At 40.6% G+C, this 72,089-nt stretch overlaps 1 protein-coding gene across 1 annotated transcript; it reads right to left on the bottom strand.

The window, feature by feature from the left end:
* Positions 1-5,546: 5,546 nt before the first annotated feature.
* Positions 5,547-50,555, bottom strand: LOC111665068 (chemokine-like protein TAFA-5). The gene is made up of 4 exons (XM_023419940.2): positions 49,856-50,555; positions 32,963-33,112; positions 22,993-23,120; positions 5,547-7,331 (listed from the first exon to the last, which is right to left on the bottom strand). Exons 1-4 carry the CDS (start codon positions 49,944-49,946, stop codon positions 7,323-7,325), a joined length of 378 nt encoding a protein of 125 aa, XP_023275708.1. The 5' UTR covers positions 49,947-50,555; the 3' UTR covers positions 5,547-7,322.
* Between the last annotated feature and the right edge of the window lie 21,534 nt (positions 50,556-72,089).

Below are 72,089 nucleotides of genomic sequence, written 5' to 3' on the forward strand. Positions count from 1 at the left end.
GTAAACAGTATGAAAATATACATGCAACACATCCTGTAACCATGAAGGTTTTTGTTCAATTATTCATATTTATTTAAACTGGAAATCTTCCTATACACACACACACACACACACACACACACACACACACACACACACAATATATATATGTACCGTGTGTTGTATGTAGTGTGAAACGTAACTCAGGTTAATGGAAGATGGCATTACTCTGCTCTCTGAAAAGCCTGTTGTGTTTGAACTGTGTGTGTGTGTGTGTGTGTGTGTGTGTGTGTGTGTGTGTACCTCATCATGCTAATGTTACATGTAGGATGAGAGTTTTAGGGGGAACTGCTGCATCTTTCATGCCTCCTGCCTCCACTACAGCTCTCCGCTCTGAGGATGATTCGCTGGTTGTTGATGATCGGCGGCGAGGACTGAACGTGACCAGAGGAAGCAGCTGTGACTGAGCGACAAGATGAGGACAACAACAGTTAAATAAATTATATTTTCTATACATACAATTTTCTATAAATTACATTTTCTATAAATTACATTTTTTATAAATGTTTTCTATAAATTATATTTTCTATAAATTTAATTTTCTACAAATTACATTTTTATTTATAAATTACATTGTAAATGATTGTTAATTCACATATTTGTCAGATATGTTGATAGCAAATCAATAAAATGTTCATAGAAGTTTGTTTTCCACCAAAATATCTGACACAGTTTGAAAGTGATGTGTGCAATAAGGCAGAAAAACAGACGACTCTTATATTTAGAAGAAAAAAAAAAAGCAACATAAAGATGTTAATAAGTGTCCTTTCACAGGCGTTCACAAATACTTCTATAGTGACAGTTTTGGGTCATGTCAGTTACACCGTGTGTTACCACGACAACAAACTCTCACCCTCTCACTCTAAAAACATTTTTGAATCACATTCACAAAACTTCAGTTTCAACTTTTGTCCTGAAACAACTCTCATGATTTCTGTCGTGTCGTGACGTTTTCAAGGAGAAACTGTAAACAACATGTGTTTGTTTGTGTTCCCGCATGAAGATGAATATTTATATGACCACACATCTCCATTTGAAAAGATCTTTACCTGCCGAATCTTTCAAGGTAAAATTCATCACAAAGAGTTAAATTCCAAAAACAAACAAACAAACAAACAGAATAGCTTTTCCTGAACAATCTGCTGAACCTCAGAGAAAAGTCACTGTGACCTTCAGGTGTTCTGACGTCGTCATGCAGGAGTTAGCGTAACTGTAAATGACATTCATGCTAAAATCCAACTCATAAGTTTGACTTTGTAACTGCAAAACATTTATATTGGAGGTTTCTGAAAAATAGACATTTAAAGTCTTAATAAATAAGTAATAATATAAAAATAATAATTCAAGCTTTATCACCAACGTAAACAGTTGCACAGAAACACTGTGAGAGGAGTGAAGTTTCTCTTTTTGTATTTTTTTTCCTGTGGGGGTGATGAGGTCAGAGTGAGTGGGCGGAGCCGAGCAGCCAGACGTCCCCCTCTCTGAGTCTTAATGAGAGCTGACGGGATGGAAACGGGCTTTTAAAGGAGCTGGCAGAGGCGGTGATTGTTCTCATTAAGGCGTCAGATGAGCGTTCAGAGATCTGCAGCCGGTCACTTTCACAGCAACGCTGAGGGGGGACGTGACATCACAGTGATGTCATACTGCACCAGGGCGGAGCTTAACAGTGAGACCCTTATAGTCGGGAAAGTTTATTTCCATCACTGTGGAAATGAAAATAACTTTCCATTTAAAGACGCTGCCAAACGATGGTGATATGAATTTCATGATAATATATATTCAACCTGTTGAGATGTTTCCCTCTGGACCGATGAGCGATGCAGCTAGCATGGCTAAAACCTGTTAAAAGTTTAACATGCACATGAATTCAAAACATCCAGTAGCTGGGCTTTCAGAATAAGAGTCCCTGTTTTTGTTTTTCTCAGTTTGAGCCGAGCGGCTCTGAAAGATGCTGCTCCAGATTCCCACACTGGTCTTTACTGCTGAGAAACACTGGTGGAATATCAAATGTGAGGAGCAGCAGGGGAGAATGAACACACACACACACACACACACACACACACACACACACACACACACACACACACACACACACACACACACGCTCCTCACAACATGGGTCACATTTTAATGGCATCATGTCAGTGAGACTGGCAGGGTTTAATAGAGCTCTGCTGAGCTTTGCCAAGTCTGGTTTAAAATTCACAGACTGGTTCATAGTCTCTCTCTCTCTCTCTCTCACTCTCACACACACTCACACACACACACACACACACACACACACACACATTCCAGATGAAAACAACTCTAATGTGTCTGTTGTGAGGAAAAAGCTGCTGTGCCAGAAAGTACAATCCGACACCAAAGAAAAATCTTTATTTATTAGAGTGAACACCTTAAATTTCTGGTTTCCACTGGTTTTATCCTTGGGTTTTATTATTATTCTCATTGTTTTCTAGTTGTGTCCATAAGACTGTCCTGACTTTATTAAATGTTGGGTCACATCAGCATTTTAAAAGGTAAAAATTTTCTTTGGCAAAGTCAAGCAGCGTTTAACTGTTAAAAACGTTTTTTAAGAGTCAGACATTGTTATAACGAGAGTAACAAAACAACGACAATAATAATATAAAATAGGATGGATTATGATAACAAATGGACAAAGGGAAGAGGAGAAGGGGCCAACATTAAATTTGGAGGTCATATTTTTTATACATTTTGTGTAATTATCTCAACAAGATGTAGCTGCACTCATGACCTGGTTACACTGACCTTTAAAGGGACATTGAGCCGCAGAGTCTAAAATGGATGAATTGTTGTTGTAGCTTATTAGCTGTGTTGCACCTTCCACTTCTGTTTAACCTGCCAGAGAACAAATTGATCCATAAGTGTCCATAAACTGTGTGAACTTATTGTCCCATTAGCGACTGAGCTAATGAGTTTGCTAACTAGCTCGGAGAACGTTTATTTTCTTTATTGACTAATGACGTACGACTCTGGGAACAAAATGCCACTGTGGAGTAAACGGTGAAAATAAACAACTTTCTGTTGTGAATCAACAGCTGATTAAAAATGCAGGAACATGAAGAAGAAAAAATTTGACAGATTAAGAAACATGATCAGTGACAGGAGTTGACAGATATATGAGATATGCATATAATTAATTAATCAGTAGTTCATCTTTTTAATTAAGTAAATTAATAATATATTTTCTGTTGATTGGTGAACTGATTAATCAAATAATCTTCTCTCGCTGATGTCTGAAAGAAAAGTATTATCCAAATGTCCACCTGCGCTGGACTCTCATTGACTTCATACATACGTACAGTCATGTGACATCCGTCGGCCCAATGGTGGAACTATGATCACTCAGTCATTCAGCGACGGACATTTGCGATTATAGGGCTGCGCTTTATGTTTCATACAAAACATATTTACTGTTGCAGTTTAATTGTATAGAAACACAATTTATAGGAGACAGTGTTGGATCATTATTATTATTCCTCTGTTTTATTATGTCACATCAGATCAGAAATGATGGGTAATCATCCAAATGAAGTCTAATGAGGTCTGAAGCACAAATGGACCCTCTGGATGTCCAAAGTGGTCTTGAGGCCCCTTGTGGACAAGAAGCAGGGAATTCGTGTTACATAAAAGATCAGATTGACTGATAAGTGTTGACGGTTTCATTCAGCTGCTGCTCCAAATGGAAACCACCAGCGCTGACTTCCTGTCACAGATCCTGATGTTAACAAACAGGTAATGTGGAGGGGGAGCTGATTTCTGGTAATTTCCTCTTCTGTGAGTAAGAAGTGGGCTAATAGTGCTGAGCAGAAGAAGTAGGCCAGGATATAAAGTTAATAAATAAAGGAGGATAATGTAAGAACAGTGAAGCCTCAGAGAGCTCAGCCTACATTCTGCTCAGTATTTTTAGTTCATCTGAAGCCTGAAAACTGACACGTTCACTCTGTGAATTCAGCGGGAAACAGTCTGAGTCTGTAACAGCCGTCAGTCTGAGGAACCAGCTGTGGATATAAATCACCTTTTATACAAACGTGTACACCCACAGTAAACCACCTCTACTCTGCTGAAAACCATGACAACCAATTAGTTTTTGTGCTTATCTGTGTTTTCTGAATATCAGGCCCTGATTAAATTGTTTAGTTATCAAATCATTATCTTGTGATTAATTAGCTCATTATCTGGAGACATCAAACCACCGCCGAGATCGCAGCTTTATAATGTCATTATCTCCAAATATCATCTCAAGATTAAATCTTAATTAATGCTTTGTAACCACATTTCTTCAGCTTGTGTTACCTTTATAGTTTTTCCAGTCATCACTGTTGATGTTTTGGGCTTTTTAAGACCTTTAGGAGTTTATGATGGGAGTGTAAAAGGACTTTTTACCTTTAAATAAATAAACATACATCCACATACAATTCAAACACCACAATGTTGAAAAAACATCTCTCACTAAATTCAACTTTTTAAGCTAAAAAAACGTAGTTGTGCTTTCTCCTTTCAGGATGTACGTCAGGTCCTTTTAGTGTTCGCGCTGAAGCTGATATTTCAAATTACTTGTAGAACTTACACATAATGTGATTCTCAGAAAGTTCTTCAGAAGCTTTTTCACTTTTTGTTGTTTTGTAGATTTCGCTTAAACTGTTCAACAATTTCCAATTTAGCTCATCAATGTACGAAAAGGACATCGTTGAAAGCTGTTGGTGAAAAACTGTGAACAACTAAAGCCTGACGCGAACGTCGCTAAATGTCACTGATGTAATACAGTAATTTGCATATTGATGACGTCATCGCGCTCTCTTCTCTCCTCCTCTCTGCGCTCCCACACACAGTACTTTGATACAGACCAACTCCCAGTAAAGCTGTTCTCATTTACATGTTTTGCTGTTTCTGTTGTCCGACAACGGAACATGAAATAGTGACTGAAATGTGACCTGTTAAGACTTATACATGTTAACTGTCACGCTGCTGCTAAAATCCTGATTTTATAACCACGGGTCACCAAACACGTACGTTTAAAGACTTTTTGCTGTGATTTCAGCTGTATGTACTTGTAAAATGATCACTACTGGTGTGTAGTTTAGCGCTTCTTTGGAAGAAAAACAAAGTCGCTAAAGGGGTCTGAAAATAAAAAAACGCCCCCTGATGATGTAATAGAAAATGTTTGTGTCCAATCAAAGCCAATGGGAAACGTTTTGTCCAACCAATGGTGTAACTTCATCACTCACTCAACTCTGTCACTCAGTCAGTCACTTGGGGATGTGATAAAAATCTTTGAACTTGTTCTCGTTGTTGAACTCCGAGCTAACAAATATTCCAATTAAAACTGTTGTGTTTACCAGATTTGTGTCATTGCTGTGAACGTGGTAACCCCCCCCCCCCCCAAAAAAAAAACCTTTGCTTGAGAAAACAGTTTTAAACTTGTTACCTGCCGTCGTCGTCCTCCATTAAAACTCTGTCGTCAGAAGAAAACCTTTGAGATGAAAGACGGTTGAACTTGTGTTTTCTGTTTAATGAAAAACATGGTTCACAACAGCAGAGCATCAAAACAGAGAAGGTGAATTCATCTCCTCCGGCTGATTGAGACTAAGATGAATAAGGCAATGACGTACAGAGACACTGCATTCTGGGATTTGGTGTACATAACCTACAATAACTGAAGGAAAACTCGATGCCACTTTCTGACAAAAAGGGGTTATAAGTCGTAACTAAAGATAGTCAATTATTTACTCATGCTTCACAGTTTGACTGATGTCTATCCTCCCCGAACATGACACTTGATTTGCGCTGAAGCTCTTTGATTCAGGTGCTTAGTAAAACATTAGTTACAGCTTATAAATGCTTTATAAAGGGTGACTTATCAGAAAGTGGAATCATAAAATCTTCCTCCATCCCTGCTGAAAAACTGTCAGAAACCATTATCGAGCTTTGACCAGCAGCAACGTTCAATGTGCTGCAGCTGGCTGTGAATCCAGTGGATGATGAGCAACATAAATGTTAAATAAGGTTTTCTACAAAGATACAACATATAAAATTGTTAAATATAGAACTTTAGGCATTTGAAAATACATTTAATGCTTCTCTCCCCCCAAAACGGACACGACAGCTCGGCTTCTACGGAGAAATGGTTTGCTTGTTGTTTCGTTGAAACCTGCCATGCTGAGTGCGTGTTTGTCCAAATGTGGCACTGGAGAATGTAAAATCGGATGTAATGCATAATGTCTCAGTCCGGTGGTTAAGAGTCAGAAATCATCATCATCCTGCAGATAAGAAGCGGAAACTTTGCACACTGATAAACATCCTGGAGAATATTTTTAAGTCAGACACAGTGTAAATAGAAATATCCTCTGTCCACTGGGGGGCGCTGTCAAAGCACAGCTGCGCTTTGAGCTACATGCTAACATCAGCATGCTAGCAATAACAATGCTAGCATGATGATGCTATGCAGGTAAATTGTTGGACGTGTAGCATGTTAGCATGCTAACATTTGCTAATTAGCTCACGGTTTGATTTGATTCCAGTTCTTGGAAGTTCTTCTGTCCCGATTCGATCTAGAATCAAACCTGTACGTGTTACAGTTCATTCGCCTGGTTTCCACGTCAGACATTATTCCTGTGACGTGATTTACTGACAGATTTCTGCCTCTAAACGTTAAAATATGTCTTCAGTCGTCCGCTAAAAGTGCCCAAAGTTTTATGTTCTTATCATTAAAATGCCCGATGTGATTTTTCACCTTCTCCACCGGCCTGATGTTCAGCACATGAACAGCTGGACGGTGCCAACAGAAACATCAACAGCTTCTCCTCATACAGATACATGTTTTTATCAACTCGTATACAATATTACTTTGCTCAGTTAAGTCACTTATATATCACAACGTGTTCATTTCTTTACATGAATATGGTGTCGTGGGGGGAGTCCTGAAAGTCTCCACCCCCTTAAAACGTCTCCATCACTGGCTCTGTTCATCTTTGGTCTGTAAAAACGAAACAGAGTTTGGTGCCAAACAAAAGATATCGATCCAGCAGCTCATCGTACTCCACGTTATTCAAATCTCCTGGAACATAAACTGAGTCACTTTCTTTCCAGGAGGAACTTGTTCACCCCGTGAACGAAGCGACGAGCGCCGACGCCCCAGTAGTGGCTGATGATTGGTTGTCAGCAGCTGTGGCGGCAGCAGCAGATGCTGGGCGCAGCGATGATGGGTGATGTACAGTGGGAACCAATCCTTCTCTGGGGAGTGTCTGACCTCGCCGCCGCTGTCAGGAGACCTGGAGGACGGAAATAAGCAGCGTTAGAAATGAATCTGTCGAGACCAGACTGAGCGTCCGATCTGAGACCACCATCGAGAAAACTGTCAGCTACAGGAGCCTGATGAGGTCGCGTTGCTGTATGGAAGAAGTTCATGAACTAAAATCAACATTTAAAATAAAAAAATGTATAAAAATTTGTTATTGAAACCACGTCCTCCTCATTAGAGTTGAATCAGCACCTCTCAAAAAACCGAACATGATAACCTTCATGAAGGAGGACTGTTGAATTATACTGCTTTACCTTTAGCTATAGGTGTACCCAATAAAACTGCAGATGTATATATACGCATATATACTGTATAACCAATTAAATAGCATGAAGTAGGTTGGTTGGAGAGCAGAGCGCTGTGTGTCATGGTTGGATTAGGTTGATTGGATTATGTTTTAGCATCTCCTGACTGTCCGTGCTGTTTTCCTTCAGTTACTATTTTTACTCACAGTGTCACTTTGCTCTGACAGCTCTGGTCAGCCACCTCTACTCTACCTCTGCCTCCCACAGCCCAGGACGCTTCCCAGTGGAAACCTTGAGGTGGGAAAATTAACCTTAGTGTGGACAATAAATCATGGAAGGTGAGATTAAAGGTCCCATATTATATAAAGGTCTGTGTCCATGTGTAGTGTGATTATAGATCAGCTCTAGCTTCTATATTAATACTGTGAAAGTATCAAAGCCTCAGTCCACAGAGAAATGCACACAGCCTGTATTCAGAAACTGAGCCTTAAAACCAGCCGTCAGGACTTCTGGAACTTTGTGATGTCACAACAAAGCAGTCACCAAGCCCCGCCCACCTGGACCCACCATCCAAACCTTGTAGGATTTGGTTTCTCTGAGTGCTTTTACCTGAAATCTGCTATATTTTTATTGGATCACTCAGAAAACAGTCAGCCAATCAGAAGACAGGCTCAGAGCCTCCTCTCTTCTGATTGGCTCACCGACCTGTTGTTACTAGAGCTGCAGAGAGAAGCCTGAGAGAGGAGATGTTAAACTACACTGAGATGGTTTTTGGTTCTTAAAACCACAAATATATCTTGGTACAGATCAACACTTCAAAATAAAACACGGTATTTTCACGGTAAGTATTTTCAGGTAGTTTGTTTCAGAGCAGACAGTGATGTTACTGTGTCGTTCTACATGGTTTAACATATCAGCTGATCACAGAGCAATAATGTAATGCACCTACATGACAGGTAGATACACATAAATAATAAAACATGATGATAAATATATAAACGATAGTAAATTATTAATACAAAGAATGTAATTTATAGAATATGTTCGTTTTATAAATATTTAGAACGAGTTAGATCGATTTCAAGTGAACCAGTTGATGTTGACTGTTTTCATAAATTATTATCACCTCTGAATAAAACATTACTGGTAATACTCATTGCTATTCTCACCACACGCAACTTTCAGTGCGCACGAGAACGAACCAGTGCAACAATGAACAAAAAGAGAAAGTCTCTGCACACTTTGCATGTTAAAATATAAACATCAGACACACAAATAAAATAAAATACTACTATAATTCTATTTGTGCTCATTAGATGAAGTGCAGTCTTACATTTAATATTGTGCAGCAGTCGTATAAAATCAAAGTAGCTACCACAAATGAAATATATAAAAACAATTCATATAAAAAGCATTGATTAGGTTGCGACTGTTGCATTAAAAGTGCTCCTCAGCTTCATGTTTTCCCTGCAGCTGAGCGACTCTGCTGGGCTTCATTAGAGGAAACGAGCCTCACACAGACCACAGAATTAAAAAACCCACACGGTCCTTTCGTCCAATTAAGCAGCCGAGCTGGAACTCGGAGCGAATGCACGACGCGAATCCACTGACGGGATGGGAATTTACACAACACGTCTGCATGTCGGAGGCACAGAGGGAGGAGGAGGAGGAGGAGGAGGAAGTAAGAATAAATGAAGCGCTGAAATATCGACTTCAGAGAAACATCATGAAAGTACAGACGAGTGTGAATCTTAAAAAGAGCTCCACAGCTTCACGTTTTACAACAACCATACCTGGATTAAAACCAGCCAACAAAGTGTTTGTCCATCAGTCTCTCAGCACTTTCTGACTTCCCTAACTCTCTGGCACTCATCCCCATTGGCTCCTACTGAATATGTAAATGTCACAAACACGTAAGAGTGCTGCAGGGATGAGGTGTTTTTGTAGGCCAACCCCAGATGTTAGCATCACCCGGATGTCAACGGGGCCAATTTGGATTACTGTAGAAAATAAGATCACTACTAAACAGAAGTTCATGATACTCACATGTTCTGTTCAGCAGGATAATCTTCAACCAATGAACAATGAACACCACTTTATGATGTGGAGGTGACATGCAGCAAAGGGCCAGAGGTCACATTTGAACCTGGGCCACCGAGGCGCCCCAGCATCGTTTTTGAGAGACATAAAAGCTTAAAAATCACAGTTGGGGTATTTACTGACGTATTTCACATCATAGAATAAAGACCACAGGCCTTATTTCAGCCATCTGAACAAAAGCTGATTCAACAATCCCCTAGGCTTCTGGACGACAGAACTGGAAGTGCTAAAATGCTAACTCAAAAATGCTAACTAATTTTCGTGTTTTATGACTCATTCCTGCGCTACGATATTATATCATTAAAAACAGGCTTGGTAATTTCCTACAGCAGCTGGTCACCGTGATCTTTCGCAAATGTTAAACAAAAGGAAATAGTGAATTCGTTGGGGACTATTTTCACCAGCGGATTAATCCATGTTTGAGTATTTCTGGCAGCAGGACGGTGTGTGCGGGATTGTGCGGGTGTGTTCATGGCGATGAAGGAACATGTGAGCCAGCGCAACAATGTGACTCACTCATGTGTTTTAATAGTTTAAGACAATTATTAACAATTAATGGAGCTGTAGCTGATTAAACAACCGAGTTACACCAGCAGATACACAAAGAAGCTTTGTGTGCGCTCCTGAATGAACCGTAGGTTTGGCGCTTTTGATGCTGATTGACACACACGTTCGTCTGACAGCAGCAGTGGAATCCGCCTCGCAGAGCGTGGACATGTCCGGCTGAAGGCTCTGAGATGCTGATTAAAAACGATGAGACTCTGGGGATGAGAAAGGACACTTCATTTCTGTCCCCTCTGTGGAGGCAGAGCTCTCTGTAATTGCTTCCAGGTGAAGACTCGCATGAAGAAGAAGAAGAAGAAGAAGAAGAAACAGTGGCGGCACCTCTGAGCCGCTCACCTTTGAATTATTCATGTCCACCCTGTTCGACTGCAGCTGGAATCCTAAAAGAGCCGGAGGAGTCAGACAAGGACGAGCTGGATTACACTAAGAACCATATATCACTCTGGAACAGCATCAAAATGCAGACCGTCCCTAAACGCGCCGCTCACAGCTGATTAAACATGGAGGTGAAGGCGTGTTTGGAACATTTCAGATCTGTTGCTTAAATTCCTGTGATCAGAGCACACATGAAACGTCTTTGTAGGAACAGGAGGAAACGCTCAGTGCTCTCACTGCTGCGGCCCTCAGCTGGTTTGTCACATCTTCCTGTTGAGTTCAAGTGATCGAGGCTGCAGAATGTTTTCTCAAAATGTCCAAAAAAAACCAAACATCACACACATACTGATGGAATGAGCAACAGATCTCTGATGTTTTATTGTTGGACAACAGAAAATAGTTTACCGTCTAAATGATTTGCAGGTGATTTCATCTGCAGCTGGTGATGCAACAAGTCCTCGGTTACAATTATAAAAACAAGAACTGTACCGAAAAGCAGCGTACCGGACCTTCGGCGCCATGGTTACACTAATAAACAGTCATGGCTTGGTTAGGTTAAGGAAAAGATTGTGGATTTTGGGGTTGAAATAAGTACTTCCTCAACATTAGACGATCCGTGTTGTCATGGTTACAATAATAACAACGTGGCTAACTTTGGTCACGGATAACAGAAACAACATACAACTACATGGTTTCACGTGGGAATCGAACAACGCTCTCCTGCGTCATATTCATCCATCCACCACAACCTCCTCCTGGCGTGGACTCACTCTCTCTTTAAATGTCATAATTACTACGACCACTAGATGTCGCCTAGCAACAAAACCTAACTATGGGTCATAATAACTCGTTTTTTTTCCAGGACAGACTCTTAAAGTGGAAAACAGAAACCGTAGTGTGACCGCTCCTTCACCTCGTCCCTTCAAACTAATTCTGTCTGTTTACTGGTCAGGTTTCAATCAAACTGACTCCTGAGAGTTTCTACCTGAGCAGGAAACAAGGTGAACACAAGCAGCAGCTGTAATCTTGCTTGTACTGAAAAAAACCCCAAAAAAACAAAGGGATATTCAGTCGGGGAATTTGCATCGAGTCGTTTTCACATTCAAAGTAAAATGTTGTCCTTCTCTCCAAGGAGAGCTGGATTCCTGCTTGATTGAGCGATTTGCTCCTCTGTGTAATAAGTGTACCTCTGCAGGTTTCAATATACAGACAGGTAAAGTCATACTTTTTTTTTTTCCAAGGACAGTTATGTTGTAAAAAACAAAAACCAAAAAAAAAAACAAAAAAAAAACAAAAAAAAACTCCAGGTGGAGCCGACGCAGCGAGCCACAAATGAGTTCTGCTTCCTGCTCGCGACGCCTGATTACACCTTTGAGATGGCAAATAACACCCTGGCTCCGCAGACTGTAATGATCATGTACGATTGTTGGAAATGAAATGCTGAACACTTTCAGCTGCTCTGAACCGATTTTAAAGAGATGAAGAGTTGTCAGTGGTTTTAACCTCTTCAGCTGCACCTGAAAACACCTCCTTCATTTCAGACTCATCTTCAAGATACTAAATCTGAATCTGGACTTTAAAGATACTGAATTGGGGAAATTAAGGTGTTTTTTAAAATTATTTTTAATTAATTTTGTTTTTAGCTATTACAGTCCTTCACACTCTGGTTGGTAATTTAATGACAAGATCAATATTTTATTTGGTTTGTGTGATGGTATCAGTGCAGCTGTTTCACAATGTTTCCTGTCTTTATGCTAAGCTAATCTAACGGGTTGATGACTAACTTTGGTTTTAAGGGCCTTATTTTAAATGGTGCAACCAGTGACCAACTCAAACAGCTGTTGCATGACTCTCTGCACTTACCGTTCTGGTTTGTTCATGCTGCTGTAATGTGTTGTGTAACTTCACACTTCACAAGAGCTGAACTCACACAGATTAAAATGAACTACTTCACATTCAGATTTCAAACACTTGCTTGTAGTAGCAGCCAAAGGTTAACCGGCACAGGTAAAGGATCCGGGTGGGCCGGGTGCGCTCCAAAACAAACGTTACGCCCATGGTCCCCAAACCCTAAAGCCTGAAGCGCAATCTCGCACATACAACCAAAAACAAATCCAACAGACAATCCAAACACAATATACAATCAATATCCAAAAAAACACCAAACTGCACGGCCAGGCAGCCTACCAAATACAAACAGGTACAAAAGTCCACAGTCACAAACCCTACCTAGAAGTCCCAGCACAAACGGGAGCAAAGACGAGACAAGCCCCCAATTTGTCATAACCCGACTCTGACGGCTCCGGCTGATCTGTTTAGAGCTTTCCACATTTTATGACACATTATTTAAGTGGTAAAACATATACTGGCTTCATTGTTCTTCTTCTGATATTTTCTGGCGGTTGGCAAACAGCTTTTTTGATGCAATAGCTCCACCTTCTGCGGTGGTGTTAGCCCTCAAGAGAGTTAACAAAGCTCATGTTCATTAGTGTCAAACAGATGTGCATTTACTTCAGACCAGTATTCAGACGCCTTCACTTTTTGCACACTTGTGTCGTAGATTTTCGTTCCGTCACTCTGCACTAAATAATCCATACTGACGAAGTGAAAACATGTCTTTAGAAATCAGAAGTTTATTGAAAATGAAGAACTAAATCTCTCATTTACAGAAGTTTTCAGACGCTTTATTCAGGGCTTTGTTGAAGTCCCTTTGGCAGCAATTACAGCTTCCAGTCTTCTTGGTAAGTCCCTACAAGCTTTGCACACCTGCATTTTTATTTTAGTTTTGCCTTACCTCAGTGTTGAATATGAGTTCACAGATCAGATGTCAGAATCGACCGCACGTCATCAGGTGATCTGAGCTTCAGCAGGACTGAGCTTTAATCAGTGCCGCTGCGGCGAGTCCGGTCATCTCCAAACACTTCCTTCCTCCTGTTGTCGTCTTCACACAAACTGCTGCGGTCGTGCAGTTCGTACCTGCTCTCTGATTGGCTCTTGCTAAAGCACTGGCGGCCCAATGGGATCAATTACAGGAAGAGGATGAGAATGAAGCACCTGTCATGCATCGCTTTCTCCTCTCCCCCCAAATGAGAGAGTTTTTAATTCACAGCCAGGTGTTTAGACAGACAGATAACAGAGCTGAAGACGAAGCACGAAACAACCAGAGAGACTCAGTGAAACCGCAGAATCAGAATAAGTGGAGCAGTTCAAGTGGAGGAAGTGGACGGCGCCGTACGTATCGTGTCCTTAAAGTTTTACTTCACACAGTAACTTCCGACTTTGTGGTTTTCCTTGTCTGTTGTGGAAGTCTGGGGCCGGTTGCACAAAACGTTTTCTCCTTAGCTGAGGGAGTTACTTAACGTGTTGCGCAGAATCTCGGACAAAAGGTTGAGGCTTTTGCAGCAGTGAAAGATTTTACAGCGGTAAAACTCTACTGTGTCGTTAAGGGTGTCTCCTGGTCGTGGAACACGATGGGATGAGGACGGGTTAATTTTCTTCATTTATTGCCATAAACTCGGACGTGTTGCAGTTAAGATCGAGTCCAACGTACCTGTAGGTGTTTTCCATACTTTGTTTAATCACCAAGGCCTTTTGTGCAGCGGTTTAACTGACTTTAAGTGATTCCTTAAGGATAAGACTGAGACAAGGAGAAAACTTTTTAATGCTTAAACTTAAGGGTGTATTGTGAAACTGTTTTTATTTGAAAATCTTAACTTAAGGCGGCCCCAGACCTTCAGCTCGTTCAGTTTGAAATAAGATAATAAAATAAGCAAAGTAATTAAATAAGATATTACATTAACAGACATCAGCTGACACCTTGTATCTTCACTGCAGCTTCCTTCAGCTCTTGCTTGTCGTGCGTTCTCTCTCCCTTTACTCTCGTCTTCAGGAAGTGGATTGCAGCTCAGTAGGACTGAGATCATGTGACTGACTCTTCCACCTCCTCATCCTGAAAAGCTCTTCGGTTGTTTGTTTAGTATCTTGATGAATGATGAAATGTCATCCAGTGATGCATTTGGCTGAATCTGAACCGAATGCTCCTGCAGACCTTCGGCATTCATACTTCCATCAGCAGTGAAATCATCAATAAAGGCCAGTGTGCCAGTTCAGCTGTCAGCCATAACAGAACATGTCTGACGGATGATTTTCTTCAAACTTTTTCTCGCTTTCCATCATTTTGACAGAGGCTGATTTTCGTTTCTTCAGTCCATCAAACCTTGTCCCAGAACTCGACCCGTTTCTTTTTGTATGTGTTCATGAACTGCAGTCTGGCTTTTCTATATCTGAGTTTTAACAGGTGTTCGCATCATGTGCTGAATCCTTCTGAGGTTCGGCTCGTGACGTATTCTCTCGATCGTTGACGAGGAAACATGTTGTCTCCGACATCTCGGAGAGCATTCTTCACTTCCTTCTACGGGAAAATGAGTTTCTGTTCATCCACAGACTTTGTGCCTCTCCGTCCACCAGCTCGTTTGACTGAGAGAGTTTTACTTGTTTATCTTCTTCACTTGTCTGGTCACCTCTTTACTCTAACACACAACTCCACCTCAAGATGAATGGGAACTCCCAGCTCTCAGTCAAACCATGAGTGAGCGCTTGCACTCAAGCAACACAACTACCCAAGAAGCATTTGGTAGCCAAGCGATAATTCAGTTTTTTATCAAAGTTATTAGTTGTCTTAAAATAAATCAAAACACATCAACAGCAGCCAGGGTTAAAGTTATAAATCTTTTTTTGATTATAAAGCAGGATTAGGTTCTATATCAACCCTTAAAGACTGGATGAGATGTACACGAGTATTTGATTTTGTGGTTTTTCAGACGTGACCGATGAAATGCATCGTGATTTACTCAAGAAGGAAAATTCCATTATAGGAAATGTTATTTCATTTGGTTTTTAAAGTCTGACGGCCCGAGCGAGGGGAGCGATGTTGAAGCAGATTACAGCAATTACCTGGATGAAAACAACAAAGACAACAACTGCTACGCTGCTAACCAGCTAGTCAAGGCTCAGGGCAAGCCGGTATCACCAATAGCTAGAGGTAAAGATTCACCTGATGCAAAGTGGTCATTAAAACCTTTATTTCTCAACCTCTGAAGCAGATAGAAATATGAAATAAAAACCATTTGAGACCTTAAACATTTGGCTTTGATACAAAAAAAAAAAAATTTGGGCCGCCCCTCAGCAATGCCCCAAGTCGGGCCCACCGTCCAATCTTGCAGGATTTGGCTTCCTACATTGTGATGGTTTTTGGTTCTTAAAACCACAAATATATCTTCTTATGGATCAAACACTGGAAGAGTGTAAAACATTGGGGCTTTAATTTTTAAAAAAACATCATCGTCTGCAGCTCATTAAAACAAACTCAGCCAATTTCCAAACTTTTAAATGTTCAAAACTGTAAACAAATGAACAACAGCAGTTGAGTGACCCAAGAACCAGATCTCATCAGAGACTCTGAGGAGAGGAAGAGTCAGAATCCCTTAAAGGAGAAGAAATAATAAAAAAGAAATTAAATCTGTGGCAGAAACAATCAGATGGCAGAAATGAGCTTCAGCGCGTTGTTAGTTACACATTAGTTTAAATCACATTACTGCTCTACAACAGCAAATACAGCCTCCGTTATCAGTGTGTGTGTGTGTGTGTGTGTGTGTGTTATCTGCTGTTTCTATGATAAACACTGCAGCTGGCAGTGAAGCAGGCGTCCTTGTTTTCGACATAATTGCTTTATGATGAATTGTGGCTGGTGATGAGAAACAATGAGCTCTGTTTCTATTTATTTCACTTCCGAAGCAAAAACAAGCCAGAAATTGTCTCATTAATATTGCAAAGCTGCAGCTTCTTAAAATATTAAAGAGAGCTGTAAAAAACCCATTTTTTGATATATTCTCATCCCTGTAGATGTTTAACATCCTCACGAGAAATTACAGTCCACCTCAGCAGCGACTTCGGCTGCTCTGAGCCATCTGTCTTCAGAACCAGGTACCGGGTACAGACACCTCTGGGTCTCTGGGCTGACAGAGGTGCTCTAACAGGTGTTTGTGACACCGTCCTGCATACCAGTGGATTTTGTTTTGCACTTTTTATTCTGGTTTAGTTACTGTCTTTCATCACCAGTGATGGACACATACCTGAAAACTGTCATCAGTAACTCAGTGCGGACAATTCTTTGAAAAAGTAAGTACATCACTTTAGTAATTACTCGACAGCCAAAGCTCCTTTACCTTCATTACATATTGCTACTCTCTGTGCTCATATATACAGTATTTTAATGCAGCCGAATTCACAGTAAAGCTGTTCTCATTTACATGTTTTTATGTTTCTGTTATCACACAACAGAACAAGGATGAAATAGTAACTGATAATGAAGTCTACACATAAACAGTCACTTCCAAGCTGCTGCTAAAATCCAGATTTTATAACGACAGCGGCATCTGACAAAATCACCAAACACATAAGTTAAAGACAAAAACTGTGCTGTGGTTTCAGCTCTGTTTACATATAAAATGATCGCTCAGTGAGAGTAAGAAGTTCCTTCATGTCAGCTGCCGTAGTGTCAGCATAGAGAGGTGTGTCTGCGGAGGGGAAGCCCGACCTCGCGCTCGCTGGGCAACACTGACGACCGTCTTTTATGAAAGGTAGCTGAGGTTTGTCCCAAAAAGCTGCTAGATTTGTCATTAGGTGCTTTTTTGAAATAGTCACTGAAGTGGTCTAAAAAATCAGTAAAAGGCGCTAAGTTGGGAACACTGCTTGTTTGCAATAAATCATTTGAAAGGGCAACGACCGATGGTGTAACTTTATCACTCAGTTAGTCAGCGACATTTGCGTTTTAAGTGCTGGACTTAAAACTAGAAGAGGAGAAAAAGTGAGAAATAAAGGGTCAGCAGGTCGCAGCATGAGGTCATGGAAAGTGAAACAATCTTATAATGAGACAAAGAGTCTAAATGCTAAATGCTAATGTCAGCATGCTAACATGCTCACGATGGCAACGTTAACATGCTGATGTTGAGCAGGTATAATGTTCACCACCATCTAGGTTTACCATGTTAGCATGCTAACATATGTGCATGTCAAATTTGGCACAAATTTGAACTAGGATGAACAAGGTTCAAGGATGAACTGATTAGATTTTGGCGGACAAAGGTCAAAGGTCAAGGTCAATGTGACCTGACCATAACTCACAAATCCATACACTAATGACACAATTTAACTCAAATGTCCAAATGGTCAAAGGTCAACGTCAGTGTAACATCATAATGTTCTGCAACTTGGCTGTTTGGTGGAGGCTTACAACCACGGAGGTAGTCCTAGTTTTCTTGGTTGCCTCAGACACAGTAAACCCTCTGCACAAGGTTTTCAGTGGGTCAGAGCAGCATCCACACTGCGCGATTTCAGCCTCCATCTCAGACACCGTTTTCCTCAGTTGTGACGCAGCCTCGTCTTTGCTCTCCGTTCGCTCTACATCAACAATTGTGTCTCCCCGGTGCGATCCAGGAGCATCGACCGGAGACATCAACGTGTTCCTCTCACGACTGTCAACTTTCCTCCAGGACGGATCAGAATCGCAGCATGAGGAGGCCTTCAGGGAGGTTTAGCAGAAGAGTAAGGAAATGTTCTTGCAGTGTTAAAGTGAATCCATATATAATAGCTGCATCCAGTCATCAGTCTGTAGAGACATCAGACAGCCTGAAGGAGCACTGTGAGTCTGTTTCAAATCCTCATCCAGACTCGTTATATCTCACCAATTAAATCCTCCACTCTCTCCGTACGTCCCTGTAAGCCTGTAAACCTCCTCAGGGCTAATTAAACGTCATTTGTTCCTCTGATCCTGCTTTCTGAGTTTTAATGAACACTGACTCCTCTCCTCGTGCAAACACAGTAGAGTTTCATGTCGGTCCGCCCACTCAGCGTTGCGTCTCTGTAATTGAATTTGCCTTACAGCGAGGCAATCAGATCTGCTGTCCTTCATTAGCAGAGGAGCTCGTTTGTGTGAAGCTCCTTTAAAAGAAAACAAAAAAATAAAGAGGATTTTTTTTTTTTCCTTTCGTCTGAGCCGGAGGCGGCAGACGCAACAACTTGGCGTCATGTTTCAACCAAAATACGACAAGAGGACAAAGAGAGAGGGCTGTTGTGTGTCAGAGCCCCGGGGAGATTCGTCCCAGTATCCTCATCCTCCAGAGTCGGAGTCGAGATCACGGTCCAGGTTTTAGAAGATAAAGTCATGACAGGCCTGTTTTAGTGTTATTTATGCCTTAAATGCTCTTAATGTCTTCATTAAACTAACATTAGGCTAATTATTCACTTAAAAAAAGTGAAGTCTCGGGGGATTAATTCATGCATGCTTGGATGAAGACTCTGTTAATGAAGGGATTTTGTGTGGAGCCTTTGTAAAATGCAACGTCGTGACTGTGTCCAAAACCTCCTGAGGTCTAAGGCCAATCGACTTTTACAGATCATCTTAAATTCACCTTTTAAAAAAAGGTACTTGAATACAACATGATACCAAAGTGTTTTGTATCAAAAAATTTGCAGAAAAATCTCAGCTGCACCCATTTGTCCTGGAGCACCGTGTCGAGATAATTTGGCCCTAGGGTTGAAATTCTTCTCTTCTTCCCTACCTCTACTCATGTGGAGGAATTGTTTTGGGGCTTGAAATGGGTTTACCAAAGTTTTACGTTCACAAAAGTACTGCAATATATGAATAAATCAGTAGATAAATATATAATAAATGATGTGTGTCAAGCCCTCCTAACTCCGGCCGTGAGCCATGTACAATCTCCAGAGAATAAGAGAAGTGGAGAGACTCTACAGATTCCAACATTTGAATCATATTTCTAAGCTTCATAAAGGCAAAGATATTCCTACAAACATCAAGAAAACATTGAGAAAAAACCCAAAAACAAACATTTCGGCAGGTTCGTTGACCTCAGAGGGTTTAAATCTGCTGTGATTCAGTGCCGTAAAGAAACAAATGATTTTTTATTTTCCATTCAGGGGAGATTCAAAAAGACAAAATCCTCAAAACGTGTCTGATATGAGACGTCCTGAAGCCGCGGCAGCGTGTCGTCTGGAGGCCGAGAGGCGACGCTCCAACGAACTGGCTCTGAGTTTTTCTGGTGACAGATCAGCCGCTCGCTCTGCCGTCCGTCTTTAAAACAAGTTCCCAACAGACGAGGAAACAGACAGATGGGAGGGAGTTTTTTTTTCTTTTCACCGTCCGTCCTCACGTGTAAACGCCAGCGGCGCTTTGACAGACTTCATTATTCAGAGAGCCGACTGACTCGTGTCAAACCGACCAACCAGAACGCAGGAAAAAAAAAAAAAAGGTTTGGTGTTTTGATGCAGGACGCTGCTCGTCAGCTTCCAGACTCTCAGACGTCTTTCACCACTTTATAGTCCGACACTAGAACGTTTCTCCTGGTTTCTACAGGGAAAGTGTTACAGCTGCAACTATTGGTCATTTTAATTAATGTTTAATCTATATATAGCAATGGAAACAGACTGATATTAGTGAAGAGGTAAATGAATCATGTCACATAAACATCCATTGATATATATATATATACAGAGGTAAATGTGTGGGGATTTAATGGCAACCAACTGGGGAGTTTAAAATAGAAGAGAAAAAATATTTTGACTTATTTTGACAACAATTTAAGCAGTACTGTTAACCTCCTGATTTTAGTCGGGTAAATTTCATATTTATCTTAAATCAAGTCCCTAATTGAAGTTGTTTCTAATGATCTTGAACGTTACTTTGAGTCTCAAATTTGTAACAAACAAGAAATCCATGTTAATATCTATTCTGAAATGTCTTTCACTTCAATTATATATTTGTCCTTTTTTATCTGTTTGCTTTATTTAAGAACTGATACGTCTGATAGTTTCAAAATTTTCCAATGTAAATAAATGGAAGTAGCATTGAAAAAAAAATTTAAAAAAAAGGAGATAGCACCACCAACCTCGATGAACTGACTCCGACGGTATGATGCACGGACATTTGCAACATTTGCAAAATTTTGTCAAAATTTGTGCTGGTGTTGGTGAACAGTCCGACGCCAGTGATTACAGGGATATAAAAGAGAGAAACAGTGGAGGAAGTGGAACGAGGGAATATTTGGAGGTTTTCGCCTCAAAAAATAAATAAATGAAGATCTTAACTGAAGGTTCACATGTATATATAATAATAATCCACTGGTAAGAGGGTGTGGTTGAAGTCAATGGACCTTGAGTTAAGACTGTTTTGAGAACTACGCTGTAACCATCACAACAAGCACCAACACAGACGGTTTGATGACACATGGAGGGCGGCGGATAATCAGCCTCATCAGAGAGAGAATGACGGAGACGTGAAAGAAGATGAAGAGCTGAGTTTTTTAAAAAATCAACACGTTCTGAACGAGGTTCGGTTGATGTGATGAGATCGGCCGAATGAGGAGGCTCTGAAAACAACTGCTGTTAATCAGCTGCTTTGAAGGATGACAGACGGAGGAGAGAGCGCTCATGGGTAGCAATTATTCAATCAACACACACACACACACACACACACACACACACACACACACACACACACACACACACACACACACACAGCAATGTCCTTGTTATGAGAAGCTGATGTTACAATTAGATATTTGATTAAAACTCAACACACAAAGAAGAAAGAAAGGTTAGAGAGAGAAGGAAGGCAACATTTTCAATCCTTTTCAACTTTCCCACATCAACATGACGGACAATGACGAGACCGATGTTATACATTTCCTTCAGTTGTGTCATCACATTAACACAAATGTTTCCAGCGATTCTCAAACCAAGAGAAATGTGGTGAAGAGAGACCTGGTAAAAACCTCCTGAACCACTGACACTGAAGGAGTCCGAAACCAGGAAAGCTGAAGATACTGATGGTGAAGACAACAACTCCCATGATCCCACGCTACTTTTGGTTGAGTAAATTAAATACATTTTACATTATATTAAATCAATTAATACATTAAATAAGTATCTTAAAAGTCATATTACAGAGGTAGGAACACGTTAATGATAATTGGATGATAAAAATAAGTCTTATAAGTCTAACAGTGAGTAATTGCACAGCTGCCTTCTTCACAATGACCCACATCAATCTTCCACTCTACCAGAAACTAACTCTTTACATTTGATCATTAGGACTTCACATTATACTGATGTACGTACTTAATAGTATCAGTCTGAGTCGCCCTGTTGTAATTCTAACACTGGTTTTTCTGCTCTGTAAAGATGACATCTATTAGAGAGTGAATCCTCGACTGCTGCCCTTTGTGAGCTTTCTCCTTTTTTCCTCTTCAATTGGCTCTAATTGAATATATAATATATATAATAACACTCGATGTCACTCGTAGCAACGACCCCACAGAAAATCATCAGCTGAACCTGCATCTCGTCTCAGTTTTACAGCTTTATAATGAGTTTCATGCTTTGTTTCACTCTCGCTGCTTTCATGTTGTGTCGTCTTTAATCACAGAAGAGAGAAATAAGCTCTAAAAAAAAAAAAAAAAACAACCAGTGTCCAACACAGCAAAGACAGTCAGAGAGCAGCTGGTGAACAGAGTGGAACATTTAGCAGCTAAAGAGACAGATATTTCCCTCCGGAGCTGGTGGAGACCAAAAACAGAGCGAAAAGAGAGGGAACACTGGACTGAGATTCATCAGGTCGACACGAACATCACTCCAAATTAATGATACCGTTGTTTCATAAATACTAGATGTAACAGGTTCACCATATGAAGTTATTTCCATTATGGCAGGTTTTAGCCTTTTTTAGAGGTATAGGCCGGTGTGGCTCTGCAACCCAAGGTGTCCAAAATGTGGAGCAGGGGTAAAAGCAAGGGTCAGATGAGGAGAAGCTTCTCGCCAACAGCAACAAAAATGAGCCACATCAACCACAAACCAGTGTAGATTCAATAGATAACACAAATTCTACAACTGATGGGACTGTAACCTCGCATGATACTAGCCAGTATATTCCCAGTATGGTCATCTCATATTTGGTGTAAAGCTTCTGCCACAGCAACACAATTTTACCATTATCTCAGCAGTAGATTGTTTAAATGTCACCAAACTCAGCCACGTACATTCAGTATTTTAACATCCTAGTATCATATTTTGAGAAAACCCACAATGGGTCTTTTTCTTTGAATTTAATACAGAATATTTGCTTCTACCAAAAACTTTAGTAAAAGTAAAAGGCAACAGGAAACAGGATGTTGGGGTGAGACTGAGCACAGAGAGGGATTCATCTTAAGTATAAACCAATGGAATATCAGTCACGTGACAAACACATGAGTGAGTCAGGTTTGGATCGGTTCTCACCGTGGTGGTCTTGACTCGGCCTCCTGGTTGCGTGCAGGTCCAGCCCGACTGATTGACCAGGAGATCACATCCTTCATCGTCCAAACAAGGAGTCATCTCACACCACTGTCGACTCCTGACGATACGAACTGAGGAGGAGGAAGAGGAAGAGGAGGAGGAGGAGGAGGAGGAGGAGGAGGGAGAAAAGACAGGTGAGTTCATTGGTTTCACCTTCTCTTAGTAGAATGACAGTGTCACACGTTATCGTTGGGCCGCTGTTTTTCAGGAAAGAAGTCAAAATATTTTTAGAAAATTGTTGTAATGTAAGAGAATACGAGAAGTCATAACATTACTTTTTTTTTTCTTGGAAAATTAAAACTGTACTTGATATATTCAGATTTTTCTTCTGATAAACATCTTAGTATTCTCAAAATGTTATGTCATAGTATTTATATCAAAAAAATTTAACATTTTTGTTGTTAAATTACAACTTTAAATTACAATATTACAACTTTTTTTTCTTTTCAAATTCCAACATTATCCTAATAAGTCAATAAATCTTTCACTAATACGATTCCACTTGAAATATTTGAACATTTTCTAAAATATGTCAAATATATCTTAATCTCAAATCTTTTCTTAGTGACTTCATTCTCATTATTCAAACCTTTTTCTATGTTGTCATAATGTTATAGCTTTTTCTTGAAAATACAACTTTATTTTCACAAATTCATGACTTTCTTCTCTACTACTGTTCTACTATTGTACTACTCTCAAAATCCTGCCTTTTATTCTTAATGTAACTCTTTAATCTCAAAAATGAGGAAAAGCTCAAGTGAAATCAAAGAACCAAGATAAACTCAGTCCAACATCAGAGAACTGACTGTGTTTACTGTACACACCTCCTCTTCGTCACACACTCAGCTATTTATAAAGAAATAGGACATTCTCACAACCACATTTGCATATTGGCCCGCAGACGGAGAGAGGGGGTGATGAAGATGAGGAGGATGAGTGTGTTGAGTTGTGGAGTCTGACTGAGTCGGGAACAGGAAAAAAAAAAGATAAAGAATCACAGGATGTTAAATTGAGTCATAGGTCGAAATATCCCAAATTTTAGTCCCTAGTTTCGATCAAACTCCCAAAACAATAGAAATTCAACATTATTAACATTGAGAACAAAAGAAGGTCAAAGGTCAGAGTGATAGCGCAGATGGCCGTGTGACTCCGGATCACAACGTCTGACACAACAAATGAGAGAATATGCTGTCAATGCATTCAGCAGAAGAATACGAAACAAACATCTGTCAGTAATTAACAGTGTGTGCATCTAATTAAATATGGCCACTGGACCCAGAGGGAAAAAACACACAAGGGAGAATATAAAGTGAAGAGAGGGGAGATACGAGGAGGAAGCATCAAACAGAGCAAAATAAATCAAAGAAGCACTTCCTGAAGACAATCTATGTGATTAGTGTGGTTAATGATTTTTTGTTAGTCTTCATATGATTATAATTATTATAATGAACAGTATAATCGTGTGAAAACTCATTGCTCTGCATTGGATTTAAAATACTGAACATGTATTGAGGCTGCACATGTCATAACAATGAGCTTACTGTATAAAAACTGGAGGAAGAGAAACATGCCAAGTGTTTTTAAAGAATCAGCCTTTTCCGGAATTCATCATTAAATATGCAAATTTATGCATCTTTTAGTGTAACATTATGTTATGTGACATTACACAGTAACAGTACAAGGCGACTTAACATAATAATGCATGACATTGTATATCGTGACATAACATGGCAGGACATGCAAGGAATCAAAACATAACACAATAAAAATTAGCATGACTTGTACTATATCTGTACTGAATCACATCACAACACAATATACAGCAAATGAATGCAACACATTGTAATGCAACATGTACATGGCAACGTAACACAACGCAACTTAATGTAGTGCAAAGAAAGGTAATAGAATGTAGTATGACCTGACTCTATATGATGTACCATAGCATAACACAATGTAATGTAATCAAGATGTTTTTTGATTTCTTTGTTTCAAACCCAGTGAACCCAGAGCAGGTAAACTCTAGAAAGTAAAACACACTATCATATGACAATCTGTCCAGTCATTCAGAGGGATTTCCTGCTGTTTGGGCAATACTTCATCTTTCCGCAGTCATTCCAGCCTCACCCTCATTCCCGGCACTAAATTACTCTCTGTGAGCGCAGCCTGGGGAAAGATGAAGAAAGCGAAGGTCTGTACAGGCCTGTAATACATAACCAGGCAATCGGTTCTCCCTTTGGAGCAGCAGAGCAGTGGTGTGATTGTGATAGCTTGTTAGCCCCCAATTATCAAACCAATTTCTACTGAACAACGGCAGCTCCTCTCAGCCATGATACGTAATTAAGTTCTCCCACCGTTTCACACTTCTATGATGATGGAGAGACAGAGATTCTCCAGAAAGGGGAAAAACTTAAACTGATCCTTAATTTATTAAAGGTCATTTTTAGAGTTTAGTTCAGGTTAAGATTTAAAATTACAAATAGAGTGTAAATGTTGTGGTTCTTGTTCTGTCTTAGATATGTGCAGCAAATGATTAGCCTAGCTTAAGCACAGGGATCTGCTATCCTAGATCCACCAAAAGAAAAGAAAATCAACAACCAGCTGATGACCTAGATGATGCTAACTGAACGCACAGGCTAACTTTAGGCCAACTGGACATAAAACCCAATTCAAAGACCACTCAGAAGGAACAAGACGCTAACTGTAAGCTAGTGGGTCCAAAAGCTAAGCTACCTGAACTTAGTAGCTAACACTAAGCTAACTGGACCAAAGCTAGCTCTAAGTTAACATGACCCAGAAGCTAACTCTGAGACTGACCTAGAAGCTAACACTAAGCTAACTACAACAGGGAACCATTTCAGGAAATGCTGGAGCGTCTTGCACGTAGAAAAGCGAAGAACAATCTGACAAAGAATGACTGGAAGGCCGGGGTTTGTATACTGGGTGAGAGTAATCAGGAGCCGCTGTGTGACCAGGTGAAGGGAGTTAGCTTTATCAGGTGGGAGTGGCTAATGCAGGGAGGTGCAGGAGAACAGGGTGAATGGAAGATTACTGACTGGAAGCTGGATGACAGGGAACGCTGAAGCGAAGCAAGTGACCTGAGATGTGACAGAAACTAGAAGTTAAATTGTAAGGTATCTGGACGGAGAAGCTAACACTTAGCTAACAGGACTTAGAGGCTAAGTCTAAACAATCTGGACCTATAAGCCAACTCTGGACCAAGAAGCTAACACTAAGTGAATGTGATTTAGAAGCTAACTCTAAAATAACTGGACCATGTCGCCTTCATGTCACATTGTTTAAAGTGTAATTAAATACCGCAGACGGGGGAAAATGTTCACGTCAACCTCCGACTTTTAAATTCAGAGTCAGAGGAGCGAAACTGAAAATAACTTAACTAATGTTAATCACTATATTTTACTTAAGTTATACTGTTTTTATCTGGTTATACTTTAGGCTTTCTAATTGGTGTAGCTATAAGATTAGCAGTAGAGCTAACCACATTGGATTAATGCCTGAACACAGGTGTTTTTTTTCTTCTGTTTTTTAGGTTTGGTTTGTATGGAAACATTTCACCACCTCTCTCCCTGTGGCTCAGCGGTGCAGCACTGAGATCCCCCTGAGACCTGATGAATGGTCTCGGGGAGCTGAGCGGCAGGAAACAGCAGCGCCCTGGCTGTTTCTGAGAGGACGTGTAATCACCTGCTGAAGACGAGGATGGAAGCCGACAGCGGCCGCCACATTCGTTGATTCGTCTTTTTCCTCCATTGTCCCAGGATGCCACCGCTGGGTTGAGCACGCCACACGATTCCCTCCACACAACCTCCATTACCACAGCAGTGACTAAGTGTTTTATCAGACGCCTCACAGCGAGGCCGTAAATACAGCTGTTTCCTGAAATCAGCAGGAAATGCTGAGACTCAAGACAACACAGAGTGAACCTGACCAGTCTCTGAAACACATCACACTGACGTATTAACTGATCACAAAATGTCTCCAAAGCTCAGAATCACTGAATCTGTGACTGTTTTGAAAGAAATTCCATATTCACTTATAATTTGAGTTTTACTTTTCCTGCAGTAACTTCTAATCTTAGTTCATTTCTGGAATATGAAGCTGAATGAAGGTAAAGAGGCTTATTGCTCCGTGGACGGCAACATCAGTCTGTCAGTGGATCCCGTGTGATCCAGACTGAAACATCAAAACAATTGGATTTGACACTTTTGAAATTTAAGATGTGTCCCAATTCAGGTGCCACATCCTTTAGAGGACGCCGTCTACAAAAGGTGTGGCCCTTCGTGGCCGTCGTGTACCAAACTGAAATGAGACGGTCTGGCCAACGGAGGAATTTCATTAGCGTTTTAATTCTCTATTATTTATTACTTTATGTCCATTTTGTGCCTATATTTGTGTTTGTTTCCTTGTCTCGTCTCTTTTTTACTTTTTCCTAAATCATTAAAATAAAGATGTTATTGTTAAAAGTATTATATTGTAACAGTTAAAGCATAAACATTACATGTTGCAGTTTGTGTCATTCTTGATTTTTAATATTTCCGGCCCATGTTGGAAGGAAGTTTTCTTGTGTTATCATGTTATTTTTGAGCCCCTACTTGAATCTAGCAACTTGTCAATTATTATAGTTCATGTGTGAGATCTCTGTAAAATGCATGAGTTTATATATGAATTTATTAGGAGTGAAATGTTCTACATGGGATCAAAAAATCAAAAACATACATCAATCGACATTTAAAGTTTCTACAGATTTTTGTGCATTTTAATTTTGGCTCAGAACAGACAAAGATATTTGTCTCAACTAAGATTTAATCTTGTCATCAATATATAACTTCACCAGGGTCAAATGTTTAGAGAAACCTTGTTCACCTGCAGGTTTCTACTTCTGACCAATAAGAGCACAGGATGTGTGAAGGTGTTTTCAGGCGTTAAATATAGAAAACAGTCAGAAACAGAAAACAGACCTTCACACTAACAAACAGTGTGTAATGGAGGTGCAGTGGATTAATCTCAGGTACCAGTGAACACCTGAACACCTGCGAACGCTGCATCACCAAGCTGATTAATGAACAACCGCAACGTAGATCCGTCTGCCGCCGCTCAGCGCAGTTCATTTATCCGAAAAGAGAGGAGGACGTTTTGTAATCGCTTCATTCATCAAAGACGACGTCCAGAAGGAGGGACGCCGCTTTGTCCCCAGAGGAAGAGACGAACGGAGGGGAAAGAGAGGAGTGAAAAGAAATGAGGCAAAGAACAAACAGATGGAAGTAAAGGAAAAACTAAAAAATGGTGCTACAGTCTGAACAGGAAGTGGAGACGGAAACCATTATTCCTCTTTAAAGGACAGACAAGTTGAGCCACAGAGAGGGAAAGAAAATCATCCTTTTTTATATATATTTCTTTACTTCACTTTCTTCTCCTCTTCTTTTTCCTCTCGTCTGTCGTATCTTTACCTTTGTTTTTCCTTTATTTCCTTTACATCACTTGTTCTTGAGTCTGTTTTACTTCATATTTGCCAGAAGCTCTCGGCATTTAACAAAGAAAAACAAAGATGTTTTCTCTTAACTATGACTTATAATCTCCAAATACAGATTTTATAATGACCAAATAGTTTTCATAGGATTTTAATTACAAAATACATATTTTAAAGTTTTAAATATCTCTTTAGATAAATATCTCATCATTGTCTCATAATCACAAGACAAACATCTTCTGATTAAAAGGTAAAGACCCTCAAAAATATGAGAAAGTTTCATTGTTATTACGAGATATTTATCTGGTAATTATGTGATAATTTCTCTGATAATTGTGAGACACAGTTCTTATAATTCATGGTCACAAAATAAATGTTTTTGTGAATATAGGATATAAACATTTGTGGATTTGTTTTAATATGAATCATATAGAAATGTTGGTGAATAAAATTTTCTCTCCAACTTCATCACATTAACTTTCTCCCTTTGTTTTTCTTCCATATTTTCTTTCTCTCTCCTCTGACTTGACCTCTGAGGTCAGTGCAGCTTTTAACGACTCTCCGACTCCAGGAGTCACTCTGAACAGCTGACAGTTGAGTCCCTGAATGCACCGCCTCTCTGCCCTTTTCAGTTCGTCTCCACCTGATGAGAAACAAAAAGGTCTCACCTGTTTGTTTCACCGCACCGTCTCGGAGCCGCATGGCATTTTTCATTCAACATGTTGAGTACGATAACATTATTGTACCATACCATAATATTTTTTAAAATTTTTCTGTTGTGTGCAAAGCAGAGGAGGTGGTTGAGAAACATCATTTTCTCTTATTATTTGTTAATGATTTATGTGATGAAGTCTTGATAAATCAACCTTGGAGATGCTGAATCAGACATTTTAAGGCAGATTTAAGGGGACTTGAGGTTTCTGTATCTGTAAAACATCCCTCTGAGTGTAACCTCTGCTTCCTGTGATGGGATTATCCCATTCAGAGCGGAAACTCCGCACAGGAACCAGGACTCAGACTGACGTTAGGTGTTCGAGCCGGGGATCTGCGATGCGAGAGGACAGATAAGAGGCGACTGCAGCCTGGATCTTCCTCTCAGCTCTGAGCAGAGCAACAAAAGGCAAAGTGAGCAACCACCTCAAACAGAAACTGACATAAATACCAACATGCAGCTCTCAGAAACAGAGTAAAGGTCACTGGACGCCGACGTAGCTGCTGCTGAGGTCTGAGTTTTAGTTAAAGCTTTCTGAACTGTGACTGCACTTTGGCTCCAAACCCACCCTTCAAAAAACAAATGAAAAGCTTTTAATTGTAATTGTTTTGTGATTTAAAGTAAAGTATCAGTATCAGTTACATTGTTGGAAGCAATGAATAAAGATGCATCTACAGCATTATTATTAGATTACTACATAAAAACAAAACTCTGCAAGAAGAAGCATTTTGCAACTAGTCGACTGACAGGAAAAAAAAGGCAATAATTTTGAAAATCTATTAAAAAATTCCAAACATTCGCTGATTCCAGTTTGTAATTTGTGAAGTTTTATGTTTTTATTGTTTTATACTGTTGTAAAGTGAATAACTTTGAGTTTTGAAAACATCTGAAGACGTCACCAAAGTATTGAGATCAATTTTTCACTGTTTTCGGACATTTTATAAACATTGAATACAGAAAATAATCGGTAGATTAACTGATAATAAAAATTGTAGGATGCATTCTTTCCAACAATATAATAATATAACACTGTCACGGATCATTCTGCATAATGAGCACCTTTACTTTTGATATTTTGACTTTTATTTGTAATCGAGTGTGGTAATGTACAATAGTGTTATTGTTCCTTTTATGTAAGTGCAGCTTCCGTGATGTGGGTGCAGAAAGTTCTTTGTTTACTTTGGCATATTTTGGTTTCTTTATGTTCTTTTTGTGTTATACAAATTTCCCCTCGAATCGCGTGAAGTTTTCCCTCCCTGAAACATTCTTTCTACTTTAGAGTTTGTGTTACCTGAGATCACAACAGAAGACACAAACTGACATAAATACCAACAAGCAGCTCTGTAAAGGTCACACAGAGAGACACGAGTGACGGCTAAACTTTGCTCTGAATACTTTATAAAATAAAACATTTTCCGCATGATATTTGCAATGATTTGTCATTCACATCTAACATTCGTATTAGCACTCTCTAATATAAGTTACAATATATTATTCAACTGTCCTGTATGGCTGGAATGATCGGGTGTCCACATACTTTTGGCCACATTTTCTGGCTGTTGACAGTTAAAGAGAGATGTTATATTTTACCTGAGTTTATTGTCTAACGACCATCAGCAGCTTCTGGCCGACCGCTGCAGTGAAGAGGCCACTGAGGCTTTAAGGACGTTTGATTTTGGTTGTTCAGAGACGTTCAGGGAGTAAAAAAAAACAAAACAAGAAGCTGCTGATGAGTGTCTGAGACACAGGAAACAGGTCGCAGCAATCAGCATCGTTACTGAGGCTGCTGTTGAAAACATCCTCCCCAGGCAGCAGAGCGGGTTCAAACCGTTGTGATCGCTGACAGCACAGACTTTAACTTCTGTTTCAGCTCCAACTGCACAGACGTCAGGATGTTTAGACATGTGAAGTTATAACATGCACGCTTTCAGCATTAAATTGTTGAGTTGAGTTGTGTACTTACATTATCCCAAATGTTTCCAGCAATTCTCAAACCTAGAGAAACACGTGATTTTAATTTGTCTGTCAATGACATCGTATCCGCTTTGCACCTGGTTCGGCGTTGTGGTTTCCTGCCAGAAGCCACATTTTTAGGATACACTTTTTACACCTTGGTCGTTTTTAACTATATATTTTAACCAGTATTTTAGTCATCGGACGTCTGGAAGAGCGTCGGTGAATCAGGGATTTTTAAAGTGAAAGCGCTTTATTCAGTGTTTCTACTGGTTTTCCACCGTTTGTTATGGAGAGGACGACTCCTCTGTGGATAATTCAGCTGTCACTAAAAACATCCAGGACGTCTGGTTCATGAGTTATATTAAAGGTTAGCATCACCCCATGCTGTCTTTTGTTATTGTTTTGATTAGGAATGGCAGAAATTACATACTGTGCGTTTAAGGAGGGATGTGTTTAGCTCATCTTAGCATCAAGACTAGAATAGATAGATGAGAAAATATCTAGTTCTAAAACTGAAGCTTTATCGGAGAGAAAGCAGCAGGAGAGACGGAACAACTGTTTCGAAGTGTCTGAACGTCACCGGGAGAGTCTGTGAGTCCCCGCAGAGACGACCAAATCCCTCCAGCTGTTGTCATCTTCTCCAGAGGGTGGAGAAGAGAAAGAGAAGGAGAAGGAGAGAGGAGGAGAGAGCCGGTGATGAAATGCAGAGAAACGCTGGGCTGTAACTTTCTGAACCTCACAGTCCAGATGACACAGAGAGGACATGTTTGTTTGTTTCCTTCATAAACTACAAACTCTCAGGGGAGATCGTACCGGATGACATTTTAATGCACTTAAAAATAACAATCACTCAAAAACACTTAGCCTTGGTAAAGATAAAGGGAAAACTACATTCATGGTGCTACATGAAATAATGAATATTAATGAACTTTTTCATGCATTTCTTCTTCTTTGTCTTCATTTTATTTGGCAGCTGTTATTTGGAAACTGCAGGTCCTTTGAGGTTTTTGTTAGCCTGTATTTTTTTCTACATTTTGACAAACTGGGACAATTAAGAGTATGATGGATTAGCCGTTAGCAGTTGTTGTTAGCTATGTACACACAAGTTATGACTACATTACTTTAAAATGTGAGGATTCTCAAGCAAAGTTCTGAAATTGTAAGGAGAGAATCTTTTCTGATTTCTAAGTGGATTTGTGGATGTCAGGTGTGAAGGGTTTAAATGTACCTTAGTTGTCTTTATGAGCTTTGTATTGCAGCTTCTGCAGCAGCTCCAACTGTAAACCGTGTTGATTAACAGGCCAAATCATCAGGCCAAACCAAAATGATTAACTACCACGGCTTCAACTCAACTCCCGTGGCGCCTGGAAAGATGCACCTCACAGTTCGAAACACCCTGATCTAAGGAAAGCATCCACTCCGTCTCTGTAAACATGGGCAAGATTCAAAAACTGCAGAACAAGAGCTTCAAGAGCTGCAAGAAATATACACAGCGAGACAGGAGAGGCGGTAGATGACAGAAGAACTGCAGGGATGAGCGCTGACAGAGGCGGGAATAAAAGCATCCTGGAATATGTTGGAAGCAGGAACACAACACTAAAACTCATCTGTCATCTTCTCACCTGCCTTATTGATATCAAATTCTTCGTGTCCCAAATGTGCCTGAATTTCCTTCATCTTCTGGTCAAAACCTAAGACTTGCTGTTCCTGCGTATCGCTAAACATCAGCTGCAGCCACTAGAGGACGGCGATCATCTTACCGTCGACGCAGGCCGGTCTGGCTCGCGTCGTCCCGGCGATCTGTCCCTTCCTGCAGGCGCAGCGGGCCGTCTGTCGGGCGATGGTCCTCCTCGGCTGGCTGCTGTCCCGGTCCAGAGTGACGATCTCGCAGGTCCCCGCCACCAGCTGACCTGAGGGAAACAAAGTAAATCACGTCAGTATTTTAGCTGCTTTCATTTTAATGACAAAGTTTTATATTCACTCAACACACAGGGTTTTGTTCTCTAGTGTTCTCCAGAGCGGAGCACTTCTACATTCTGATTGGCTGCTGCCGAACTGCATTAGATCTCATTACCATACAGTTTCCTGGATGCTAGCCCACATCTGTAATCAATGACTTCTGGTCACTTTGCATTATCGCTGCTACAACGTCACTGAGAACATCTGGAGCCTCAAACAGCTCAGATCTTTTCCAGAAACAATAAAACCTCCTCGAGGCCTCGACTCACGCAGATGAATAATTAATCCTCTCAATAATGAATCTTTCTTTGTTGTGATAACACGATAATTTCCTTATTGAAATCTGTTTTCCTCAGGTAAGAAGAAAATAAGTGGGCTGCAACTTCACAGACCTTTTCAGTTCGCACTGTTCATTTATAATTGATAAAGAATGAGAAAAACCTGCAGATAAACTTCATGGTTAAAGATGCAGATGAAAAATAACAGACGACAGACGAGTGGCTGAAGAAACAAGTGGTTAAAATCTTCAGTGAGACTGATGGAGGCACCAGTGTTGGGTTAAATCAGAGGGGACAGATTAAAGCCTCAGGAGTTGGGGGGGGGTTTGGTTGCCGCGGCGACGGCAGAAGCCCCCCCTGCATGCTGATGAACTGTCATCAATAGGGCCATGGACTGTCCCCTCAACAAACCGAGACCTCAGAGCAAGAGAGAAAAGAGAGGGATCAGTTCAGAGAGACGGGGGGTCAGCGGGGTCAGAGGCATCATCACCATCGACAACAACAACAACAACAACAACAACAACAACAACAGGAGACGTCATCTCTGATTGGGCAGCTGGTTGTTTCAAGCACCTGGAGGGGGACGTTCGTCTTGTCCATTAAACCTTAACAAACGGAGGAAAGACTTCCACGTGGACAGAGATTGGCGAGGAGCCGCTATAACCTGCAAGCTGAGGGTCACATGACTGTAAGAGGCAGGCGAGCGGTGGGCTGCTTTGACTTTACACCCACCTGCGCTAAGAGATATCACGCACGGCTACATCTGATTTTAGCACCTCAGAGCCAGATAAGAGCCGGGAATCGATGCTCTACATGTACGACATTTATTTCCTCTGTAATGGCAGTGAACGCACCACACGGGTCCATCAATAACTCTGCTGTACTCAGAGCCTGACACGATATTTAGAGCTGACAAACAGTCGCGTTAACCGTGATAAACAGCAGGGGCTGCGGCTACAAACTGACACTCAGCTGTAACACAGATATCCACGGCGACGCTCGCCATAAATAAGCCTCCCGTGACTGTCAACGCTCCAACACACTCCCCGTCTTCAAGCTGAGACACACAGAGTCTGACAGCCGTGGTCAGTCTGCTCTTTTACCTCTGTTAAGGTTTTAAATACGAAGCCACTTTTTGGTTTTTAATGTAAAAGCTTCTGTGTTCAGCAGCTGATCTGGTGAACGAGCGGTCCCAGTTTGAAAATGAGTTAGATTCAGCTTCATCCGTACAGCGTGTGCTACGTGTAAGCTAAAGCTGGCAGCAGCGTTTAGCCGTGGCCCGAGGACAGGTGTGGGCAAACAGCGAGTCATGAGATAAATCCGGCCCTCCAACAAAAATATTTGGACCCACAACAAAACTTTGCATCAAAACTCTTTCATAATTTCTTATGAATCTAGTGACGCCCCAGATGGTTGTTTGCGTAGAACCATCTGGGACGGTAGCAATTCAAGGATGATGTAAATCCCAATAAATATGACTGTTAAATGTCGTAATCTATAACAGTAATTAATCAGCATTTTCAGTCAGCCACATATAAAGCAGGCCACTCTCATTTAAACAGCACTATAATAAACTTGAATGAAATAAAAACATTTACAACATGCAGCAGATTCCTGCATCACACTCCTTCTTCTCTGAGTCATAACTGAACACACAGACATGATACACATATTTTTAGATTCAGTGAGACTTACGCTTCTCAGAGTTTGTCATTATCTCCATCCTTTGTGAATTAACAGCCATTAATCCAATTAGAAATCATAAAAAAGACGCTCCTCCTTAACGTTTTTAAGTTTTCTTCAGCAAAGTAATCCAGTGATATTTGTCATTCGAGCACATTACAAACAGGAACTGCTAACAACTATTTCGTCCACTTTTCATTGTCCAAATTTGCCGAAATGTGAACAAATATAGTGAGAAAAAACAGAGCCCACAGCATAACTGAACAGCATAGCTGAATCCATGGGGATATTACACTTCCTGTTTACATTCCCCAAAGCATTATGGGAAGTGTAGCTCTAAAAGTACAAAGGAAGACAAAAAACGGTACTTTACGATCATCCACAGCACGAGACAAACGCTTTTCCAGACGTTTCCTCTCAGACAAACATTAATCCTCTGCAGCCAAAGGAATTTATTTGGACTTTTTTCATGTTGCACTCTCTCTTTATTTTCTCATATTAATATATATTGTGTTTGAAACTTGTGTAAATACAGACCAAAATATTTAAATACATTTTATGGCTACTACCTGGGCCCCTGTGGCCACCTGACAGGTGAATCCAGACATGTGCTCCTCTGCTGTAATGCACTTCTTACTGGGTGTCTTTTAAGAAACAAGTTATTGAACATGCGGAGAAAATAGGATTTTCTTATCTTTAGCAAAAGGCAGAAACTCTGTCAAAAGCTCTGTAAGAGGATTTTTAAACACAGTTTTTCCTGTTGAGTGTATTTTCGTTATTTTACAGTTTCCCAGCTCTTCTGAAAGGCCACTCTGTCCTTCAGCTTTTCTTTTCTTTTTTTCTTAATTCAGTCTGTCATTTCTGCAGCTGCAGCTATTTGAAGTCCTGACTGTCGGGGTGAAAAGCCTCAGCTATCAGACTGAAACATGACGCAGCGGCGGCGGCGGCGGCAGCAGCAGCAGCAGCAGCAGCACTCAGGAACTGAGAGGTTTTGATGTGGCGAGCGGCGTTCACTTGTCAGCACACTGTGAAACACGAATGAAGACACAGTGTTGTTGTTTCTATCGGCTCGGAGTCATCGCTGCCGTCTGTCAGGTGAGTCGACGCTCAGGAAGATTCATGTCTCTGTGATGAGGAATGTTTTTCTCTGCAAAATACTTCAACGGGAAAAAAAAAGGTTGTCAAATGTGAGAATCTGCATTTACAGGTCCTAGTTTACCGAGCTTTCGTCCACATTTCAGGGTCTTCATCCAGCAAATAGAGCTTGATTTTTGGAAGTAGTGCAGCTCACATAGACGGGAGGATGTAACGCAGGCATCTATTTATCTTTAATGTTCATCTCATTAAAATATCTGTGATCGCACTTTGTATTTGTTTTCAGATTTACAGAGGAAATGGTCATTAATCAAAATAAAATAAAGCAGGTTTCTGTTGCAGGAAGCAGCAGCTATAAAAAAAAATATTAGGTTTGCATACACAGTAACTTAACCCAGCTGTGATACAGTAACACTGGTGGAGTGAACAGTGAGGCTGTGACCACTGAGACGAAATTACAAACAGTAACGCTGGGTTGAAAAACACGCCTCATTTCCTGTGAATCCCCCGAGCCGGTGAAAACAGTTTCAAGATTCTGCTCCCTCTCATCTCCCTGTGTTTGTTTCCTATCCTATGTCCTACGTGTTTCCTATCTTGTCTCCTACCTGTGTTTCCTACCTTGTCTCTTATGTGTGTTTCTGGACTGTCCCACTGTCAAACCATCAAGGGCACGACGACTCTCTCACAGACATTTTGAGCTTTTCATTCACACTTTACGAAAGTCCGAATTTCTGCTATATAAACAGTTGAATCCATAAAAAACTGTAGTAATATCAAAGAAATATGGATAAAATGTAATGTAAATATGTTACAGTTTCATGTTTTAGACCTGGTCTAAGATAAACCCTGGACTACAGAAAGCTTTTGGACTGGTTGAATCGACTTCCACACCAGTGAGCTCCAGTTTAAATGATTCACTTACAAAAATAAAATAAAATAGAATCCAGATTAAAGATTAAGATTGAAGTTTTCTCTTAAAACACGAACACTGTAGATCTTTGTGTTGCAGTTTTAATGAAGCTCATGATCACATCTGACAGCCTGCTGCTTTCTGTCTGATGCGTGTGTACCACCACCCCCCTCCTGTTAGCCTCGAGGCTACATGGAAGCTAATAAACAATCTCATCTCTGTTTGAGAGCTGCTGTGATGAGGGTTTATCTCCTCCTCCTCCTCCTCCTCCTCCTCTCTCTGTTTGATCCTCTGTGGAATCAGCAGTTTACTTTCATGTCTAAAGGGTCAAAGGTCAGAGCGAAAAGTGTAGGAGCTTGGACAGCCAGCGACACACAGATGGGGCGGACGCTTTAACCTTCCTCCCTCTGAGTGTAGTCTGACACAAAGGTCAAAGGTCAGATGGAAGGTGAGACAGAGACAGAACCACAGACAGCTGGTTTAAGTCACATGCTTCATGATTTATCATCTAAATCTGTCTCCATTGAACTTTGTCACATTTTGTTTTTACAGACACAAACATTTTCCACCTCAGTCGAGATTAAAAACTTATTTTGAAGATTATTTTTTAGGGTTTCCAATCAGGGTTTGCTTTTTATACCCAATCAGAAAACGCACATAAAACAGGTGAATAGACACCCACCTACAGAAGCCCTGTCTCTTATTTAGTAAGAAAACAAGTACAAATCTGCACTTAAAAACTGATTAAAAAAACTGGATCTGAAGCTCATCGGCTCTTACTTCCTCGCTGAGAAATCTGGATCAGGCCTTGTGCCCCGCCCACCACCTGCTCGCTCCAGGTGGACAGGTGAAAGAGCAGAGAGCATCAAGATGGTCAGAGGAGGAAACATCAGAGAGACTCAGGAGATTGTCAGTCTGTTGAGATCAGAATCAGAGACTAGCAGACGGATCGGTTAGCGTAGTTAGCATCTTTTATTTGTTTATGTTTGTTAGCTTGTAACTGGCAGTGGCTGACGGTGTTAGCGGTTGTACTGCTGCAAACTCTCGCTCTCTCTGTACTGACGAAGTTTCAGATTTATTTAGCCCCGCCCCCTATCCCCACAAGTTGACAGGATTGGCTCCTTAGGTTTGTGACGTATGAAACCCTGGCTGTTGTTGGTTCACTGCAGTTCAAGGGGGAAACACTCAGTCATGGTGTTGATGATTATCCTGCCCATGATGTCTTGTATTATATATAAAAACATCATATTGAAAAGTTAACAAGGTTAAAAACCAGCATTTAAAATGGATAAATTCCACAGCCAATTCAATTTGTTTCAATGGAAGTGATTGGTGGACTGAACTTTGACTCACACCAGTGACCAATAAAAAGCTGTCTCTACAGTGCTGACCTTTAAGGCTAAGGAGAGCCAAGTTTAATTCAACCTGCTCCACAGCTGACAGCTAACTGACCATTAGTGAGCTTGTTAGCTCACACAGCTTTATTTTCCCTCCTCAGTAATTCTTTATTAAATGAAATGTTGCAGTCCTGAGAACAAAATGCCAGGGATGAGTGAACTGCACTGCGCTGAGAAAACAGAAAGAAGCTCAGAGAGCTGTTGTGACTGACTACACTCGGTATTTATCATGAGCGCTGCCAGTTGTCACTACGTCACATTTTGCAGACAAATATTTTCTGCGCCACCCTCTGGCCTTCACGCTGACGTCAGCGATGAAGATTAAAGCTCAAATCAACAGAAAGTGTCAGAGCAGCGGTGAAACAGCAGCCGTGTGTTTTTTCAACATCAGAGCTCGACTTTTTCTGTTTCAATGATCCTGAAGCGTCTGAGCTGCTGAGATCAGAGCTGCTGCTGCAGGAGAAGCCCCGGAGCTCACTGCAGTAATTGGGATTCAGTCTGCATGTAGATGATACAAGAGACGCCACTCGCTAACAGGTAACCCGTGGTAACCAGGGGGAGCGGCAGAGCAGCGGCGGGACTCTGTTTGCTCGTTAGCTGCAGCCCGTCACCGGCCCGCTGTAATTCTCCACCTGCTGCAGAAACACCAGGATGGAAACGCTACTGTTTCTCATCTCTGTCGGCCTGAGCAGAGAGGATGCTGGGAGAGGACGGCTGAACAGCGTGTTAGTTGTAAACATGATTAAAGAGACGGAGCAGAAAAATACCAAGAGTAAGGGAAACCTACACGCAGACGACTGGCTGCGTGCAGCAGGTTTGTTCTGTGAGCTGCTGAGAAGTGAAACATGACTGTCGTCAGTTTACACAGTAAAAGAAGCAGCATGTGTTGCATTAAGAGAGTCAACACTGATCCTGAACCTGCTGCAGCTGAACACAGTATTTAACTAATTAACAATTAAATGTACTGTCGTTAACCCCAAAACAAACCTCACCACATACGACTTTTTACCTTCATAACTCACCAAAAGCCATGTGCAAAATCACTCGCTTCTCCCTATGAAGTCCACCTTATAGTGAGTTTGCCATTTTGTAGCGCGTCCGAATGTATAGTGAGAATTATTATACCCTATATAGTATATATAGTATCCCACAATGCATCATGAAAAGTAGTGTACAACCGATGGTCACCAAGCAAGCAATATATATCAAAATATGTATATGTCAAAATAAATGGATTCAGTATTTGGAAGGGGAGAACAAGTGAGCGGATGGGCCAGTTTTTATAGTCTGGAAGGCCCCGGTGAAGTCCATCAGCTGACGACCCTCCCGTGTCCCTGTCCATCAATTTCCTGCTGAGGTTGGCCACCTGGGACAACCTCCAAGACAGTGGGAGAGGTGTCACACAAAACTACAGTTAATGGAAATAAGTGTTGGCTGCAGCCTCACAGTTCTCCTGATGGATTATTGTGACCTTGGCTGAGGGTTTTTCTGCATTAATTACTGGAAACACAGAAAAATTAAAAATTAAACAACTTGGTACAATAAAAATGAGCTTAATATAAAATAAAACAGTTTATATCTTTGTCCCTCTTAAAGACCTGGGCCACAAGATGGAAGATGGTGAATCTCAGAGATATCATACTTTTAGTGATTAATTAATTTATGTAGACAGGAATTATATAGAAAATAATGGCTGTTGGGGGCTGTGGGGGTCTCGGACTCCTGGGCAGTTGTCTGCTTTGCCAGGTTGGTAATCCAGCCTTGTTTTGAAGGACCCCTCAACAGCCACTCGCATAAACTACCTAACTGTATATAAAGTAGTTAAAACCAGCTGCACCTTGAGCAGCAACAACATCAAAATGCAGCTGGAGCAACGATGCATCAGTACTGACAAAGAATCTGAGTATTTCGTCCACAACTGATGAAGACACAGATGAAGACTGAGAGACAGCTGAAAGCTCAGACAAAAAGCTACTAGTCTGACCTGGAGTTACGATTATTTTGTCAAACTGCTGAAGGTTCCTTAAGTCAAGAATTAACTTTGATGCTTAAAGTTAAGTTTCCTTATGATGGAAAGGTAATTTTTTTATGAAAATGAAAAAGCTTTTAACTGAAATCCGTCAACTGAAAATAGTGTTTCGCTCTCCTTCAGATTTAGTTTTCAAAAGACGAAGTACTCAGCAAAATTCATCAGAAAACTTTTTATGTAAACTTCAGCTTTTTCCACCTGCAGGGACAGCTTTATTACCTTCATAAAGAAAAGCTTCACAGATAACTTTTTATCTTTTTTATTTCTATCTGTATAGCTTTTATTATTATTATGAATCCTTTGTTTTAAAGCTGTAATCTTGGTGTGATGACTTCCTGCCTGCAGGAATTGATCTCTGCGGTAAAACTTCAATCTGCAGGCTGAAAAACAGATGATACTTTGCGTCCAACATCTCACTCCCATTGCAGCAGAACAATGGAATCACAGCACATTGTTTTCTCTGCTCATGTCACTGTTTTCTGTCAAGTCACATCGAACATGTCTCATCTATTTATGAATGACAGGAAGAAACGCTGACATCTGGTTGATATGAGCTTTTAATATCTGCGATCTTTTTTCAATTCCCTGCTTAGTGAAAATAGGAACAATCACACAGCAGGAAAACTGGAGTCACTGTGTTTGTCCTTTGAGTGAAGACAGGGGGGATAATGATGAGGCTGAAATTGGTTTTGACAGGACTCGGCGGCTGTTCGCTGATCATCTGATGACAGTTAATGGGTCTGTTATCGTGCAGCAGGAAATAAATTTTGAATCCAACATTTGGTCAGACACAAGGTCTCTGAGGCTGTTTGGAAACAACAAGTACAATGGATCGTTGAGATTTTTTGATACGAGTCAAGGTCGTTACTGTCAGAAATATTTAACAGGATGACTGAAAGCAGCTTTAACTCAGGAGGTGATACGAGAGGTACAAAAACAGAAAGACCTAACGGGTGTTGGTTGGTATATTGCTGTTGTCTCTGCATTTTCAAATTTGGCACATAGAAAAACCTGAGTGGAAACAATGAAAATGTGAAAAAAACTACGACAGCTAATGATGAAAACAAAACGTAACAGGAAAGGCACTTCCCAGACCTATGACCCATTCCTCTACCAAGCTCGGTGTAAGTCGCTTCAGTAGTTTTTACATAAACCTGCCGACAAACAAACAAACAGACTTGGGTGAAACCTTTTTGTGGGGGTAACAAAGTGCAATGGAAACTGGTTCACTGAAGAAACAAAAACATCAGATCTGTGTGAGGTGATGAGGAGACTGAACATAAACACCGTATCCCCATCAAGTTTTCTACATTGTTTTTCACTGTTTGAGTTTTTACTGGACCTTTTTTAATGTCATCTTTTCCTGCAGTGGTTTAATGGCACCAACTGGAGAATTAGTGCCACCAACTGTTTAGCTCAACAACTCCTTATATTTGCATGAGGATAGTGGGTGAAAAAAAACAACTTTATTTGTATTTTTTTTAGCTGATTTTTGCAAATTTCGGTTAAAATTTGTTCCACGTTTGAAAAACCCAACTACTGCCATGAGACATTGTGTAAAACTTGTAGCTAATGCCCTAATATACTAGATAACCACCTCTTGTATGCAATTGATGTGCAACAGTCCAGTGGAAAAGGCAGCAGCCGAAAATCAACAGCAACAATCAACATGCGCCATCAGACATTTATCGATCAGTCAAAACTACAAGGAGGAGGGTGGTGGTGGAAACTGTGGCAGCAAACAGTGTTTGCATGAATGTATCAACAGAGTGATAATGAAAAGTGTCAGGCTGTAATGGCCACGATGTACAGCTGAGTGAGTGAGCCAGTCACTGTGAAGAATTAATGAAATATGTAATGCAAATCAGCCAGTGCAATATTTATACAGGTGAGTCTGGCTGCTTTGTCACAGCGATGCCTTGTTAACAGTCAAATGAAACGACAGAAACAGTTAACGAGGACGGACAGACGAGTAATTAAAACAGAAATCTGACAGCGCATAACGGAGGTGAATCAGTGAAAGCAGTCAGAAGCAGGTAGAGAAAGATTACTGAGAATGTTTGTGTTTTTGATTTTTAGGTGATATTGCAGATTATTCCATGAGATTAACAGCTGGCACAGGATTCCTGGAACATCAATATCAAGTACTTCATCAAAATACGTAATTTAGCCCTTAAGTTTCTGCCTTAAGTCTCAAAGTTGAATCCCTGATAGACTCTTGCACTGAAAAGCCCTCCAAATTCAACCATGTCTCCTGGAAATTACATTAATATACTATATACATTTTCCTTATTACCCAGTGGTGGAAATGTAATCGCTGGCTGGATTATGTTCACAGGAATTTTTTTGGTTTGTTTTGGATAAATGAATGAGTTTAATTTTAATTTTCCATTTTATTTTTTGTTTTATTTGAAGTGTTGATGCATAAGAAGATAAATTTGTGGTTTTAAGAACTAAAAACCATCTCAATGTAGTTTTACATCTCCTCTCTCAGGCTTCTCTCTGGAGCTGTAGTAACAACAGGTCAGTGAGCCAATCAGAAGAGAGGAGGCTCTCAAATTTCAAGTAAACACTAACCAAATCCTGCAAGGTTTGGATGGTGGGTCCAGGTGGGCGGGGCTTGGTGAGTGCTTCGTTGTGACATCACAAAGTTCCAGAAGTCCTGACGGCTGGTTTTAAGGCTCAGTTTCTGAATACAGGCTGTGTGCATTTCTCTGTGGACTGAGGCTTTGATACTTTCACAGTATTAATATAGAAGCTAGACCTGATCTATAATCACACTACACATGGACAGAGACCTTTAGACTATATGGGACCTTTAAAGTCAGTGGAGGTTGTTGAGGTGGATGGTGGTTGTAAAAAGCGAACACCAGAAAGTTCACATTCGGGGTCTCATCTATGGTTTAGGCAACAAAAGCTCTTTGGCCAAGGTAAATGAAAGACGATGGTGTTTGTCCATGAAACGAAGTTCTGTGAGAGTCTAAACAAAACCTTCAAACAGTTCAGTGATGCTGGAGTCACCATGAGTGGATATTGTTCTGTAAGAACAGATTTTTTGATGGAAAACAAATGTGAGTGAACAATTTACTTGGGTGTTTTTTGAGTTGATCGGCAGAGCCATCAGCTGCCTTCTGTTACAAATGAATGTTGAAAGATGAATCAGTTTGGTGGTGTTAAAAGTTTGGTTCGGTTTAAGCACAAAAACGACTTAGGGAAAGTTTTGTTAAAATGACTGTTTAGTTTGGAGATTTCATCATCATAGTTACAAAAATAACCACCTGGAGAAGCGTTGGGAACCGTCATGGTTAAAAGAAACCGGCGACGGAGCAGCTGGCTCGTGTGGCAAACTCAGATGTTTTGTTCCTCTGCAGACTTTATAACAATGCCGCTCCAGATGGCGACGACTCATCATTACTACAGCCACGAGAGAGAGAGAGCTTTCTAACTTGTAACCAATGTTTTCTGAATTGAGAAACGTTGTTGTTTTTCTTCTGAGAGCAGCCTTGAAGTTTGTCAGTGTCAGTGCTGTTTTTTTCTTCTTCTCGTCTTTGTCTCAGCGAGCCGGGAGGGTGAGGACATTTATTGTTGTGCGGTTGAGGTGTGGTTTAATTCTTCTTTTTAAAAAGAGAGAAAAACAGTGAAATGAAAAGCGTCATCCGTCACACTCAGGGCTGCTCGCAGACGTTTCTCCTCCAGATGAATTTATTCAAATCCAATTACACCCTCTGCAGCCTTTTGCGCCATTAATTTCTGTTTGTGTTTTTTTTTTTGTTCCTCTCAGCTGCTGATTTTCTCTTTCTTTCAGATGCAGTTAGTTCATAATTCCCATGAATATATGCTCAACTTAATGGAGCATTGAGAATTAATTTGGACTTTGAAGGCTCCTTAGGTAAGCTTTCTACACCGCAGGCATAACAGTGTGTCTGCTGCATAATAGGCTTGTTTCCAGGATCTAAATGAGCTTTATGAGCAAGCAGAAAAATGAAGGGAGTACCTCGGTAAACAGAGAGCGTGAGGGGATTAAATTCAGGCTGCAGTTTGTGTTCATTAAAGCTTTTCACACTAAGCTGATCAATGAACAGGCAACACCCCCCCAAAACTGATTCTTTAACAGTTTTCGTTTAGTTTTCTCATTCACATTAACAGAAATATGATCTGGTCTAATAAATAGAGATGAATAAATACTGATCTGATATTTGACCTGTTTAATCTGATGTAATCTGCAGCGTCAGAGGAAACAAGAACCTGCACAGCTGAGTGTGTTTGTGCTCTGACTGATGAATTTCAATCAGCAGCTGCTGCATTCGATGATTTCTCTTCTGTCTGCCGCGGCGCTGATTATCAGAAACATCTGCATACCGATGAGGAGGAGAGTCAGAAGCAGCTGCCAAACAAAAAACTGCTGAGTTTCTGCTTCAGACTCACGGAGCAGAAGGACTTTTATTGTTTGTGTCGTGCACCAGAGGCCGAGAGCAGCTTCACATCGAGCGGAGTTTGTTACGTGTCGTCTCTTTGTTTTAACTGACTAAAAGCATCAATCCCTTAAAGAAGTTTTTATTCTTTACCACGTTGTTCCCAAATAACAGTAACTGAAATATAATGACATCCATGTTGTTTTGATTTTGAAAGGTCACAGTCAATTTTTATAGAGAGCTTTAAAAGAGAAATCAGCTTTGTGCCAAAGTGCTTCACAACAAACATGATTGTGCAGAGATTTTTCACAAGGCAGAGTGCTTATACCTGCACACACAAACACTCATTTAGAGCGCTGCAGGGATGACGTATTTCTGGTATTCGTGGTTCCCTCCACGAAAAACCAGTGGGATTTTTACACTGCAGGAAAAGAGATCTGTGACAAACAACAGTTCATGACACTGACAGGTTTTGTTCAGCAGGATAATCTTCACTAATGAACACAGCTTTACGATTTTTGAAGTCTAAATACAATCAGCAGAAGTAAAAAGCTAATGTGAGGCTATACACAAACTCAACGTCACCACCACCAACCTTCAACTTGTAGTTTGATTTAGCGCTGACATCTTGTACAAAAGCCTTTCCTATTACAAAGTTAGTAGCAGTTTGTTAAACAAAACGAGGCCGTGAAGGTGGACTGGTGGTTATTTCAGTCACCTGACCAAAAACACATTAAAAAAAACCCAACTTCGGGACATGGGAACCCGGACTCATTCCTCTTGCACTCTATAGAATAAAACTCATGTCATGGATCATTGCCGAGGTGAGGAGGGGAGTAAAAATAGCTCTTAAGACAACTTTTAAAAATAGTTCATAGATTCTGCTTCTCTCATTTTTACAGGGAGATCATCCAGAGTCTTGGCGAAGCTACTGAGAAGACATGAAGCCTGGGACAAGATCGTGGGATTGTTAACCGCCCTGGCTGTACTGTAACAGACTGTACCAGTCAAAAGTTTGGACACAAAGTCTATCCAAACTTTTCACTGGTACTGTGGGTCGGGGTGAGGCCATGCAGGGCTTCAAACACAAACAGGAGAATTTTGTGAGGAGCCAGTGCAAAGACGCTTATACAGGCTTGATATGTGTCTGCCTGCTGCGCTCTGGTCAAACCAAGTCCAGTCCATTTTTATTTGTATAGTGCCAATTCACAACATAAGTTATTTCAAGGCACTTTCCAAATACAGCAGGTCTAGACCTTCTCTTTAAAATATCCTTTACAGAGAAACCAACGAATCTGGAGGAAATTAGAGCATGGATGACATTTTCAAAATCTTTAGTAAAGAAAATCTAATTGGTTTTTTCTCCTCTGATTCTGAGGATCAGATCACTGTGTTTAGACTAGTTTCACTTTGTTCTGTTAATCTGGTAACGCCTGCCTCAGCGTTTCTATACAACTAAACTGCAACAGCATGTAAGTTTTGTAGGAGTCAAAGCTGTGACCGGATCATGGTCCAAAACCGTTAGAAATCGCAGTCTAAAAGAGAGACTTTCTACATTTCCCATAATGCAACTTTATGCTTTCTTTCTTCAGCCCTTCCCTGCCTGGTAAACAGACACGTCTTTCAAACGCCATATCTCCACACAATGCTAAAGACACAACTGTTTTCACAGTACGAACAGAATGACTCTTTTGGAAACTGGAAAACAAGACTCCAACTAATGATTAATTTCTTTATTGATTCATCTGCAACTGTTTTCTTTGTTTTGATTCATTGTTTTGTCCATAAAATGTCAGAAAATAGTGAAAAATGTTAATGCTATAATTTCCCTTCCTCTTCTAATGGCTTGTTTTTTCCTCACCAAAAGACAAAAGATATTCAGTTTAAAATCATATCAGACAAAGAAGATTCATATTCCCACATTTTTGGCCGTTTTTCATATTAATTTTCTATCAATCAACTAATTCATGAAATGACCGATCGTTGCAGCTTTACAAGACTGAATTGAAAGATGATAATGATTGGTTGATGTAAAGCCTGTGTGAGTCAGCCTGTGTGTTTAATTCAGTGTTTTTACTTCAGCCTGTCCTCCTCACTTTACATTTAAAATGAGGAGGTTATGGATGCTGCTTCTTTCCTGCAGAGCCTCTCACTGAGAGATAAATTCAACATTACAGAAACCTCTGATAACGAGCGGTGCACAAACCGGGCCCGACACCCGAAAACCATCACACAGGATTACTGCTGCTGAGGAGGGAGGCAGGGAGCGTTTGATTTTATTTTATTCTCGTCCTCTTGGAGCTAAAAGCTTTGTGGATCTTCCACCGAGCAGTTTGACATCGATTCTGTTGATGCAGGTCGAAGCTCAAACGAACCTTAGCTCAGTTTAACGGAGACTCATCTGAGCACCAGGACAAAAACAAAGGTTAACGTTGTACCTGAGCTGTAAATGGAGCTTCTGTAAAAGCAACATAAAAGAAAACTACTAAATCAATACTCAGTAAAAACATTAAGAAGGGAAGGTTTGGTTTTAAAAGTGAGGCTGACACATGAGGCTCTCAACCAAAAAAGTTGAAATATTTATATAGTTCACGTAAATAGCATATTAAAATAGAATTGGCTATCAGGCTTTTCAAAATAAGAGTAACAAGAAGAAATTTGTAAAATTTGTAGTTTTCAGGCACTTAAATGTTTTCCTTGCTAGACATTTGACCACTGTCCTATAAACCCTTATCTTTGATCAATATTACATAAATTCATATATTACTTTTTTATTTTCATTTTCTGCTGGAAAAACAAATAGAGGACTTTCCAGTGTTTTTACAGCCCTGAGTTGTGTCTGTCAGTGCAACGTCCAGCAGGCAGAAGGTGGACCAGTAGCCTCTAACGCCTAAGAGGCAAACCCCCAAGGAAAAGAAATTCACTCATCACGCCCTGCTGCTTGTAAAACCTAATTACTATTAACGAGGGGTATTACTTGAAGTTGAAGAATTGAAGAATTGAATTAAAGTGCAGATGAACATTTTTATCAGCTCTTCTCTCTTGAATTTTGGCACCTGAGCAGTTTTAGTGAAAACTTTTTACTGCTTAAGTCATTAAAACTGAGTTCCCCAAACATGGACAGCTATTGGTCAAGTCAGATTGATTGAACGGCCATCCAGCCAATCACAGCCAATTTCACCAATCCACCAGGAACACGTGTGTTCATGCAGAAATGTGGCATGTGTCACTCACCACTGGGACTTTTAAAAGGTGCTATATGGGAGTTTTTGATATTGCTACATAGCTAATGTTAGCATTAATGGCTGTTTACTTACCAGTCTAAAAGAAACGTTGCGAGTTCAACACCAAACCTTATTCCTTTACTTACATAGAGTCTGCAGAGGTGGAAAGCAACCTCTTGTTTTGCTTCCATTTCTATCACTTTTCTTCTTCTAGTGAAGTTAGCATGCTAAACAGCTAGCCCCAGCCCATCCCCGTCTTGTAATACTACTTTGAGAAAACGTACATATAGCACCTTTAAGCAGCGAAGGAAGTTACATTTTTAAGATGAATGCACTTGAAATAAGTTGCAGTGTGCACTTCACATTGTAGATTTGTATTTTGCATTGCTGTGATTTTCCTCCTCAGGTCTGGAAGCCAGATGTGGTTAAAAGTTCCTTGGTCCAGGCTCTAGATGAAGAGCGATCATGTTTTTATTGCCACGTTTTAAAAACCTTCCTGCACAGATTGTAATTTTTATTATTACATCAGTGGCTTTATGTTGCTCTCTGCGTTTTATTTTATTTCTCAGTATGTTTGGCCATTGTCCATGTTTCTGGTGCATCTGTGAAACAGCTTGTAATGGAAAAGATTTACCTGAAATTAAGTTTGCTTTATTTGCTTTTATTTTTTCCTTATTCTTGTTCTTCGTGTTTTTCTGTTTTAAGTTGTAGTTTTTTATATTCTAAATGTGACCTATTGCTGTATGGGTTTACCTCTAATGACAAGTTAATTAATCTTTGATTAAGACCTGAAACAATTACTTGATTGACTGACTGACTTTATCACCGACTCTATAATGAAAATTTATCAATTGATGAAGATTTTAAGCAAAAACTTAAGTGATTTGCTGCTTTTCTCTCTTTTATATCATAATAAACTGAATATCTTTAAGGGTTTGAACAGCTGGTTGGACAAAAAGAGACAGTTGAAGACATCAATCAGAGAATAAACAATTAATCAATGAATTGATAATGAAAATCGTCATTAGTTGCATCCTTACATCTGATTAAATTGTTCTGTCCTGTCAACAAAAATGCATCTTGTGTCAATCAAATTGAAATCTTTGCAAAACAGTGAAATTAATTTAAGCAGATTACAGTGTGTGTGTGTGTGTGTGTGTGTGTGTGTGTGTGTGGCACGGTGAGATAGTCGGGTAGAGAGAGGCAGAGTCACAGTGTTTCCTCACTCTATCATTTGTCTAATCTTTCTGGATTCTTCCACTAAAAACCAGCGGAGCTTCGCCAGAGCTCAGTCCGCTTTCGGAGCGCCACAGCCCGGGCCACGAAGCACCTGCCCGAACCAAGGACCGGTGTTAACTGTTTCTGCCGCTTCATCTGTGTCTCCATCTCCCGCCCTTTTTTTTAATCACCATATCGTCCACTGCTGCACATGCACGCGTTGACAGGTGCGCAAAACGTGCACATGCACGCGCACATGTATGGATTTTAACCATGTCACAAAACACCACAACTATCTGAATAAAAACATATTCTGTCTTTTTTTACACCTTTTCTGTGACCTGTTGAGACGTTTTAAACACTCAACCTTACACAAACACACACACACACAATCAATCAATCAATCAATCAATCAATCCCAAAGTCAGCAGCAGACTATGAGCCGTACCTTCTCTCAGGATCTGGTTGTGGAGGAGCAGGAGGAGCAGAAAGCAGACCGCAGCGGCAGTCAGAGCCCAGGCCAGCCGGAGGAGCTGCATGAGGGAGAGCTGCGAACCGCACCGGGCGCCAAAAAGTCCAAACTGAGATTATCCGCAGGCTGGTGCCTCCTCACGACGCCACATCCATCCCAATCCGATCCAGAGGACGGAGGCGAGAGACAGGTGGCATCTCCAGGATATGAAACCACGCGCGAGTCTGAAGTGACAAATCCAGAGTGGAGGAGGTTTTAAGCAGCAAAGAGGTTTTTCTTTCCCTCCCAAGACTCTCCGGGTGAAGCTGCCGGGGGTCCTCCTCGCGCTACCCGGTGCGTCACGGTGCGCAGTGGCGACCGGTAGCAGCTGCAGTAGCAGATACCCGGGGTGATCCCCTCCACCGCAGCACTTTCACCAAAATACAAAATCTGCTCCAGGTGTGAGGAAGTTTTCCAGTTTCACAGCTCCCTGCGCTTCGGATCCACCAGGACTCTCCGTCCGCTCGTCCGCGTAAATCCCCCCAGAGGTGGAAGAACCGACACCGGGCCCGGCTGGAGCTGTTCAGCGGGCATGTTGCACGTTCCCTCCCCGCTGGGTAGTTCGCTCCTGGTCGGTGCCCGAGTGGAGGAGGAGGAGGAGGAGAGGGAGGAGGAGGAGGAAGAGGAGAAGGAGGAGACGCAGCTGCTGCCTCTTAGTGTGAAGATCCGCTGTGATCGGCAGCTTCCACACCGACTCTCTCTCTCTCTCTCTCTCTCTCTCTCTCTTCATCACGGAGTGACGTCACACCGGTTACACTAACGTACGTCTCGGGGCAAAACCACCAACCAACACGCTGAACCCGAAAGTTTTATGTTCACCTGTGTTGGAGGGTTGAATGGCAGTTTTTAATTCAACTTCTGTTGCCACTAACGAGACACCGTTTTAAGATGCAATTAGTAGTTAATTAACTGCTAGGCTAATAAACGACCTCGGCTACTAGCTTCAGGAATCAATACTAAGTCGGTAATAATAAGGAACCGCTGACCTTCGTTGTAGTCTGACCAGGCAAAAATGGAGACCTGTGGAAACTGATTGTGTCTCTTCAGCCTCGACCACCCGCAGTGAAAGCAACATGGCTAACGAAATACGACCGTTACTGAACAGTTCAATTCTGCACTTTAACGCTACAACTGCCCTTTCCGTTCCTCGTACGTACGATTTTGTGCAACTGACCAACCGAAGAGACAATCTGCTTCCTGTTTACGTCGGCTTGCGCATGCCCAGTGTACGTGAATAGTCACGTGCTATACGTTTTCAGGTGTTAGCTTGTACGTTTCAGACACGGAGCCAGAACCAGAATATTTACTCTCACTGCTTAATTACTATTTATTATTAGCTATATCCATTCATTAAATACCCAATTTAAACACTTTTTAGCTCAATGACACTCTCCGACAGAATGCTAAAAATAATCTTAAACAATAGCAATTTAGCTAGTTTACACGGCACCAATTTATAACACAAAACATGAAATGAAACAAACACCAGCCTTGTGCCTCTATCAATCAGGTGCTGAGCGACCAAAAGATATCAAATGTACTTTTAGAAAGCAACATTACCGTCTCGACATTGTATTTTGAAATAAAAGCATGACCTTCACATTAAAACCAGCGGAACAAACAAAAAACATAAGTTTCATTAAATATTTATAAAACAATTGAACATAGGCAATAAATTATGAAATTATGTTTGACCATATTTAAGGTCATTTACAAAAGTCACCACCAGCTGCTGTTTGCTGCTGAGCAGATGAACATAGTGGAGCATTTAGCAGCTAAAGAGCCAGATATTTCCTTTAGGAGGTGGTGGAGACCAAAAACAGAGCTAAAAGAGAGGGAACAGCGGATTTACATTCATGAGGTGGACACAAACACAACTTCAAATTAGTGGTAATGCTGCTCTGTAACTGCTAGATTTAGTAGTGTCAATAGATAAATGTTTGTTCACCTTATCTCCAGGTTTAAAATGTATTGAAGGTCTAAATCCCTCCAACTATTCCAGGCATCATCATCATCTTCATCCAACGTCTGACACAAATCTGTGTGAACAAGTGCTTATCTTATAGGCACAAGTTATTTTTTCTTTCTTCATGAGCTCTGGAAAAGCAAGAAACCAGCTTTACGTCACTTTCAGTAACTTCTGCTAATCCAGCAGCCTCAGTCGTCCTGCTGCTTCCTCCATCATCCACTGACACAAATTTTTTTTGTCAGATATAATCCTCCTCTCTGTAAACAGTCTGTGCTGCTGTTGTTGAAGGAAAGTGTACATCCTCCAGTTGTTGGCGAGCAGCTCTGACAGCATGAGTTACTGCAGTAATCTACCAGCCAACGACTATTTTTATGTTTCCCCTGAACTCGCACGTTCTTGTGATCCAACTATGCAATCTGCTGCTCATTACTTTATGCTCTAATTACTGTGTTGTTTACCATAAAGTAATGAATTATTCACAGCTACTATAGAAACCGAGGCTGCAGTCGGCACATGTATGTTAAGATACAAACATGGACTCTTTATATGATTAAATGACATTTTCATACACTTTTAATGTAATATGTCAAACTATATATCTAGCTTTGTATATCTGTATGTTTACTATATATTTACGGATATAAGAAAAAGGAGTTGCATATATGGAGTCTTGGGTCTGCCACAAGAATGATTTTATTGTGTTTAATTATAAAAAAATAACAAAAAAGATATATTAAAAAATATCCAAGTGAAGTAAATAAAACAAATTTGATTGAAGAGGGGTATTTCCATTTTTTTCACCACTTAAAATATTCAAATATATATTTCTATACATCCTAAAAGAAGTATGGTGTCTGCAGTCATTATCTTGGCAGACAAATCAATTGATAGCTGAAAAAGTCATTACAAATTAATAAATTAGATTTGTATTTAGGCTATATAATGCATTACTGAACTAAAAAAACAGATGCAGGTGAAAAATCATAATACCTCATAATAGATATAATATATTAGATTTAAAGATAATTAATATTAATGTAAAATTCATATAGTTAACCTTATTATAAGTTAAATTGGGATTCATTTTTTGCATTTAATAATAAATAAATAGTACAGTGAAATAAATAGTGCAGTAGATAATTTACTAATTTGATTATGTTTTGATTATAATTATCATTCAGTTGTTTATCATTCAATAATACAGTAATTAATCTTTTTTTAAACTATCAGTTTATGGATTGATTACAACTGACTGGTGTAAAGGTTGATTATTGATTATTCCAGTGGCAGTCTACAGGTGAATACAGACAAATATATTCTCAAGGAAAAATGAATTTACATGTATTTTAGATGATCAGTGACATTCCTATAAGAATGGTTATATCAGTAAATTTGTGCAACATAAAAAGCTCACGTTGCTACAGTACCGTAAAGTTATAATAGTAAATACAATATCTATAAAAATATATGATATATGGGATTAATAGACGGATGATCTGTACATTAAAGCAAAGAGGTGTCTGGAGACGTTTGATGAGCACTCAATCTCTTCTGAAGATTCTCAGGCAGAAACAAACATTTGTCCTCCATGTTGAGTGTTTGGAGCAGAGTGATGTTTGATGCTTGATGGAGACGTCTGACGATGACAGCAGCAGCAGTGTGTCGGCTCTGCAGCCTCCCGCTCCTCTCTCTGAATGAATCCATCCAGCTGATTGATCGTTCAGCCTCAGAGGCTCCAGGTTACGTTCAGGCTCTTATCAAAGCTCTCAGCAGCTCCCCGTCTGTCAGACAGACTCCATCACCGCTGCCCTCCTGCTCTGATCTGGATCTGTTTCCATCAGGTCGCGCTCCCTGGGCCTGTGGCGGGAGCTGATTATTGCTGATGTTTTCCCGCCATCGATTGGCTTTCCGCGGAGCAGTCAGTCAGCGGCCGGGGGTGTCGTCTGAGACGAGTCTGGAGAGAGAGATCAACACAAACACTGTCAGGACTCATCTGGTGTCTGTAGCAGCGCAGGAAATGAAAACTGTCCATTTGACAGGATGGAGAGTCAGGGGGCGATGAAGACGGTTCAGGCCTGAAATCAACACCTGACAAATAACTGCAACCACCAACTCTGACAAACTCCCAGCCCACATGCAGGAAAGTGAATCTGGATATCACTTCATCTCTCTGAAGGAAGCTGAAATCAAATGGTCAAGTGTTCGGGACGAGTTTTAGAGTCCTACTTTTGTCATAACCTCCTGGGAAACAACGGTTTATGTTATTAGTAAGAAAGAAAAGGAACAAATCTTTTCCACTGAGACACTTTGGAGTTAGGTATGGACCAGGTCTGCACTGGTTCGCATCTCTTCTAGGATCCAGCCTCATCCTCACACTCTGAGTCTGACGTCGCCTCCTGCCAGTGATTGAGATGAAACAATTATAGTCTTAAGCTGTTTCACAAACTCACTGAGCTCTGAGACAAATTTAGCTTCCAGTTAAATAGCGCAGGTGATCACTGCCCACCTGCGCCCGCTGCCGAGATCCTTCAAAGCCGTATACTCGACTCGACTGCTCCTCCACAGTCCTACAGCCTGACGTGCCATCTGTACGCACCACCTGAGCTCCACAGAAATAGTTCATTTACCAGAGGCAGACTCTCCTAAGTCCGGGACAACTGTTTTTGTTACGTATTGATTTAAATACTTCAATTCTAATTCATTTCTTGTTTTGTCTACGGTCATGCAACCCTGTATTTTGATACTGAACATATGTTTAAATTTTTTGACTGAATTGGTCCGAACACGTCCGGCCCTATAAACATGGCTGTCGCTGACTGACTGACTGAGTGATGAAGTTACACCATTGGTCGACAAACTGGAAGTTGGAGGAGACAGATACATTTACTGTAGCTCCACCATCAGCTCCCAGATGTAAAGAAGGCTGTAACTGATTTACTCAACAAAAAGAGAACATTTTAGTGTGTTTACTTTGGTCCAGATGTACCCGGACATGGACTTCAGTCAGTGTGGTGTAAGATAAGCTCAGAAATGACATCTGAGATCTGTGAGTATTTTCTTACTGTTTGATTTTCCGTCTTTGGTTCATCAGTGTGATGCGACACAGCTGCGAATACACAACCAAGCAGAGTGTTCGCTCATAAGTGATGAAAACTGACTGCGAAACTACACCAGTTATCAAATTAATGTGAATGAAGAAAGATAGAAAATTTGAATTAAAGTCCAACCTCAATAGAGTCAACACCATGTGCTTCCATTGGTTTTGAAAGCGAACTGATGAATGAGTTCTCCTCTTCATTCTGCTGTTTGCAGAACAAACACTGAGTTTTTTTTTTTCTTTTCAAACATGCTTGAACTGAGAGAAGTGTGTCGACTTTTTCTGGTGAGGACTAAAGTGTAAACCCCATTAAAATCCTCTGGGTTTTTTTTTTTGTGTGTTTATTTCATGGAAATCAGCTCCGTGTGCTTTGCCATCAAAACTCCTACAGACTGTGTAACAATGATTTTCAGCAGGCGTGAAGGAAGCTGAGGAAACGCTTCACTCAGCATGAAACAAATGCAAATTCACCCAAAAAAACAACAAAAAAAAAAAAAACCACCGTACAATCAAGAGGAACGACACAGCTTGCTTTAAATCGAGGAGCGTTTCTTCTGATTCCTTCGATGGAGAATCTTCTTTAACTCCGAGCTGAGGATCAGCGTCTGTTTGTGTCTTTGTTGTCAGGGTTTTACTTTGTTCCTTCAGGAGCCAAATTAACTCGGCAGCAGGGACAGATCCACTCTGACAAATGCTGTTTATTTGGTGATGAGCAGGAAATGTGTGGAGCCGGCAGACAGCTCGCACCTGAGACTAATGAGCGTCCTCGTTTTTGCAATTCACAGCAAAATACAGAGACACACACTCACATGCTTCCGGTGCCGCTCAGATGCCTCATTTAAAACTTTTCCCCATTAATCCAAACATTAACGTCCTCAAACGTCAAACGTCTGTCATCAGCCTCTCAGCCCTATCTGTGTAACAGCACTGCTAGTTTGAGTCCAGCTGTGTGTCACCTCATACCAGCTTGTTTGACGTCTTGTTATTGTGTCATCAGGATCGAGCTCGGCTGACAGAAAGTAAATGGTTTTTTTAAAGGGGCATTTGCAAGTTCTCTCTGCTGTCGAACGTAGTTTCTCTCTGGGAGCAGGTGGTGGTGATTGTCGCTTGACAAGAGCTTCGGCCATCGTTACGTTTGCAAGACAAGAGGTTATAATACGTCCTCTGAGCAGCGCTACGTCTTCGGGGCAGATAGGAGGTTACAGTGAGACGCTATCAGAAAGTGAGGCTAGCTGGCTAGCATGCTAACTTCAGTAGGGGAAAATGTCTTCTAGACTGGTAAGTAAGTTGGTCTTTAGTGTGTTTATGTTTTATGTTTCAGTTGATATCCTGTACTTAAGAAGCTTATTGTCAGAGTTGGGCGTCTGCGTTTGTGAATGTGTGTGTGTGTGTGTGTGAAATATGAGTCTCTGACAGCAGCAGCCTGATTACACACAGCAGCAATAAAAGCCTAAGTATCAGTGATTAAACATGACGGCAGAGCAACACATTTCATCAGCATGTAAGTTAGTGAATCACAGCAGACGGAAACCTGAGAAACACTCAGGTCAATCATTTAAACTTGCGCTGCTGTCGAACATAAAGAGACACAAGCAAACCACGTCTGCGAACTTCAGCTCAGCCACATGTTGAAGGATGTTCGTCACCAGGGAAAGTTTTATTTCTAATGTTTTGGTCCTACATCCACACTGAGACGGCAGTTAAAGATAAAGCCGTGAAAATATTTGCGTATAATGTACAACACGTACACTTTTTACTTATTTTCCGCTCTCCACATCCACAGCAGTTCATCGCTCAGCTTCTGTGCCGATGCTCCTGCCTGCTTCTCCAAACTCTCCCTTTAATGGCGCCGACAGGAGAAGTAGAGCCAACGGCTGTTTATCTCAACGTACCAACTCCTAATTTTGGCACAACAGCAGTGGATGGGAGAAGCGTATTAATTTGCATTTTCTTTTGCAGGTTTTGCATAAAATTTCTGCCACATTTGGATGAAAACCTAATGACAAACAAACAGAGTTTCCAACTGGCAGAATCTCCAGTGTTGTTTTCATTGAAAAGTGCATTTTTTTAAAATATGGACGCCAACGTCCCAGTCAAGATTTTTTTCTCTTTGTACTCCTCATCTGTTTATCCGCTATCATTCTGCCATTCGGTGCATCTATCGAAAATATAATGAGAATAAAGAAGAATAGAAGAATAAAAACAGCCTTTAAAATGAACTTTTTTATTCCTCTGACCTTTATGTTTTCCTCACAGCTTCATATTTGCAGAGAAACTTAATCGTCCATTAAACGATTAATTTCCACTTCTGCCTGCAGTGAAGATGAGCGATGCATTTTTTAACAGAAAAAAAAGGGTCTTTAAAACAAGCATAGAGAATTACAGTACAATATTACAGCTGTAAAACAACACTAGGACTTAAACATTGTTGACTGGTGGAGAGATAGAGCTGAAAGAAGTTTAATGTTCCCATAAAAACAGGAGGATGCAGAGAATGAAACTGGCCTCAGGTCAGCGCTGAGCACATTTCATCCAAATTCAATCTGAAATTTACATTCTGTGTCTTGTCATTGCTATGCAGAGCACAGGGTTTCTCAAGGCGACACATAAAATGTCTGAGAGAACTATCTGCATTTCTGCGCACGGGTCCGTCAGGATAAATATACAGAAATTATGAAATAAGAAGCAATTATGAGATAAGAAAGCAAGGATATCTCATGTCAAAATGTTCAGTATTTGATTAGGAAAAACAGAAGCGAGATTTACCTCAAGGCAAAGAGAGTGTGTTTGTATAGCACCTTTGAACAAGAAGGAAATATGAAGGGTTTAACATAAGACATAAAAGGCATTAAGATAAGATATAACACATACACATGAAAATAAAGAAGGAGGATATAAAAAGATTAAAAAATAAGGTAAATTAGAATGAGACAGATTAAACAGGAGTATAAAAAAAATGTACAATGCAGCTGCAGTAAGTTTAATTTATTTAAATGCCGTGGAAAACAGAGAAGTCTGAAGCCAAGTTTGTGAGTTTGTTCCAGATATGTGGAGCATGAAAACCTGAAAGCTGCTTCTCCGTGTTTGGTTTTGACTCTGGGGACATCACACAGACTCGCCCCGGCCTTCGGAGAGGACTGGACCGGTTCATAACGGAGCCGCGGATCAGAAATGTATTTTTGCCCTAAAGCACTCGCTGCTTTTTGAACCAGCAGTCGTATTTTTAAGTCAATTCACTGACAAGCTGGTTCACCACTTTGGAAGAAAAAAAAAAAAGCCTTGTCCTCCATACATTTTTAGCAACGCATTGCACACAGCTTTTACTAAATTAATGTAAAAAAACTTTTACTTTACAAGTTTTAGGAATGAGTTAATAGAAAGGAAACATACCATGAAGACGACACCTGAGGTCGAGTTTCAGGTGTAACAGTTGTTTCTATAGTCCGATAACCAGGGGTGGAAATTGACTCAGGTTGAACTCCACAAAACATCAGACCGCTAACGTTGCAGGCTCACGCTGACCACGGTAAATTTGGCCACGGTGTTCTCTATAACTTCCTCCTTTTGCTTCTGTCAGAATTACAATGTCCTCTAGACGTCACTGTCACTTAAATGTAAATGTGCCGTTTTGGGACACTTGTTGATGATGTGTCACAAGATGTCGCTTAACAAAATATGTAACGTGTCGTGACGTGTCATAATAAGCTGCTAGCATAAACTACCTGTGACTGATGTTTCACGCTACGACAATATTAACTAAATAAAAATATGAGCTTCAGCAAACGAAGGTGTGGTCCTTCATAGACGTCGTAAACCACGCAGGCTGAACTGAAATGAAACAGTCTGGTCCACGGAGGATCTTCGCTGTGCGTTACCAGCAGTGTCCGCCCTTACTGTTGCGTTGCAAAGCATGGCTCCTGTCACCTAGCAACCTTGACATCACATAACTTTTATTCATAAAAACTTGAGGTTTAAGGCCCTCGGTTTTACCTGTTGTACCATGAGCTGTTGAACTGAGCTGAAAGCCAATACTTACATTTAAAAGTGTAATCCTCAGGCTCTCTGTCGGTGTTTGCTTTCATCACCGACACACAATGAATCTTGGGATAGGTTTGGGCCAAGAAGGATCCACCTGTTGGATCCTTTGATACCCAGGAAAAGAGGGACGTTTGAAGGAGCTATTATAAAGTCTAGTCGCACCGCTGTGACACAATCGGTCTTCAAATGCAGACCCTGAAGGATGCGTCCCCTGAATTGGGATACAGCTATAGTTTAAGTTTTTTAAGCCCTGCGTTGTGTCTGCAGGTGTTCCTTTTCAGCTGCATTCAGCCTGAACAACTTCACCACTAAAGCAGGGCAACTAGTGCAGGTCTCCACTGCCTTTGGAAATGTGCAGTAAACTGATACTCTACAGATTTTAGAGGTCAGGATTACAGGTGAGTTCCTCTGCCATAGCTTAACCCGTCCCCTCTCCTCCTGCTGCGTCCCCTCCTTATCACCTAATCGCCGCATTATTCAGCCGGCGTCTCCAAAGGTTCGGTCCGCTGCTGGATTTATGGTCTGGCTTTAAGTCAGAGGTAGAGCAACACATTAGGCAGATCCGAGCGGCCTGTGTGGAATTATTACGCTCACTTTACTGCACAGGAGGGGGATTAATTAAAGGAAACACAGAGGTGATACATCACCGGCCCGTCACTTCATTTCCCACAGCAGACACAGACTGTGGTTACAGCGGATGCACCGCACACTAAGGCCGCTGTGCTCAGTAAAGCACCACAAAGAAAACTACAAGGTTTCAAATATCAGGCTTCATATTTCAATACACTCCTTCTGAATAATAAAAACACACCCACTGCTGCCCTCATGGAATATATTAGACATAATCAATTGGAAATTTATGGTTTCAGTTAATATTTTTATGCATGCAGAGTTGGAAGTGGCAAAATAAGGGACTCAGTAAATATAAACTGTGGTGTCATTACTTTTAATTAGCTCCACCTTTTAAGTCTCGTTATAGCCGTAACACACGGCTGTAAAACTAGAGGTCGCTTTGTTAACTATCAGCTTCATGAACCGTTTAAACACAGTGACTTACTGAAGGTTTCTGGATTAGATAAACTGTGTCTTTGTTATTTTCTGGTGCAGGTTTGAACTTTAGCATTAGTTTAAAAAAAAAATCAACATAAAAAATAACAAAACGCTGATGTGTGAGACTTCCTGTAAAATTGGGTGCAACATCACAGCTAGGGCTTTAACTAAAGATTGTTTTGATTATCAATCAATCTGTCGATGTGTTTACATATTGATTGATTAATTGGTATAAAAATCACCCATCACAAACATGACTAAAAAGCAAAAAAAATTATTCTCCTGTTCTCATGTGAATCAGTTGGTGTACTAACATTGTACTAACATGCTAGTGTTAGCTAGCCACTCAGGCCAAAACATAGCTCGGGGTTGCTAGGACGCGGACTAGCAAAGAAATAAGGAAAGAAAAAATGTAATAAAGGCTAGACATTAAGTTTACATTCACAGAAGATGAAAAAGAAAAGCAAATATTCACATTTGAGAAACTAGAACCAATTAATTGTTTTTTTAACTTAGAAACGTACTTAAGCACATCTGACTATTAGCCGGTTAGATACTTAACGTACTACTATTAAATTTACTAAATGACTAAAAACAAAACTGTATTCATGCTCTGTTGTGAGAGGTGCTGAAAGTTTGGTGACAAACTTATAGGGCAAGTTGATGAGCTAACTGCTAACTTGCTAGTGTTAGCTAGCCACAGAAGCCAAAACATAGCTCAAGGTTGCTAGGTCGCTGACTAGCAACAAAACAAAGAAAAAATAAAAAACTTAATAAAAGTTAGACATTAAGTTTACAGTCACAGAACATGAGATTGAAAAGCAGAGAAACTGAAGTCACATAACTTTTTAGCACTTTTTCTTAAAAATTGACTTAGTAATAGCTGGTGTGATTGCTAACCTGCTACTACTACAACTGCTAAATTTACAAAATGACTAAAAACAAAAATGTATCCATGCTTTTTTGTGAAGCAGGTGGTGTGGGTGAGCTATAACTGCTAACATGCTAGTGTTAGCAAACCACAGAAGCCAAAAAAAAGAAGAAAAGGAAACAACAAAAGCTAGCTGGCTTGCTAAGCTAGTCACTGGTCTGTGTCCTTCCCAACTTCCCCATGTTCAACACTGATGAACACAAACAGCCAGAGAGGGAGAAAAGATCAGACTGATGGAAGAACCTGCAGAAAATTCAACTTCATCCACCTGCAGTGAAAAAGCTCGCAGACTGAAATAAGAGCATGAAGACTGAACATGTAGAGTCAGATTGGAGCTTCATTCTCATGTTTCTGATGAAAACAGTCTGATCAGAGACACAAACTCTGGCTCCATTACTGCCCATTATAAGATCTAATTACTCTGAGTGAGTACTAATGTGGCTCTCAAAGTCCTAGTGAAGAGATAGGTAGTTAACACAGAGGATTGTGGGATGTAAACCGCTCTGGTATAAACAATATGTTGTTTTCTCTTTTCCTACATCAGGGTCCAACGAGGAAACTGGAAATCGTTTTTTATGAGAGATGTCCCTCCCTTTCGTCTAATTAGACTCGTTCCTTTCTCTGCGCACTGTTCACACTGGACAGGAGGTCATTTTCAGGTCGAAACGTGAACATATAACTTCCCTCTACAGCTTTGTTTTCTTCCCCGTAGTGGTGGTTAAACCCGGCGGAGGATGCCTGATGACGCTCCCCGACAGCTCATTCGTCTGAGGATGAGCAGTAAACAACAGAGCAGTAAGAGCTCTGTCCTCATGAGACTTTGATTCATCCTGTTCTCTTATCACCTGCTTTTCAGAATCACCTGCAGGGGCCTCATTTCCACCGACTCGCCGAAACCTGTCCATTTATCTGAAGGGGTTTACACACAAGGCCGGCAGGAAGACGACCTTCCTCCCGTGTTACAGATGATGATGTTATCTGGAGGAATTTGACTGACAGGCCGCCGCATGTGGATAAGAACATCACACCAGCTGCATGGAGGATTTGTAGGAGAGTCACAGAAGAAATGAAAAATAGCAGCAGATGAAAACAGATCTGCAACGCTCCTCAAAGTCTGACGTTTGACCGCCGCTTTTTTAATGACATCATCTTGCTTCTTCCTCTTCCTCAGTGGTTTAATTAAATCTGAGCGGAGAATTAGTTTCTCTTTTTTCTTTTCTTCACCTTAATATCTGTATGAAGATGTTTGTCATGTTTGGGAGTGTTGAGGAACCAAATGCAGACAACCCAAGGTGATTTATTAAACAAAGAAAACACAAGAAGACGCCAAGGATACTAAACAGAAACAAAACAGATAACACAGACGAACTGACACAGACAACAAGGAGCACAGATTAGACACATGAGAGGCAGACAGTCAACGAGGAGGGAAACCCAAGACAGAGACAGGAAGTAAAACTAAACTGAGTGAATTCAAAATAAAACAACCAAAAGTCCAAACATAACAGTGACAAAGTCCAAGAGTCAACAGAAATAGACCTGTCAGGGCGACAATGATTTTATTTTTACTCACTATGGAAAAGATCAAGTACGAGAAATGAAAAAGAGATCTTGATCTTGGTTTAACTCAATAAAAAAGAAAGAGATGAGTCTCTCCACATTCCTCCGAACCTTGACTCACTCAGTGCTCAGGTCATCCTTTGATTTAGCCGATTAGTAACCTGAACAATGACTCAGGTGTTTTCAGTTTTATCAGCAGAGACTTTAATGAGCTACAGCTTTAGAAACCATAGCAACAGCTCACTGCACAAATTAATTCCTGGTTACAAACGAGCTTTGTTTTTTTGTTTTTCCATTTCTAAATGGAGACACCAACTGTTTTCTACTACATCCCGCTGCAGCACTCCTCCAAATTAAAACGCTGATGGAGACGACAAATTAAAACTAATTCTGCTTTTAAAAAGACAGTTCGGTCTCTTAGAGACACCAAGAACTGAATGTACTGAATTAGAAAAGTTATTTGTCCCATTTTTGTTCTTGTTTTTCTGCCTTTAGAGCATTTCTGAAATTGTTTTTGGGAATGTGTCTGTGTGAATAATGTTAACTCTTTTTTTGATAGATTTGTATTAATTAATTGACTTTATTATGGGTTATTATAGGTATAGGAGTCCAGTATCATCCTGTTAGATCACCTGACAGTGTACCATCACCTACTGTAGGCTTTAATATCCTCTGTAGTGTATTTTTCTATGACTGTCATGTCCTCTTGACAGCCTCTCATATTAGTCAGGGACCGTTTCACTTTTATGAGACTTTTTTTTTTTTTTTGTGGCTAAGTTCATGTCAAACCATTCTGTCTTTATTTCTTCCACAGTAACGACGCTGACACATTGTTGGCAGCTGTAAGATTTATATTTTCCAGTGGTTTCAGGACCTCTCGTATCTCTGCTGACACTGCTAAACGTGTTCTGCTCTCGTCTGCTCGTGTCTGACAGCAGAGACCTGAAGCTCCGTGGAGGGAAACCCTCCTTTTTTAATAACATTTGGTAACGTTTTTATGGATAAAAAATTTGCCTCAAAACCAGTGGAACAGGAAATTTTATGTTCACACTTATGCTAATGATTCTAACGTGACATTCATCAGGCTGAAATGAGCATTTTACAACAAGTTTATCTATTTTAGGGAGTTTGGTGAATCTTACTGGGAACATTTATACAAGAAACTGATGTTAAGATTTTTTGGATATGAGGGGCCAATGAAAGTCTAAGCTCTCAAGAATTAATAGGTCTTAATACTACAAGTATGAGGTGTCCGCCAGACTATTGGCAGATGCTACGATTTACAGATGTCCCCCAAACGCTTCATATGCAGTCTATCTGTAGACTCTGCAATTTACAGATATTCCCTGAATGCCTCACGTAACACAGGTAATGTGTAAATGCTAGATACAGCACACATCATCAGGCCCCCACGTAGAGGGGGGGTTCATCAACAGCAGTGCACTGTATAGTGTCTAAGGGGGTTTATAGTTGTCATAGCAATATGTGCCAATGTGAGGGGCCATCAGGGGTCCATTTTCCCCTTGGAGGGCCCCAAACATTTTCCTGGTTTGCCTTCCCTGAGGGTGCACCTCTGGTCATTTCCTCAGCCACACCAGCTGACCGAGCGGCTTCAGACATAAAACTGCAGCCTCAGATCAGAACAGAGACTGATTGAAACACGACTGTCAGAACACACCACCGTGTTTATTTACTGGGATCAGTTTACACTGAGCGAAACATGACTGCTACAGAGCAGAAACATCTTATTCTCCCTCTGCACAGCAGGAAACAACCCGACTGAATCCAGAGTCTTCCTGTGGAGCCAGTCTGCTAAAAAAAAAAGAAAAGAAAAAAGGAACAAATAATAGCCACGTTATTAAAAGCTATTTGCTGACAGTAAACGCCGGGGTCGGCTGTGTGCATCTGATCCAGAATACTGCTGAAATGTGCACCGCTGGGAGGGAAAGTAGATCATGAATAATAAAGAGCGTTTCCTCCAAACTTTCACCCTGAACTCAAACTGTTCAGATTCCTGCTGGAAGAAGACGTCAGATAAACGTCAGCGAGGATTAACTGGTCTGTTCAGAAGCTTATCCTCGTTCTGCGCTGCGTGGAGGCGTGCAGTGCAATGAAGTCAGTCGCTGTGGGTTCAGCAGGTGGCGCTGCATTGGTCAGCGGAGTCTGGTTTCTATGGTGATTATTCTGGCAGTGTCAGTTACTGGGGTGTTACTGTGGGCTGTTTAGGTGATTGACAGTAGGTGTGTTTCCATTCACCTGCTTAATTCGCAATACGCAAAAACAAATCAGACTATTCGACGGAAAAATATTTAGTGAAACTAAAATGGAAACCCTTTTATTATTTGGAAATCCATCCTCACGTTTAATCGAAAACAATATTGCGAGAGGAGAAAATCCAGCTTTATTCATATAAAGTCATTTAGGAAACACAGAACATTCACAATTATGTTTTGTTTTATAAGAAATCACATATATTTTGTGCAAAACTGCAACGGAAACCCTGATACTCTTGACAACAGTTGGTTGTCAAGGGCACACTGGTTTGTTGCTAGGGTGTTAGAAATGGTTGATAGGGTCTTTCAATTTAGTTACTGGTGTGAATTTTTTCGAATATGTGAATATTTGATTAGATTTAGTTAATTTATTTATTTTTTGCTAGTTAGCGAACCAGGAAAACTAAGCTAAAGTAAACTAAACACTTAAAATGATTGTGACGGATGATTTTAAACACGTTATCGCTTATTTGAGAAAATAATTAACAGATGAACTGATAATGAAAATAACATAATAATTTGTGTAATATGTTGTTGACAATTTGACATCAGCTCTCGTTTATACATGTTCGCTTTCTTCTGTCAAGACTATATTTGAGGACATGGTCACGTACCAACATACATACTGTTAAAATCTTGGGTCATTCTTTCTCCACAAGTTAATTAAAGTTCATTTAAAAACAAGATTTTATTTGAAATTATGTTGATATGATCAAAATGGAGATCCAAAGTTTTCAAAATTGACTCTATGAAATAAGTTCAGCTCATTATTATGAAACGATGTGATGTTGCTTCAGCCTGAATAATGTCCTGATTGAACTGAGTCTTTTCCTGAATAAAATCAATAAAATCTATCATGACCAATAAAGTTTTGACATAAAGGCAGGAGGAGGAGGGAAGACATAAAGAACAGAAAGAGGAGGGGGAAGGATCGGTAAGGAGATGATGTGTTTGAACGGACTAATTTTTCACCCGTTATTTTCTGACTGAATCAGATTACAGACGAAATATTAAACGAGTGAAAAATGTTTTATTTCAAAAATAGAGTGGAGTGACTGTAATGAGCAGATATTAGGATGAGTGCACATCTGCTGCACAAGACTTAAATAGCTCCAGTCTTTAATAACTCCCACTAACACCGTTACATGACGGAGTCTCCAGCCGGCTGACTGAGTAGAACACAGTGGAAGTCAGTGGAGGACAGAGGCTGGTGGTTCAGCTCAGACTCTGTCTTTTATTTTTATTTTGGTCTACCTGTGGTACACCTGTGCACCGGCCAATCCCCTGCAGAGCTGAGGAGGCTGTGGGTCAATGGGGCGTCAGAGGAGGCGGACCTTGAGTCATTAAAGGTGTCACCTGTTAGCAGAACAGGGAGGGAGCAGGAGGAAACCAGCTGATGGCGGAGATGACCTCCTGAGACAGGGAGGAGGGAGGAGGGAGGAGGGAGGAGGGAGTGTTAGCCTGTGGATGCTACTCATGATTCCTGCGTCTAGCTGCAGCAGTTTGGTAAAGTTACACAACTCTTAATGCCTGATAGAGTTAATGATTGTTTTGATTCTTGATTTAAATACTTTCATTGTTGTTCCACCTGAACTCGACACGGACTCGACATGTTAGTGTGTCCTCAGTGTCGCACAGCCAGACCTGTGCAGAACGGTCTGGCTGCACCAATTATCGTTCTGTTATTGGCTGTAAAACGCTCTGGCTTGTTTGCATTTCTTTAAACCAATCACAGTTGTTTTGGTAAAACAGTGTCGGAGGGGAACTTGTTTGGGTGGAATATGTGGAATATGTGGGGAAGCGAGCACCATCACCTTCATTGAGAATTTTACCCGTAAAGAAAACGCCACAAGAAACGGCAAAGACGAATGTCGACTGTGAGATTTCACAAAGTAATCGATATTTAGCTTTAACAAACTAACACAAGTTTCAGTTCCTGTAATCCAGTGCAACTCCAGCTGATTTATACAAGAATATCGACGTATTGAAAGTAAACCAAAGGAACACGCTTCATGTTTTCACAGATTGATGAAACAACGAGTCACTGGCAGAGCTGAGGTTAATCAGGAAGTGAATCCCAGGCCTCGGCTCTCTGTTGTTCTGATTGAAGATGAGATCTCACGTTTGAATAATAATTTACATCAGAGGGAAATCGGACTGATGTCGGTCTGAAGAACATTTCTCGTAAGTGTTTGTCTTAAATTTCCCTTCCTCGTCTCAGCTCCCTCTGAAGTCATCAAACTAAATATCTGAGTTCATTTAAACATGAAACATGATTCAAACCACTGACTCCAGGCCAGTCGGTGCTTTTACAGATGTGTTTCAGCCGATTACATCACAGGCTGAGAGCTGAGCGTGGGCACTGGCATGAAGCAGACGGCGATCAACTGTAAAAACAGTCATAAAGGAAATGGATGTTTGAGTGGAGGGTAATATGTCGAGGTGCTTTTAAGCCTCTCTGCACATTTAAGGTCGTGATCAACGTTTCCCAAACAGCGCTATCAAAGATCTACCATTGAGGAAATATCGCCATATGTACATTTAACACCTCTGTCGACTCTTTTTTTTATGTAGTAGGTCACACAAATAAAAGCATTTCCTGTGGTTGTTTCACAATAAAAGTGTTGACGTGATTCACCTACACCAAGCTTTAAACCCCTTTGTGCAGCAGCTGTTTTGGGGCCTATTTCTCCTCTTTTTAATGATTAATAACGTTTCATATAAACATCACTGAACTGTGGAACTGAAGAAGACACTTCCACCTTTAAATGTATAGACATAAATTACTTAATTTATTCATCTCCATGAAATAATAAGACACAGAATACACAGTTGTTGATCAAGTATAAATATAAAACTTTTTAATTTAACATTTTATTGGCATATTAATTTTTTGTGGTGACAAGAAATGTTTGTGAATGGCCTTTAATAATTACACATGGTGTACTTGGTTGTAATAGAAATAGAAATTGGATTCATTATTAATTACAAAACAACTGTAGCATATATAAGCTTCTAATTTCACAGCCTATTTGTAGTTTATGATTTGCTAATAATTTAAAACATAATTTAAAACTTGCTCTTTATGACACAGACTTTCTGTTCAACTTTGCCCTTATTTTATTGTACGATTACATTTTTTATTGTCAAGCACTTTGAGCTGCATCTCTTGTATGAAAAGTGCTCTATAAATAAAGTTTATTATTATTATTATTAACTGGTAACTTTACAAAGATCAACAGGTTAATTGCTATTGACTTTGTGATTTCACACAGTTTATTAAAAGCTGAAAAATATATTTATACAATCAGCTCTTATAGTCGTGGAGAATTTAATAATCTGACAGAGGAGTTTAAATCAAACTGGGTGGAGACCAAACCAGAGCTTAAAGGAAAGTAAATCCTGGACTAACATCCATCAGGTGGATAAAGACATGACTCCAATGGTTTTATAATGTTGCTCTGCGTCTGCTGGATGTGGAAGTAGGAAAGTGTTTTCTAACAAAACAACAACTATGTCCGATGTTGTGTTTACAGCTTTGTTCTGCTGCCATATAAAATAATTAAATGCACATTTAACTATAAAACATTCATCATCAAAATCCTGGTGTGTGTGTGTGTGTGTGTGTGTCTGATAAAATTACTGAAATTTAACATGTTCGCATAAAAGCTGTCAGTATCTGTAACTTCATCTAGTTTCACATGAACTCATTTGACGGATGCTCCTGTGTACGATCAGTGTGATGACCCGACTGCAGCCGCCCCAACACTAATGTTGACCGGCGGGATCCGCGAATCCATCACTGATCCTGAGCGATCGCCTCCTGGAGCTCGAAACAGCAGCTTCCAGCAGTCAGATAACAACCGTCACCGTCTCAGCAGCAGAGCCATTATCCTGCTGTGTGTTATCAGGGATGGATGAGGAGGATGAGGAGGAGGATATCAGCTCCTAATCTCCCCACGCTGCTGTCTGTCGCCCGCACCGCCGCCGCCACCATCAACACCACCACCACCGCCGCCGCTGCAGCAGCAGGCCGAGGAAAATGGATTCTTAACGCTCGTTGCCAAAACATTCCTCCTCCTCCTCCTCCTCCTCCTCTCCTCCTCCTCTTCCTCCTCCTGGCCAGCAGTTTGGTGAAAAATGAAACCTCTGCAGGAGAGAGAAGGAGTGGAGCTCCCTGACCACAAACAAACAATCAGTCTGATTTTTAATTATAGAGAGACGAACTTCTGAGCAGGTGAGTTTAAAATGATGTACAGAGGTGTCCAACAACCCCACACACACACACACTAACACACACACACACACACACACACACACACACACACTTCATAGAGGCGAGTTCAATCTAGCTGCCACAACTTCTGCCAACAGAAGGGAGAAGAAGCCAAAAGTAAAAATATTCATTCACTGAGTCAAGATCTCAGGTGTAGTGCTGCCGGAGTGACGCTCTGCCACTTTTAAACAGAGTGAAGAGGAAGGATGATGGAGCATGAGATGTGAGTCTTCACTTTGTATCAGTGAGTTTCTGTCTGAAGAATTTAATTTCGAAATGAACTCAAACACTCAGTGGATTCACCCCGAGGACAGAGCAGCTCTGAACCAAGAAGAAGAGGAAGAAGAGTGTGTTTGTATCGATGGATCCGGGAAGAGTTCACCACACTGAGGTTGATAAACTGGAGGGAGGAAAACTGAATGTGTGTGTGTGTGTGTGTGTGTGTGTGTGTGTGTCTGAAAGTATAAATTATAAAACGCACACATGCACACACCTTTGATCTATTGATTTTCATGTTCTCTCCTTGACTTCAAATGTCATTAATAAAATCATCAAAGCTGCAAACCTTGGCCTCAGACACACACACACACACACACACACACACACACACATTGTTCAGCCAAAATTATGTATCTCACCATTAAATCACCATAATTTGTACAGCACAAAAGAAAATGGGAACCACTTTCCATCCAGATCACACCACTGGCTTTTATGAATCATCCAACCTTGAGAGGCAGAGGAAGAAAACCCACTTCAACTGAGCGAAAACATCCAAGAATAAAAAATATTAAAAAGATATGAAACATGATTCAGTGCCAGTCTTTTATCTGATATTGTGTGGCTTTAATTTTGGCTTTGACTGGATATTTTCTCACCATTTTCTACAACATTCAGACAGATGTAATTGAACTATAAATATAAACAACTTATTCATCACAAACACATTTAATTACACAGTTTCATCATTTCATATTTCCGTTCAGCACCTCTTCTTCTTCCTGAATTGTTGTAAATGGGAGCGCTGACATTTCTGGAGATACGTGGTTTACTCTGGACAACAGCGTGATGTAATATTAACATGATTTGAGGGAAAATGTTTAAAGATGGAGAAAGTGATGAGAGGAATGTTTAATATTCAACTAACCCAAAATAAATGTTCAGTGAAACGGATGACTGCAGCTGAGCGGCAGGACACACGACATGTTTTAATCAGGATTTTATTAAATCAAAAGCTGCTTTTGATTCTATTTATGATCTCAATTTTTACATTATTATTCCCACTATATCATAGTTTTTATTTTTATTTTTTTCCTGGGATTTAACAGGGTTGATGGGAAATGCAGTCAGGTGTCAGGTGCACGGTCGTGGCTGAGTACAAGGTGAACGAGATGCCGCCACTCACAATTGAATATCGGCTTATAGCTGAAATGTCGTCAACGGCCTCTTAGCCTCGAAGGAGCTATTTGTAACTTTTGCTAATTCTACATAGCTAGCCTTAGCGTTAACAGCTGTTTACTTACCAGTCTAGAAGAAACGTTCCCGGTTCAGGCGTCAAAGCAACCCTCTTGTTTTGGTTCTATTTTTATCACTTCTGTTCCTTTGCTGAAGTTAGCATGCTAACCAGCTAGCTTCGGCTCAGCTGCACCGTCTCGTCACTTTCCGATACCGAGTCACTGCAGTGTCCAGTCTGCCCCGAAGAAGTAGCATTGCTCAGAAGACGTATTATTTCCTCTTGTCCTGTAAATACAATGACGGCTGAAGCTGGTAAGTAAACAGCTGTTAATGCTAACATTAGCTATGTAGCAATTGCAAAAGTTACAAATAGCTCCTTTAATAAAGTCATTTTAACCCACACCATGATCTTACTCTAAATATTAAAGGAGCTATTTGTAAGTTTTGAAATCGCTACAAAGCTAACATTAGCATTAGCAGCTGTCTCCAGAGGTGGAAAGCAACACCAATGTTAACTCTTGTTTCTATCACTTCTTTTCTTCTACTGAAGTTAGCATGCTAACCAGCTAGCTTCGGCCCATGTTGGCCCTTTCTTATGGCGACTCGCCGTAGCCTTCAACCTGCTCAGAGGACGTATCACAACCTCTTCTCTTCTAAACGGAAAAAGCAAGCTTTTGTCAATCAACAACCACTACCACCCGCTCTCAGAAAGAAACCACGTTTCGCAGCAGAGAAAACTTACAAATATCCCCTTTAACCAAACTGTTTTTGTCTCTAAATCCAACCAATCCTTAACCAAAGTGTGGCCTCATCATAAAACTTTTTGTGACTGCATTGAAGTTTTTCAGTTTTCTGAAGACCTTCTTGCAGAGTTTCACACGTCTTCACTGTAAAGTTCCCTGAAGCGTTCAAAGGTCAGAAACCTGCTGCCATCTGTGTCATTGTTGGTTATCTTCACCTCCTGCGTCTCCTCCTCTTTGACATTTTTATAAAACTCTCTGGAGGATCCCTCACCTGTGCACAGTCTCTGCTCTCTGTCTTTGTTTTTCTTTTCTCCAGTTTTCAACATTTATGAAGCTGAACTAAGGCTGCAGGATGACAAAACATTTCACAGACCAATAATTCAGTTTCATTCATTTAATACTTGGCATCTTTTTCTGCCATTAAAATGACAATAAGTGGTAAATAAAATTATGGAATAAATCAGGGTTTTTATTCACTTACTGACTTTTATAGTGATAAATTTGACTCAGTGTTTTCTAATATTGATTAATTATTATTTCATGTGTGTGTATATAGGCATATTCATATTGTATCACATCTACTGAGCTCACCTGTGGATGCACACACGCGATAAAGATGATGATGAAGGTGGATGAGCTTCAGGTGTGCCGCACCACCCACGGCCAGATAGCCAGGCCACGCCCCCCCCTGGGAAATGACAGACATGGAGGAGAGAGAGACGCTAGGAGCAGGAGAACAGGAGAGACAGGAGGAGAGAGAGAGCGGGGGAGGGTGGAGA

The sequence above is a fragment of the Seriola lalandi genome, unplaced genomic scaffold (genome assembly GCF_002814215.2).
Source record: "Seriola lalandi dorsalis isolate HSWRI2012SDOR001 ecotype SW California unplaced genomic scaffold, Sedor1 jcf7180002054614, whole genome shotgun sequence".
NCBI lineage: Eukaryota > Metazoa > Chordata > Actinopteri > Carangiformes > Carangidae > Seriola > Seriola lalandi.

Excerpts from the sequence above, each read along its gene's own strand:
- LOC111665068 (XM_023419940.2), bottom strand. The coding sequence starts at position 49,946 with ATGCAGCTCCTCCGGCTGGCCTGGGCTCTGACTGCCGCTGCGGTCTGC. Across the intron at positions 33,113-49,855 it reads CAACCAGATCCTGAGAGAAG|GTCAGCTGGTGGCGGGGACC; the intron begins GTACGGCTCATA and ends TGTTTCCCTCAG. Across the intron at positions 23,121-32,962 it reads CAGACCGGCCTGCGTCGACG|TTCGTATCGTCAGGAGTCGA; the intron begins GTAAGATGATCG and ends CCTCCTCCTCAG.